The following is a 72089-nucleotide window of genomic DNA, read 5'->3' as shown; positions in this document are numbered from 1 at the left end:
CGCCATGGTTTTCAGAGACTAATAACTTTTCTACTATGTGAGATACAGAAGAGATTGTTTCAGCAGGTAGCAGATACATTCAATAAATTTTGCTTTTAGCTGTGTATTTACTTATAAGACCAAAGAAGCCCCTTGGAATCCCAGCTTTCTAAGAGAATGTACCCAGGGCTTCATTTGACATGCTCCAATCTGAAATCGATTTAATGCACTATGAAAGTGACATATGTGAAGTATGAGTTGCTTTTCACTTTCGTTTTTTATTACACTCGTGTGTGTGTGTGTGTGTGTGTGTGTGTGTGTGTGTGTGTGTGTGTGTGTGTGTGTGTGTGTGTGTGATGATTCTTTTTAAACCATTGGGATAATCACCTTCTTTTGTGCAACTAATGTGCTAGCCATGCGGAACAGTGAATCTGGATATCAGTGTAAAAAATTAATCAACAAATATTAGACTGGCAACCCATGTTCTTCATCTAGCTACAAAATATTCTGAAATTAGTCACTAGCCAGGCTACCTTCTGTTGCGTGCTAGTGTATCATCACTGCCCCTGTGACACCGCGACCTCTCATCACCAGTACGAGTCACATCGATCCCTTAACACCTGTCCTGCCTTCGTTCTACATTTCACCCTCCGTGTCCTACCGAGTCATACTTTGCCCCCCTGTTGTCCTGCCTTCCTACTCTACTTCCTTTAGTTTCTGTGTTATTATTCTTTCACTGATACTCCTTCTTATTCTGTCACCCTCGTTCTTCTTTCCTTTCTCTTCGCCCCTCTCCGACCCTACTGCCATGCCCATATCGTAGCTATAGATAACATTAAATCTATTCAAACATCTTCCAATTGATCTCACTGTACAGCATCTCTCTCCCACCATCCATTCATCCTGTAACAGAATTCTTCTTACTGATCCCACAAATTCTCGCTCCGTTATCATCAATTCATCCCTACTACTCTGCTCTTACTCTCTCCTTTCCAACTTTTTTTACCCACATTTTTTCTCTTTTCCCTCGTCATCACTTATTTTCTGTTACCAATATTTGTCTTCCATTTATTCTCTCTCTCTCTCTCTCTCTCTCTCTCTCTCTCTAGCTGCTAATTATACTTTTAATATATTAATTAATTCTCCATTCTTTTTTCTTAACTTGTCTGGCTTCTAATTATCATTCCCATTATATTCCCGGCACTTATTTTAATTGTTATACCTGCGAGAGAGCAGGTATCATGTTGTACTGAAAATGTGTGAGTGTACGATCAACTTAAATAGTTTTTATTATCTCTGGGTCAAAATTGGTGGTAGGGTTGCGGTTGCAAAAACAAAATGAATTAATTCTGAGAATAATAATTTAAAGGCCAAGGTCACAGGGCAAGTCAAAATTCAGTCCGTGTGTTCCAACAAAATAAACTGAAACTCTTTTAATCTGAACTGGACCAGAGTTCATGAATGGGCTGGGGGTCAATCATGGGGTTCGCATACAGGTTTCGAGAAAAATGAATAAAGGTAATAGTTACAAATGTTACCGCATATGGCAAGGTCAGCTAAGCCATTTTGAAAATCCTAATTGAACCAAATATTCTACAAGGATTCAAGTACTGTAAGTCGAAAATGAAGGAATTTAAATTTGAATATAGCTAGTTAAAAGTAATGGTCACAGGGAAAGGGTTGATATCCTGAAGGCCACAAGGAAAGGATAGTTGACACAATTTCGATCTTATGTTGACCCAGTTTTTGTGGATGGGTTCAAGGTAAAGAAAGGGTGACGGATTCGATATCTAGAGCAATCGGTTGAATATCAGGGTCACAGGGTAAAGTATAATGTTTGCTTCTTGGACCAGTTGAGCATTCAGGTATTGCACTTTCTGACTGCCCGTTCTTGGTTGTACTCTCCGTGCTCCTCCTTACTTATGGGTCTACCTCCTCCTCCTCCTCCTCATCATCATCATCATCATCATCATCATTTTGTTTCTTTTTATTACCCGTCCCCCCCCCGGAGGGGCTCGGGGAAAGGTATTGTTTTCACTCTGTTTGTCTGTCTGTTTGTTTGTTTGTCTGTCTGTTAACAACTTTACGCGAAAACTACCTTTGCGAATTTGACTAAAATTTCAGGGATGATGAACTATCACATTCTGATCATGTGAATAAATTTTGATCCAAACTGGGCCCAGGCCCAGGCTGTAGACCCCCAAAATTTAAAGAAAAGAAAATCGTTTTTTCGCCATAACTCCTTCCGTATTCGTCTTATCGACATGAAACCAAAACCTAAAGGTGCATCTTTCAAATCTACCTCCTATAACATGCCTCATTACATCAGAGGATCATCCCCTGTTAGCGGTAGGGGGGTCGGACCTAAAATTAAATGGGCATAAAATCGCCAGTTTTAACCCGATTTTCTAAAATGTTATGTGTAACATCTTTGACTAAATATCCTGTTGTGTTTATACGTCAGCACTAAAATGAGTGCCAGGGACGGGTTTGCTCTGCCTTGGCACCGCTTCTTGTTTCCTTTTTCTTCCTCCTCCTCCTTTTTCTCCTCATCTTCCTTTTGCTCTTCCTCCTTTTCTTCCTCCTCCTCCTCCTCCATCTCGTTTTTCTTCATTCTTCCACTCTTCCTTTATATCTTTTTTCCTCTTCGTTCTTTTCGTCCTCCTCCTTTTCATCATCATCATCATCACCAGGAGCAGCAGCAGTAGCAGCGATTTTTTTACAACAACAGCAACAACAACAACTCTATATAAACTTTATCTTGCATTCTATTTGCTGGCTTCCTTTACCTTCTCATATCCTTCACTTGCTCTTCCTCATCTCCCCCTCGTCGCAGTGGGAAGTGACTCCTTGTAATACGAAAGCCACTTAACTCCCAGCTTCCTGGTTCGCTTTCACTGCAAACATCCTTGTTATCCGATAATCTCAGGATGAAGAAGATGATGCACTAAAAGAGAGTCAGAAATTTCGACTGTACCCTTAAAACTGACATGTCGAGTGTGAAGACGAACCAGACATATATAACATACGACAGTTTACCTCTTAGTTCCAAATATGTGAATTAAATATGACTATCAAGAAAAAAATAAAACGAAAACAAACGATAATCTTGCATCAGAAGAACAGAGAAAACTTAAGCACCGGAGGAATTTTGAAGGTAACCACCGGGAGCTTTTTAAAGGTAAAAAAAAAAAAAAAAAAAAAAAAAAGTCGCTCTAAGATATGTTAATGGGGAGGTAACAAGCAAAGTAAATGATCTAAATAGCAAAGGAATTTTATATAAAACTTTATAGTAGTAGCTAACACCATGACCGAAGAATCAATATTTCATTAGAAAACTTTTAAAAATGCGTTGAGACGGATGAAAAACGGTAAGAATGGAGCTGATAATGTTTTTTTTTTTTTTTTTTTTTTTTTTTTTTTTTAGGGAATGGTAAGTGGGGTGTGCCTGCTGAGATAGATGAGAATTGCATTGCGTTAGTGGACATTTGTGCTGGGAGGGGGTTGGTGATAGCCAATACCCTCTTCAGGCATAAAATGATCCACAGGTATACATGGCGAGTGATGAGAAGGGTGGGTGGTGAACTGAATGAAAGGAAGGCAATGACTGATTATGTGTGTGTGGATGAAAGGATGCGAAGATGTGTAATGGATGCAAGAGCTTATAGAGGTTGGGGGAGTGGACTTTCTGACTACTACTTGGTGGTGGCCAGAATTAGGATCCAAGTAAGATGGAGGAATAGAAGAAGGGAAAGACAAGAGGAAGGAGTAGTTGCAAGGAGAGTGGAAAGGTTACAAGAGGATAAGAAAAAGGCAAAGTATAAGAGAGAAGTGGAGGAACGATTGGGCAAATATGAATTGGAGCAGATGGGGGACGTGGAAGGTGTGTGCAGGATATTTACAGAAGAAATATGTGCAGCATGTGATGTGGTGTGTGGGAGGAAGAGAAGATGGAGGGGGGTGCAAGGGTGGTGGACTGAAGAGGTGAGACAGGCTGTGGCACAAAAGAAGGAAGCATACAATGAATGGATGACAAACAGGGGCGTGGAAGAAGTTGAGAGGTGGAAGAGAGAGTTATATATAGAAAGAAAGAGAGAGGTGAAAAGATTAGTAAGAGAGAGTAAGAAGAGAGTGGATGAGGAATTTGGAAGGAATTTGAGTGTAAAGTGGAGGGACTGTAAGAAAATGTTCTGGAAAGAGGTGAAGAGAGTAAGACAGGGTGAAAGTGAAGTTAGCAGGGGAGTGAAAGATAAAAATGGTAGATTACTAGTGGAGAAGGGAGAAAAAGTGAGCAGATGGAGAGCACACTTTAGGGAATTGTTGAACATACAGGATGGAAGTAATGCGAGTATAAGTGGTTGGGGAATGGCTGGGAGAAGGAGGGAGGCGAGAAGACAGGAAGAAATCAGTAGGATAGAAGTTGTGGAAGCAATGAAGAAAGTTAGATCGGGGAAAGCCCCAGGAATTGATGGAGCGTGTGGTGAAATGCTGAAGCATGGGGGAGAGATAGTAGTAGAATGGGTGTGGAAGATGTGCAGATTGGCCTGGGAGGAAGGTAGAGTCCCGGAGGATTGGAAGTCAGGTATAATTATTCCCTTGTACAAAGGAAAAGGGTGTGGTAATCATAGGGACATTTGTCTTCTTAGTATAATAGGAAAAGTGTATGGTAGGATACTTATTGACAGAGTTAGAGAAAGAACAGAGGAATTAGTTGGAGAAGAACAGGGAGGCTTTAGGAAGGGAAGAGGTTGTGTAGATCAGATATTCATTCTTAGATCTTTAGTGGAAAAGTTTCTAGAGAAGGGAAAGAAGTTGTATGAGGCTTTCATGGATTTGGAGAAAGCATATGACAGGGTGGATAGACAAAGATTGTGGAAAGTATTAAGAATATATGGAGTAGATGGGAAGTTTTTGAATGCTGTGAAGAGTATGTATGATGGTGCTAAGGCTGCAGTGCGTGTGGATGGTGAACTAAATGAATTTTTCTCTTTGAAGGTTGGGTTGAAACAGGGATGTGTCATGGCTCCATGGTTGTTCAATCTGTATTTGGATGGGGTAATAAAGGAGGTACAAGGTAGGGTAGTGGATGTTGGAGTGGCCCTGATGAGATAGGATAGTGTTTGGAAACTCCCTGTACTGTTGTTTGCAGATGATACTGTGTTGTTGAGTGAAGACGAAGGGGAGCTGCAAGGCTTGGTGGATGAGTTTGGGAGAGTGTGTAAGAAACGGAATCTAAAGGTGAATGAAGGGAAGAGTAAAGTGATGGTCTTTGAGAGAGGTGAAGTCAGTGAATGTACAGTGAGGCTGGATGGTGAGGAATTGGAAAATGTGAGTACGTTTAAGTACTTGGGTAGTGTGATGAGTAAGGATGGAGGTTTGGAGGGTGAAGTGCTTGAAAGGGTACAGCAGGGAAGAAAGGTTGCTGGTTCTTTGAAAGCAGTGATAAGAAACAGGGAAGTGAGCATGGAAGTGAAAAAGTTACTACATGACAGTATTGTGATACCAACTCTAACGTATGGAAGTGAAGCTTGGACGTTGTTGGAAGGACACAAGTCAAGAGTGAGAGCAGTGGAAATGAGTTATTTAAGAGGAGCCTTTGGAGTCACATGGAGAGACAGGCTGACGAATGAGGATATAAAGGAGCGTTGTGGTGTGGATGTGGATGTGATAGGATGCGTTATGAGGAACACACTGAGGTGGTTTGGCCATGTGGAGAGGATGGAGGGTGAGAGACTGACGAAGAGAGTGTATGTGAGTGAGGTGGAGGGGGGGAGAGGGAGGGAGAGGCCGAGGATGAGATGGAGGGAGGGGTTTGGAGAGGTATATGAGAGAGGGGGGTGTGAGTTGGGAGCAGGGCAGTGAAACGACGCGGGACAGGGCGACGTGGAAGCGATTTGTTTGTGGCCACCCCAAACGGGATTGAGGCGTCTGGCAGTAGATAGATAGACAATTCACTCTGCATTAAATGAGCAAGGCAAATATGTAGGAAATCATTCAGAAGTCAATGGAGCCACACATAATAAAACAAATGTATAATGTCTCTCCTCAGTAAAGAAGAGATTAGTCCTAAAGACCTAACGTCAAGTTAGATATCTCCTAGTAGTAGATAATCTTTTTCGCAAAAATTATAGCATCTCAAACTAGGCATTCTCTAGATACAACCTAGCATTCATCTCAGTTAAAGAGAGACTGTGATAATAGATAATCAAGGACAAAACATTACAAGATACTTACCATAATGTCTTTGAAAGTATATTGATAACCAGGATGTACCAGTAAAGAGACGTGTTAGACAAGGAGACACAATTTCGCCCATGTTATTCGCTGCATGTTACTGAGAGGATGTGGTGATTGGTTCCTTTGGTAAATGAACCAACATAAACAGTGACCAATTCAACAATTTTCGATTTCCTAATGAAACAATTTTCAGTGAATCAGAAGAGAATCTAAAATATGGCATATGGTCTGAGTGGTAGAGTCTGAAATAAGAGTTCAATATGAGTATTACGCAGACGATCTTTATGCTGAAAATAAAAGCTCAATCATTCCCAGTAAATAAAAATGGAATCCAGAACTAAACTGTCATAAAGATTACATATACCTACAGCATGCAGACCAGAGCGCTCCAGCTCATAACTACGAGGTCAAGCTAGGAATAAGAATGGGGTGGAGTGCTTTTGACAATTAAGTAATTACATGAGACATAAGTAATTTCCTTTACATCAGATGAAACGATTATGTAATTGGTAAGCCCTCTCTATTCATCATATAATTATATAGGAACCAGGTATTTACCATTTTTGTAAGTAAACCTATATATAAAGAGACAGAAATGAAAAGGATAATGTTTAAGTGTCACGAAGAAATATATGTGTGTGTCTGAGAGAGAGAGAGAGAGAGAGAGAGAGAGATTGTAAACAGGCGAAAGTACTTACATGATAAGAAAACGTACAATAAATTAATGTTGGCAAGTCACGTCCGCCGTAAAATAACAGTTGGACAACCAGGGTCCCTGAGCTGCAAACCAGACATGGTGTGACAAGAAAATGCAGGTATGTAACAAAAAGTGAGAAGAAATAAGTTGATTTACTGGGACTGGATGGAAGTGGCTACCAGCTACGAAAGAGAGATGGGATTTCCTTCGTCCTGCAATAAATTAATTTAAGATGGTGATGATGATGCTGAAAACATCTTCAACAATATATTATGAAAGGCTTTATTTGAGTGATGTGATTAAACCGAGAAGGGATAAGCAATTGCTAATTTTTCTATAATCATTCTGAAACACAATGTAGATAGAACATTTAGCCTATCCATAACGTTACTTACTACACTCTGTAGAAGGCAACCTCACCACAACTTCGACCCACAGGTGATACATCAACTGGGATCTTCTTTACACAGTTGCTCTTTCAGCTTGAAGAATATAACTGATAACGTCCAAATGGTGGCGTGTGAGAGCTACTAAGTCCTTCACTGGCCTGTGTGTGTGTTTGTGTGTGTGTGTGTGTGTGTGTGTGTGTGTGTGTGTGTGTGTGTGTGTAGATTACACTTCAGGACGGGCTTATTAAATTACCTCAAGACTGGAAGGCATTACAAAACTTGTGTAAGAAGTCAGTGAAGTATTGCCACGCAATACAAAGTCCCCTACCGGATGATCATAATGTACTAATGTGGGTATGACAGCAACACGTATGTACTGTGCACACAAAATGGGTAAGTAAAGATCTTGACCTTGGGAGTAGATGGCTGGTTGTTGATCGCGACACACCCTCGGGAACAATATTGTGTGAAATTATCCGTCCATGTACGTGGAAGTTACAGAGCCGACGCGAAATTGCAAACTGTTTGACAGACGTACTGGCTTACTGATTTACTGACGGAACCGGGCAAAACCTATAGTCCCCTACCGGTTTGACCAGTAGGGGACCAATGATGCTCAGACGACACAGCGACGTGGAATTTAAAGTCTGACCCTGACTCTTGACCTAGACCTCTGAGCGATCAGGATCAAACTCGGATGACATCAACCTGTCCTCGTGTTGGGTATACGTGCCATGTTTGATCCCAAATCAGAGCATGAATTCACTACATGACACCGTGCTCTGAACCTTGACCTTTACTCGTGACACAGACCTGTGATCGAAATGCACCAGAATCGAATCATATGTTTCCAGTTCCCCACACATCGCATTTGCCAGGTTTGATTTATATCTTGTGACGCAGTCATATCCAGTAAGACATTTTGTTAAGATAATGTACAGTCGATCAAAAAAAATTATGGTGCTCATTTAGCGCGAGACAATTTGATACTACAGATGATGACTGTTGATAAAGACTCGATTATTTCACTTTCCGCTGTTAAACTTGCCTTTATAAAAATCCATTTATCACTTGCTTTTGACATTTCTCCTTGTGTATTGTAATTACATCCATATCCAGATGATATTAGATTTATATTTTTAGGACTTTCCAAGCTATACTGGTCATTTCGGGTACCATCACACCCCTCCAGCGCCATTGTTTATTTGAAAGACTGAACATATACATACTAAAAAAAAATGGTTATTACAATAGCTACGAGGTTTTATTATTATTTTCTTTTTGTGTGTGTAGACTCAGTCTCTTGTGTGCGTGTGTGTGGTTATTGCTTTTGTATCTGTATGCGTTCGTGTGAGTGTGTGGGTGTGAGATACGGCTGTTATTAATGCCATCCCACATTTCAAACCTTCCATTTCCACTCTCCCGATTCCCTTTCCTGGATTCCATTATTATTTTCATGCAACTTTGATGAGCTTTATGTTGAGTTTCCGTGGCTGTCATCTTCACAGAGATGAAGTTCCTCCTCAGTTTATTTTCTTCACTTATTTCTTTCCTTTTCCTCTCCGAAATAAATCCATCTCCTCTGTATTTCTGTTTCCATGATCCCTTCTTCTCCATCTATGCATTTGTTTCTTATACTTTTCTTCCTCACCCCTTCCATCACTTCACTATTCCTGCTACCTCTCTCTTTCCTTATTCACTCAACTCCCTCCAAATCCTTACCCTTTCCCCACCCTCATTCCTTTCTCCACCTGCGTGCTCGTTCGTCTTCTTACTCTTTTCTCCTCCTCCCTCCTCCCTCTACCCCTCCATCCCACCAACATCCCATCCCTCTCTCCATACTAAATCATTTTGGGTCGATGGCATACTCCTCTATTCAGTGACTCTTCTGAAGTGCTATATAAAGGCTGAAACAAAGTCATTTCTGAACGTCTCCCCTAATCAAAGCAATTTGCCTGAATATAGCATCAAGATTTATTAATCTTTATTTTCCGTCGAGTAATTTCATTTCTTTGGTCTTCCCACAATGTGTATAAAATTTTTACGTAATTCTGTCCGTATTTTTTATGCCTAAATTTTTTGATGTACTCTCGTATATCCTCCACTCTATTTATGTTACAGTTCATTTATATCATTGTACAGTAGCTAACTTACGACCAATTATGTCACTAATTTAAATGTAGTCTGTATTCTACCTATCTTTTATAAAAATATTTCCACTTCTGTTTCTATCCGAATAGGTTGACATTTTTTTTTCTTACCTCCAAACAACCATTTGCAACGGTGATGGTAAACTTCACCGACAACCATTCTACCGATATTAACATATCCACGATTGATTGTGTTCTGTTTACTATTAAGCAGAAGTTAAGAATCAGAGAAAGTTTCAGTCGTTTGGTAACTGCATTTTTTAACTATCATCCCATCCACACATGCTTCCAATACCAAAAAGTACAGAAAATTCAAGAGTATTGGTAGTGAAGGTGTGACTGTTAGCTGATTTGCTATGACAAAGACTTTAATCTTAAATTTTGGTCACTGAACTGACTCCTTTGCTTAGCTTAGAGCGCCTCGTAATGGTAATGAATTAAGTGTGGGTTGTATCTAACCCGTCCAGTTTTGAAAGTCTCCTCTTCTGATGAACAAAGTTAGGTAAGTGAATGAATAGGATAACACAAAAAGACAGTCACACTGAATCGGCTAACGATTACTATCTGTAAAAAAGGTTGGAGATAAATATAAAAATTCGTGGAACATGAGAAGTGCCAAATCCAACTGATAAAACTGTGCTTAAACGGAACATTCAAAGGGAAATACTGATCATGGATGAAAGTAATGAAAAAGTACATGTCAGTCTGAGAGTAGGGCGTACAAAGCCAAGAAGACGATGGCATTACATGTTATGGTACTGTGTGAGAAAAAGAGGTGCGGAAGTTACAGTGCAAAGAGAGGGATGAGGGAAAGACAGGAATGGAAAAGTAGAACAGTTATGCCAACATAAAGAACTTGTGATTAATGTGAAGATACAGCACAACAGTTTTAGCTAGATCTGCAGCCTCTCCAGGTGTGATGCAGATGGAAATATATCTACGGTATGTAGATGCACATGACAAGGGTTGCAACTCTGGTTTATCTTTGCAGGCGACAGAATAGTTCTGTACTCTAAAAGCATTGCTAAATGGTTAACCTTTACAGACGAATAGTGGTTTTATTATAATATTCCTGCAGCTGACAGGCGTTTTTATTCACTGAAGAATAAACCATTGTAGTGAAGGAGCTAATGGATATTCATTCACGCTCCTTCATAGCTCGGTAAATAAATAAAACTGTTTGAGCCCAACGAGACAGAAAAAAAAAATCTTGGTGAGGAGGTTTCTCTAAAAAATGGCGATTTTTTTTTTTCCTGATTATAATCCTGTAATTTCGAGAATCTTATTAAACTCTGGTTTGGCTTTTCAAGCAGTAATGATCAGAAATAGGTTTTATTAACACCTTGACTATAAGGCAGTTTTCCTAAACTGAATGTGAAAGTCTGACGTTTGAAAAAAAAAAAAAAAAAAATCATGTAACGAAACTTTGGCAATACTGGCTTCTTTCTAAATTGGTCTGGTGGTAGCACAAGAAAACTTTATGTCATCAGAAAATGAGTTTTACCAGAACAATATGACCTTCACAATAAAGGGATAAATCGTTTAAAAAACTGGAAAGGTGAACGTTGCCTCCCAGATCGATGAGACTGACCGGCTGTGTCTAGTACTCGAGTGGATGTTGTGGTATGGATAACTGCCGGAATACTAGATGATTACCGTCCTACTGTACTGCACCGCTAAAACTGCACCATTTATGTATCTCTACTTATTTTGATACATTCTTTTCCTCTGCCTGTGTCTCTGACTATGTAAGTGTCTGTCTTCCTCTCTGCCTGCATTTCTCTATTCTCTCTCTCTCTCTCTCTCTCTCTCTCTCTCTCTCTTCTCTCTCTCCACACACACACACACACACACACACACACACACATACACACCCATACCAATAATTATAATCTGCTTATTACCATGCCTCATACTGTGGGCTCACCTTACATTTTAACTTCTTCTTGCAAAGAGCGAGTTCGTTCACAGTGACTGTGTGATAAAGGCTAAATTTCCCTCACTCACGCCACACACACACACACACACACACACACACACACACACACACACACACACACACACACACATTTTGGATATGGTTCCCCTAGACTACATAACTTCGTTTAGAGCCACCATAGATATGAAGATAAAAAGGTCATGGAAGGAAAAAAAAAAAACAATATAAAACAATATATATATCAAAATCCTGAACGGTGCTTAGGGAAGAATGGATCTTTGTACGAGTATATGAGTGCGTGTCAGTCCATACGAGGCACTGCCCATGACTAGGGCTTCTTACCAGAGAGAGCGTGATGGACAAAATCAATCGACACCCATGCTTCCCAAGAATGAATATGGAAATGGTGCTTGTAGTGAGTAAGGAGCATGTGAAAGTGGGAATATTTTACTGGACGTATGTATGTGTGTGTCAGAGTCAGTGTACATCTCTCTCTCTCTCTCTCTCTCTCTCTCTCTCTCTCTCTCTTTCTCTCTCTCTCTCTGCTTTGGCATTTTCTTTATTTTTCAAATTTATTTACTCTTTCTGCTATTTAGTCTCTTTCTCCTTATTTACTTCCTATTAATTTTCTTAATCTATAATTCTTTTTCACTTTCTTTCGTCTATCAATTCACTCCATCAACATTTTCTCTGTCTACCCTCCTCTCAGCTTATTCCATCCATTCTTCCTGTTACTTTTATTACTTTTCTTTTTACTTCGGAGGTTCTACATTGACACATCCAATGGTTCTCTCTAACTCAGGAAACCACTTGCAACGCCGGATGGCAACCATATAATCAAATCATGTGGTGATGTGGAGCCTACCCTAGTGCCCTTGTTAACTGGGTGGAGAAACACAAATGAGGTGTCCATCCGGAACCAAACCTGCACATACTGTACTTCGCCTCATCTGCCGCAAGGGAACATCAGTTTTCTACACGGGATGACCCTGAAGGAACGGTTGTTTGCCAGACAGGTCGGGGTTATTAAACAGCAACTCCCTCACCCCCCCTCCTTTTCAGATTTTCTCAATGCACATGATAAGCCTTCCTCTTATCTATTATCTTATTTCTTACGCCTTGTTTATCTCTCCTTACTTTCACCTATTATTTCCTTATTATCGACCTCTTCAGTGTATTCTCCTTTTTATTTTCAGTTTTGATGTAACTTACCACAGAATTTCCACACATCGAATTCTTCTCCTCTCATTATCTGATTTTGACATCGTCCACTCTCCATTACACACCCTCCCCCTCCTCTCCCGTCCTCATCCCGTCCAACTCTGATTCCACTTGTTATTATCATCATCAGCAGCAGCAGCAACAGCAGCATAAACACCCCGAGTCAGTTTACTGCAGGACAAAGCCTTTGTCTGCGGTGGACTGAATCAGACTGTTGCTGGTGGGGATGAGGATGATAATGGTAATTAATGGTAGTGAAACAACAGGACATGGGAAGGTAAGGGAAGCAAATGAGAAAGAGGGAGATGGGGAGGAAATCGGATAGGCGATAATGGGTTGGAGATGATGAGTGGATGAGGTAATCAGAGGAAAATGATACGAGGGGAATATATACTATTTTCCTCCTTCCCCCCTCCTTAAATTCCCTTCCCTAGTCGACTTTTCTACTCTCCCATTCCTCCCATTTCTCACTTCCTCCTCCTTTTACCTTTCTCACTCACCTCCCCCCCATCACCTGCCCTTCTCCCTTCCACTTCTTTTCTTCCCTTCACCTCCCCTGCTCTGCCCATTCTACCTCTCTAATCTACTCTGGTATCATCATCCTCTCCCCGCCTTTACTTTCCCCTCCCGCTTATCCCATCCCAATTCTCTCTTTCTCATTTACTCCCCGATCTAGTTGCTCTTCCCTATTCCCCTTCTCTCCCCACCCTATGCTGACCTTCCCCTTATCAACTTTTATATCCTTTTCTCACTTAATCACCCCACCTCACCTCTGCCCTCCAACCTTCTCTCAACTTCACCCACACTCTCGTCCCCCCCTCCCTCCCCCACCATTCCCTCCATATTTCTCTTCCAATATTGCTGCTCCTTCACCCTCTCCTCCTATCCTCCTTGTTCCACTGGATTTCGACCTCAAGGTCGTTACCAAGTGGGGCTGATAAGCAATATTGGATGGGTCGGAAAATCCTCAAAATATGAAAATATAATACGTGTTCAATTCCCGAATCTGAGATGTTGTCAGCTTATACTTTATGTCTGTTAAAATCCAACGTTTGTTGGACGCTCAGCTACATAATACACAGCCAACGAACATGCAGAGTGATCTAAAGGTTCTATTAAAAACTCTTGATAACCTGGTGAATTTTATTATTCTCATGCAGCTGTTAAGAGTTAAGTAAATTACCAACTTTGATTCATATGTTTCAGCTGACAGCCAGAACACCATAGGAGCCATTTTGCGTGCAGTGGTAGGAATTATACTCCTTTTGTTTATCGTCTCATGGCAAGCAATTGTATTTCTACCTGTACTTTACAATGAGGGTGTTGTGTACAGTAATCTGCAGTCCTTCCCTTTTTAGCGAAAATGAAAACGCTGTGTGGTGTCACACGAAATAGTGTGCAATTACCTTGAAAACAATTTTGTTTTCCAGAACAGGTAAATAAGGACGCTTAGTCAAGGACTTGTTTTGTAATTTCAAATGTTTTTCAAGCACATTATTAGCTGTCACCAGTGGCATATTCCTTATCAGACAGAAACGGTCGTCTAAAATTTTTGTAAAGCACAATGCAAAAATAGGCAAGTAAATAACCATGGATGTCCTTTTTCCTTTTACAGACTAATCTCAGTATAAAATGACCAGCGGGGTCGCGGTTATGGCTTAAGGTGGATGATTGTGGTGGCAAGGAATAAAGTTGGGGATCATCTGCTCTCTGTTCTGTACCCTTCCCAACTTCCCTGTCTCGACTACTTCCTTCACTCACCTTCCATCACTTCCCCTCCTCGTCCCCCGCCTTTCCTCTCATCTACTCCCCCCTCCCTTCCCTCCCTTTCTCTCTCATGGCTATATCCCTGTAATGATGTCACACACTCTGCGTATCGCGGAATTAGATATTGGCAGATTTCAGTTATTATATCGCGAAGCAGTTTCTGTCTACTTCTGCTTGTTAATGATGCTGACCAAATAAGGTAAAGTAATGGAAAAGTTGGCCTGCGAATCCAATCTATTTTTTCTTTATTACACTGTAACAGGAAGCAAAAATTGAATGCCGGTGTTTCACATGTTCATTGGCCTACCTCAGTGGGTATACAGCATCATAATACGAGCTTCATGCCCTAACTTTACCCACTGGACACTCTCGAAATTAGATTGTAATTGTGAAACCCAGAATATTAATCACGCAGAATAGTTTTCATCATTCATTTTTGTAATACTGCTGGCATTTTTTTCAAGTATTTTATACCTGACTGTGGCTGTGCGGATGTGCTTTCACGAGTACAACGCGGTAGTCTTTCTTCAACAGGAGGTTCAAACTAGTCTTTGTGTTAGTTTACGGTAATCAGCCTGGTAGTGTGGTTGTGACTGATTCTTGTGACTGCCAGTTGATTTTACTCAGTTTAGAAGAGATGTCTCGAGTGAAGGACTTAACCACGAAGAAAACTGTAATCTTAGTGCACATCTATAATCCTACGTACCAACTTGTTTTTCTTCGAGTTTATTAATGCCGTTTTCACGTTGGACTAGCTTAAAGTAATTCTTACGGTAATTACACACACGCATACATTAATAAATACACACACACACACGCACACACACACACAGGTTGTCCCAGGACCTGTACTAAACTTCTAAAGGTTTATCTTAGATAAATTTTGAGTAAAAAAACATATACCAACATGTATTTTCTTCTAAATCGTTACTGATTAATACTGATGAATATACAAGCAAACCTGGCCACCCTCATAAATAACCCATAAGGTGACACTAACTGTAATGCCGTAATGATTGGGACACAGACCCACATTGATACAATATTTCTTACTTAAAATTAGCTCATAAATCACCTGAAGTTAACACATCAAGTCCTGGGACATCATGTACAAATATATCGTGGGACACCATGTACAAATACATTCTGGGACACCTGTACAAATATATCCTGGGACACCATGTACAAATATATCCTGGGATACCATGTACAAATATATCCTGGGACACCGTGTACAAATATATCCTGGGACACCATGTACAAATATATCCTGGGACAAAATTTACACATATATCCTGGGACAGCATGTACAAATATATCCTGGGACAGCATGTACATATATATCCTGGGACATGTACACTTATATCCCGGGACAACATGTACAGATATATCCTGGGACAGCATGTACAGATATATCCTGGGACACCATGTGCAAATATATCCTGGGACAACACGTACAAATATATCCTGGGACAACACGTACAAATATATCCTGGGTCACTATGTACTGATAAGTCCTGGGACACCATATACAGATATATATAGACTTGGTCACCAAGTCCATCAGTAAACGGAGGGAAAAACTGCAGATTATGAACATCAAAGTCCAGAAGAGAGATTTTTGAGAGAAAAGAAATGAAAATATATGCTTTTACATTAGCACTGTGATAGAGAAAAATGGATTTTCTATAGACTGAGAGATACGTAAGCAACATTAAAAACATTTAAATTTCGACAACTTCGAACCTACAGTGTATAACTAAAGTATATTCAAGTAACTTTAGGAAACATGAAAATTAGTAAGGTTATTATGCACAAACATACAACCACATTCAGTTTGGAAACTGAGAGAGAGAAAGCAAGATGCACAAAGAGATTTCTCTTGATGGTCTTAGACGGCTGGGACTGACTGAAGAAATTAATGTGAGACTGTATGGGATACGTGGTGATCCACATAAAGTTGATAAAGGTAAAGGCCATAAATGTCATGGAAATTCGTGGAAACTGAATTAGATAATGGTTCAAGGAAAGTCACATGATTGTCATCGGTAAAAAGAAACGTTGATTAAGACAATGTGTGATCCAGTCCGTTAGGGACTCTCAGCTCTTAATTTTTTACTCTATTATATACCAACGAACGAGCAATATGTTCATAGTATTATGAGGTTCGATAAAAATGGTAAGGGCTGTTTTCAATATTACTGCAACAATAATGAAAGATCAGCAAAAGACGACTGCCAGAGTTAAGGTTCAGATGACTGGTTGTCTTAACTCCTCTTGTCGTTGGGAAAGGAACTACTGTAGGACGGATACTGAGGGAATAAGAAAGCAGTCCGTATTTATCTGTATCCTAGTGTAAGGTGGTCCCCCCATCTGGAAGCAGATGCGACACAAACAGGAAGGCACAGCACGATAAATATATATATATGCACGGCACTAACGGGTAAGGTTGAAATATACTGAAGCGTAGGTTTTGCATCTTGCTTATATGGATCCATCGGTGCCATCTCCTCCCACCAAAGCTCTCAAGGTAGTATACGGTGGATATGGAGGTTGCCATAATAGTCATTTTCATCTAGTATAATCAGCAGCAGTATCTCACTAAATATGGGTTAGATAGGCCTCAGATCCAGGAAAAAGAACACATAATAGTAAAACTATTAACTAAAGAGAAATTTCACATTTGACAATAAATTCCTCTTCTGGGGTCACGAAGAAGGTCTATGTCGGACGAAAACGTTGTATTTTAATGATAAGTATTTTACTACATGAGAGCATAATTCTTCCCCTAGATTAATAATATTCATGGTACTGTGAAATTAAAAGTCGTATGCTTAAACTTTAGATCTCAAAGTGGAATGCCAACCCTTGATTATTAAAGGTCATTTACGGAACGCCTATAGCTATTAAATATGGTCTGCCTGCATCCAGTACTACAGAATGCAGTCACCAACCATTCAGGGAAGGCAGGTAGAATATCTCCTCGTCACGTACTTCAAAAATCATCATAAAAAATCGGGATCAGCATCCCATCTTGCAATTTCACGTTTAAGCATACAAGCCTTAGACACAAAAGTTAAGGTTGAATGCTCAGACCATATATTGGAACAGCATTGCCAGATTACAAGCACATAATTATCATACAACAACAAGAACAGCAAAAACAAATGGATTTGACACCAAAATAATCGTACACACACACACACACACACACACACACACACACACACACACTATTATATATATATATATATATATATATATATATATATATATATATATATATATATATATATATAGATAGATAGATAGATAGATATAGATATAGATATATAGATATATATGTACACCAGTAGGGGTACCCTGCATCGCTGGGCTAAGAAGGTGAACACTCTAATCCTACAGTATTTGTTCTAGTTTAATCTTTCTTTCTACTCCAGAAAACCATGTACCTCTTATACTTTTGAAGGAGGTCCAGGAACTATGTATTTCAGCTTTTGCAGACTAATGCACAGTACCTGTGCGCACTAGTTTACTATTACCGGTGACATCAACTTACCTCTGACCGGTGACCTCAAATGACTTCGGAGGTCAACCTCACATAGCCTACATCCGAACCGTCATGTGAGTCTCCATGCCAAAAATTGGGCTGCTGGGTCCGGTCATTCAAGCGTGTACTATCGGTGACCTCAAATGACATCCGGCGGGAAGCAAGCAGTGAGCGTAAACACAGCTGTTCGGCGCTGCGCACCAATTTCCGAGTACGGTTGAAAAAAGATATCGTATTTTTAAAAATGTTTTTTGGCCATTTTTGTGTTCCAAAGGCCCGGGCCCAAAATGTCCGGTAAGTTGGGAGTCCGGATAGTGGGCACCCAGATAGTACAGGGATTACTTTCTATGTCCCCTGGGGGTAGGGGGGATTCAAGAATACTCCCCCAATATCCCTGCTTGTCGTATGAGGCAACTAAAAGGGTTGGTGGTGGGTTAGTGCCCCACCCTGTAAAAAGAACTAACTAAACAAGCGAATAAAGCATCTTGGACCATGATGGACCATACGATGATGACTAAGGAACAGGCAAAGACTTTCCACGGGTTGGGATATGGAATGTGAGAGGAGTGAATGATGAAGTGAGAGAGAGAGATTGTTCAGGTGCTTGAGGATGCAAGAATGGATGTATGTGGATTGACTGAAACTAAATGCAGAGGTTAAAGGGTGAGAGAATGGGAATTCGGTTTAGGAATATGTGCAGGAGTTAATGAGAATGAGAGGGCAAGAGAGGGAGCATGTTTGATGATAAGCAAAAAGTGGAAGAAGAATATAAGAGAGTATGGAACAGTGGGTGCAAAGATTGTATGGGTGAGGATGAAAGTACATATACAACCTTGGGCGGTTGTATGTACAGCTTCAGCCAAGTGTAAGTATCCACCCTCTCCCAGCTAAACCATACATGTGGCACCGTCGCAACTACGGATTTGACAGGTGAAGCAGGGCAAGACTCATCAATCAGAGTCGAATCAGTTACTTGAGCTAGCGAGATGGTAATAAAAGGCAGTGTTCCTCATTTTGACAGAGATGGGCATAGAACATTATTGTTATATAATACTCATAATTATATTGTCACCTATACTATTCATGTGGTATCTTTATGTGCCATATAATGCTCATGCCATTTTTGTAGCAGATGGAATCATGTAATATCTATCATTTTCAGGCGTACCATTAACAATATCTTGTCTCTAGGTTCCCATTTTGCAGAACCTCGAAGAAAGTCGTTCAAAGCGATAAAACACACACACACACACACACACACACACACACACACACACACACACACACACACACACACACACACACACACACACACACACACACATGCTCTTGCTGATCCGACTCAGGTTGATGAGTCTTGCCCTGCTTCACCTCTCGTATCCACGAGTGCGACGGTGCCAAATGTCCGGTTTGGCAGGGAGAGGGTGGATACTTACACTTCGCCGAAGCTTTACGTATGCACCGACAGAGGACCCAGTGGTAAGAATGAAAGATGAATTTGGGCAAGTGTAGAAGCATGTATGGACAAGTTTGAGAGGAGTGAGAGAGTGTTTTTGATTGGAGACATGAATGGCAAAGTTGGGAATGTACGAGTGGATGGAGTGGTTGGTCATTGAGGTGTGCCAGCTGAAGTAGATGGGAATGGTAGTGCCTTGATGGACATCTGTGCTGATAAGGGGTTGGCAATAGCCAACACCTTCTTTCGGCATAAGATGATCCACAGGTATACATGGAGAGTAATGAGGAGGATGGACAGTTAACTTGCTGAAAGAAAGGCAATGATAGATTACATGTATGTGGATGAGCGAATGAGAAGACAAGTGATGGATGCAAGAGTGTCGAGAGGGTGGGGGAATGGAATCTCGAAACATCACTTAGTGATGGCCAAGGTAAGGCTGCAAAGAAAATGGGTAAAGAGAGGAAGGGGAAAACAAGAGGAAACAGCCCCTGTGAGAAGAGTGGAGAAGTTGCAAGATAGTGAGAAAATGGCAGAACATAATAGCATAGTGGAAGAAATATTGGGAAGGTATGAGTTAGAGCAGATGGAAGGGGTGGAAGATGTATGTAAGATATTCACGGAAGAGATAGGCCCAGCGTGTGAGGTGGTTCGTGGACTGAGAAGGAGATGCAGGGATGTGCAAAGGACAGCATGGTGGAATGATGAGGTGAAACGTGCTATGGAACAAAAGATGAAGGCATATAGTGAATGGCTAATGCGTAGAGGTAGGGGAGAGGATGAGAGAGAGAAGAGAGGTATATGTGAGCAGGAGAAGGGAGGTGAAGAGATTGGTGAAGGAGAGTAAGAAGAGAGTGGATGAAGAGTTTGGGAGGAACTTGAGTGTAAAATGGAGGAAGAGTAAGAAATTGTTTTGGAAGGAGGTAAAGAAAGTAAGACAGCGAGAAAGGGGAAATAGTAGAAGAGTGAAAGATGGGAATAATAGATTGTTGGTGGAGAAGAGAGAGAAATTAAGGAGATGGAAGGAGCACTTTGAGGATTTGTTGAATGTTGAGAATGAGAGCAGTGCGAGTATAAGTGGTTGGGGAATGGCTGGGAGAAGAAGAGATGAGAGGAGGGAGGAAGAGATCAGTAGGACGGAAGTAGTGGAAGCAATGAAGATCAAGATGGAAAAGGCCCCAGGAATTGATGGAGTGTGTGGTGAAATGCTGAAATATGGGGGTGAGATTGTTGTGAAGTGGATATGGAAGTTGTGTAGATTGGCTTGGGAAGAGAGAAGGGTTCCAGAGGTCTGGAAATCAGGTATAACTGTTCCTTTATACAAAGGAAAAGGGAAGAGAGAAGTATGTGGTAACCATAGGGGTATCTGCCTGTTCAGTGTGACTGGAAAAATATATTGTAGAATACTCATTGATAGGGTTAGGCATATAACAGAGGAGCTGGTTGGAGAAGAACAACGGGGATTTAGGAAGGGGAAAGGGTGTGTATATCAGATATTTGTTCTAAGATGTTTAGTGGAGAAGTATCTAGAGAAGGGAAAGAAAGTGTATGCTGCCTTCCTGGACTTGGAGAAAGCTTATGATAGACTAGTTAGGCAAGGTATGTGGAAGGTATTAAGAATATATGGAGTGGAGGGGATATTGTTGAGTGCTGTGAAGAGTATGTACGAAGGAGCTTGGGCTACAGTGCGAGTGGATGGTGAGCAGAGAGAGTTCTTTGATCTAAATATGAGACTGAAACAGGGATGTGTGATGTCTCCATGGCTGTTTAATATATACATGGATGGGGTTGTAAAGGAGGTGCAAGGTAGGGCAGTGGATGTGGGGATGGCTCTGATGAATGAGGGTGAGATGTTGAAGATTCCGGTGTTGCTGTTTGCTGATGATACAGTATTGTTGAGTGAAGATGAATGGGAGTTGCAAGGTTTGGTGAATGATTTTGGGACAGTATGTAGGAAGATGAATCTGAAAGTGAATGTAAACAAGAGTAAAGTTAAGGTGTTTGAGAGGAATGAAGTCACAGAATGCACAGTGAAGTTAGATGGTGAGGATATGGAGAATGTGAGTCCATTCAAGTACTTGGGTAGTGTGATGAGTAAGGATGGAACTTTTGGAGATGAAGTGCTTGAAAGGGTACAGCAGGGAAGGAAGGTTGTTGGTTCACAAAAAGCAGTTATGAGAAATAGGGAGGTGAGGTGAGTATGGAAGTTAAGAAGTCACTGCATGATAGTGTTGTGATCCCTACCCTGACGTATGGAAGCGAGGCATAGACCTTGCTAGAGGGGAACAAGTCAAGACTGAGAGCAGTGGAAATGAGTTACTTGAGAGGAGCATGTGGAGTGACATGAAGGGACAGGTTGACGAGTGAAATGAAGGAACGTTGTGGGGTGGTTGTGGATGTGAGATAATTAGGAGAAATACACTGAGGTGGTTTGGGCATGTGGAGAGAATGGAGAACAAAAGACTGACTAAGAGGGTCTATGTGGGTGAAGTGGAGGGAGGGAGAGGGAGGGGTAGACCGAGGATGAGGTGGAGAGATGGAGTTGAGAGGTATATGAGGGAGGGGGGAGTGAGTTGAGGTGAGGGCAGTCAAATGGTGGGTGACAGAGCGACTTGGAGGCGTTTTGTCTGCGGCCACCCTTTGCAGGTTTAGGGCGTCGGACTATATAGATAAATAGATATATTATAAAGAGTGAAATGGCTGGGGTCAGGGCGACGTGGAAGAGATTTGTTTGTGGTCACCCCTTACTGGATTATGGCGTCTGGCAAGATAGATAGATAGAGAGAGAGAGAGAGAGAGAGAGAGAGAGAGAGAGAGACATAAACATATATTTATTAGGCTCAGACTTAATACAAAGTATGGAGCACACCTCCCGATTTTAGTACACAGTATAGTGTATCTTAGGGTTATCAATACAAATTACCTAAAAATATTAAGTACAGACTTGACGAATAATGCTACTTTGCACTGTATGACATAGCTCTTTGAAATAATTGTGCTAACTTTCATCTTCTGGGATTATTTCTGTAATACATTGGTATATACCTAAGCCTTAATGCTGTGATGTCTTCATTAGTCATTCTATCTATCTATCTATTGCCAGACGCCTCAATCCCGTTTGGGGTGGCCACAAACAAATCGCCTCCACGTCGTCCTGTCCCCCGCCATTTCACTGTCCTGTTCCCAACTCACACCCCACTCTCTCATATACCTCTCCACCCCATCCCTCCATTTCATCCTCGGCCTCCCCCTCCCTCTTCCCCCCTCCACTTCACTCACATACACTCTCTTCGTCAGTATTTCACCCTCCATCCTCTCCACATGGCCAAACCACCTCAGTGTTCTCCTCATAACACTTCCTATCACATCGACATCCACACCACAACGCTCCTTTATATTAGTACACTTAACTAATACATGATACTCGTCTCCAAGGATATTATCATTACATTTATTGCAGAACCTTTCTTCCCTAGGAATTCTGTTGAACCTACATGTTACAATGGGTAATCTGTGATTATTAGTTCTGAATTTACATAGGCTAATCCTGTGCAATTTTGGTAATTTTACTAGATAACTTTCGAAGACAAATCTATCTTTATGAGAAACATACATGCTACATGATGATTTACTATTCAATACTGACTGCCATTCAGTGATCCACTGGTCCTTAACCTTTCTCTCAAAAGCAAGTTTCAACCATAAACGATTATTAACTTCTTGGCCCAGCCATATGCCTGACATACCTGAATTATTCAACAAAGTTTTTATATAGTTCAACCATTGTGATTTGAAACTGTTTTCATTATACAGTTTGTAAAGACACTGATACATTACAAAACAAAGTTTATCTTGCTTTCCAGTAATTATTCTTGACCAATAATTCAACATTGTACTTTTAACATGCGTACTGATAGGATATTTACCCAACTCCGCATTAATTATGGCATTGCATGTGGTTTTACGAATATTAAGTATATGTTTCAGGAATGTAACATATACTTTCTCTATATCCTTAATACATCTGTATCCCCAAACCTCACAGCCATACGCAACGATCGGTAATACCATCGAATCAACTCTAGTTGCAAGTCAATAGGCAAATCAGATTTACGACACTTTGCAATCAAACTGTACATTGCTCTCCTACCCTGCTGCACCAGTTGTTCCTGGCATGTTTTAAAACTTCCATTATAATTCATGATAACATCCAAATATTTATATTCCTCAACAATTTCAATCTTTTCTCCTTTAAATTGAAGTTATAATCCTCTGCTCCACATTTTGTCTTGATAAATATAGTAATCTTTGTCTTTTTTACAATTGATATCTAACTTCCATGTGTCACAATACATTTCCATAGCTTTAAGTGCATTGCAAATATCTACTTCACTCTCAGCTAATATAATAGTATCATCTGCATACATCAAGACGAGAACTTTAAGCATATTATCCACCCATTCGTCATCAATATTAATGTAATTACAGCTATGTTCTAACAGGTATTCTTCAATATCATTCACATACAAAGAGAAAAGAGGTGGTGACAGATTTTCTCCCTGTCTGACACCAGTATAACTTACAAAATAGTCAGAGACCTCTTGATTAACTGAAACACAAGATTTTATATTGCTGTACATATTCCTTATTTATTTACATCCGAAACAGACTTAAAATTAGCATTTTCGAGTACCTGAGCCACAAAATCATGGTTTATACTGTTAACATATTCAGTAGCTCTACGTTTATCCCACTTTCCTGGTTTATTGTTTCCCTGAGAGAGAGAGAGAGAGAGAGAGAGAGAGAGAGAGAGAGAGAGAGAGAGAGAGAGAGAGATGGTCCTATAATAATGGTAGTATATCCATTATTAACGAACTGACTGAACTGACTCCCTGACTTTAGAATTTAAGAAGATATCCCCGAGAAATGAAACTGTCCTTTTGCCAGAGCACTGCTGGGTGGACACCATTTGGAGCACCTGCAATTAACTGATCATGTGATGATAATTTAATCAGTAACTAAGCTTGTATTCTTATTATAATTTAACTCCAAGATGTATTTTCCATTTAGGACCACAATTAGAAAAGAATTTAAAAACAAATATCACACACTTGATATCTTAGAAATCATCGTTAGGGAATTTGCAACCTTCTCAAAGGAAACGTTGGACCCACTGGTTCAGTTATGCTTCAGTGTTAAAAACGACCATTTCACTGGTGGACGAAACTGCGCAGATATTGTAATGAATTCACGTAGGTAAATGAATTTACTGCACCAGTTCGTTAATGACAAAAATATTGGCATTATTCTGGGGCATTAGAGTACTGGACCACCGTCTTGTACCTGAGGCAAGTGTATGACGACAACCACATTTAAAGATTATTTTCCCCTCTACACTCGACCGTACAACTCACCTGAACGAAATCAAGACCTATAAAGCTAAAACCTATTTTCATTATCCTAGTATACTATCAACGCTTAAGTTTTGTTATGGCTGGTGCTTTTGTCTTTTTTATTTATTTATTTAACTTTGTTCCTGAAGAACACGTCAAGCTCGGAAGAAAGTAAAAAAAAAAGGATAATCTGGGACCATTATGCTGGAATGTAAGCGATTAACTAATTCATTACGATGATGTCTTTGCACCCACGCTCGTGGAGCGTGTGATGCTTGCTTGCTAAGTCTACTAATACCAAGTCGGTTCACTATTCCAGCAGGGCGCAGGGAGGCGTGGCTTGTGTGTGACGTCATTGGCTTAAATAAGGCAAAGTGTATAAAAGGGCAGACTCAAATTAAACGTTTATACTAAGGGAAAACGAAGAAGGGGAAGAAATGCAGACTCGTTTAACCTTATGATAAAGCAGCAGGTTCCCTCACACCCCTACACCTTCCCTCACACATTTCAGTCCCTTCCCTCACTTCTATCTGTCTATCTATCTATATACCTAGGCTGCTTCCCCCAAGGAAAGGGGACTGAAAATGTGTCATGATATGGTGAGTGGAGCAAGCATACACTCACCACCATGGTCAGGAGTCAACTGAACTAACTGGGGTTTCGTAATTCGTTCGTGCCAGCCAGTCGACGTCACTCTGATGCTCCGCCCCCTGCGCCAACTTGGACGAGTTTTAGAAGCAAGTGATCCGACTTGGTATTAACAGACTTCGGCTTGCTTGAACGCGCGTGCGTGCATGCGTGCTTGCGTGCGTGTGTGTGTGTGTGTGTGTGTGTGTGTGTGTGTGTGTGTGGACAAAACAACTCTGTTTTTAAACACAGGCAATGTTCACTGTTGCAACCTTACATCTGACCGAGCATATACCCTCCCAACTCTCTGCACACCTAACCAAGCACATTACGACCCCCCCCCCCCTTTATAACACTGACACATTAAAATTTTTAAATTTCTGTAGTTTATCCGTGGTAAAAATGGAGTTATGAGCGGATTTGATGAAATTAAGACCAGTGCTTTTTTTCATTTAGTCAGCCATTTTTTTATGATTACATAATAGGTACAGTCATGACACTTCATTCATATTAGATATTCATATAATAATTTACCATGTACTATTTCTGCCTCCTAGGTGTAATAGTTGCAAAGTTTTAACATAGAAGTACATTAAAATAATTAGCTTTATGTATTTTTGCAATTTCATAACATTATATAATCTCATGGCATTCTACCTACCAAAAACCATCAGGAGGCATATTAACACATATTTCAGGAGGGTTTGAAGCCTGTACCTATATTAGTTTCTGAGCCGTTGCCAGAAACGAAAAAATATTTTTTCTTTTACTTTTCCATTATTAAAAAAAAAAAAAGAATACAAGACACAGCATTCTGCCTATCTAAAGGCACCAGTTCACCATAAGACACATAACTATGTGAAATTTCATGAGTCTATAGTGAATACTTTCTGAGCTCTGGCCCGTAAATGAAATATCTACACCTGGCCAGACGCCCTGCTGCCCAACTCTATGGACGGACACCTATTGGTCCCAGTGATAAAAGCATCCCCGTCTGACTTTGTCAGGTGGAGGATTAGAAACTATCTAATAAGTCAATACCAAACATAACCTTGGCCCTTCAGATTCCTTGCACAAGTCACATTGAAGACCGAGATTTTTTATTACGTTTTCATTACTCAAAAAAAAAAAAAAAAAAAAATACTTAAGACGCAGCATTCTACCTATCAAAAGGCGCTGGTTTACTATCGGACACATAACTATGTGAAATTTTATGACTCTATAGTAAATACTTTCTGCGTTCCTGCCCGGAAACGAAATCTTTACATCCAGCCAGCCGCCCTATCGCCAGGCTAGCTGCCTTGTCGCCCTGCTACCCACCTGTACAGACGGACATCTATTGATCCCAGTTATAACAACACCCTCCTTTGACTAAGGTGAAGGGTAAAAAAGTAGAAGACTTAAGGAATAGCCCATGAGTAAACCTGTTGTATTTGAAAACAACAGGTCAAAGGTCATGGTCACACAATGGCCTAGTATTATCACTTTTGCCAATTTTTATCCAGTTTCGACCAAACTTGGAGGAGATGTTGAAGGTATTGCTAGAATGAAACGAATTAATTTTGAGAGCAATTAGTCAAAGGTCCAGGTCAAAGTGCTAGGTCTAAGTTCGACTCGTGTGTGTGTGTGTGTGTGTGTGTGTGTGTGTGTGTGTGTGTGTGTGTGTGTGTGTGTGTGTGTGTGTGTGTGAACAAAAGACTTGCTAGATAGGATGAGGGTCAGCCAGGAAGTGCACCAATGATTTTTTCGAACAACAGGTCAAAAGTCAAGGTCATTGCAAATTCAGCTCAACCACATTTTATCCAATGTAGACTTAACTTTCCGGATGAGTTGAATATAAGTCTAAAATATGCGGACACAATTTTGAGAACAATCAGTCAGTGGTCAATGTCATATGGAAAGGTTAAAGGCCCAGGTCACAAACCAAGGCCAACTCCAACAGTTTTGATCTGATTTGAACCACGCATAATGGCAGTGTTACGAGTTAGACAAGAACGAAGGAATTCAGATTTGAGTAGAATCAAAGGTAAAGGTCAAGTTCACAGAATAAGGTTACTTTCGACCAGTGTGTCGGTGTGCAAACAAAATCAATAGTTTTGGTCTTATCTGAATCACATATAGTGAATAAGTGTCATGCTGCAAGTCAATGGTCAAGGTCACATGGTAAGGTCTGCTTAAATAGCTTTTATACGCTGTATGCTAAATTTGTGGCATCTTTCAGGTTAAAACAAGGGATGAGTCGATTTTTAGAACACTCAACCAAATATCAGGGTTACAGGGAAAGGTCAAAGTTTGGGCGAAGTAACCTCAAACACTTCTGACCTGATTTGGACCAGAGCTGGTGGGAACAATGACTGGGGAAAATTAGGCAATTAACATTTGAGGGAAATTCGTCGAAAGCCAAGGTACAGGACAAAACCAAATTCGTGGCCATTAGGCCAGCTGGTGGGAGCGGGTGTTGCGTATCTGAGTGCTCCTTCTTGTTCCTTTTGTTTTTGTCATCTCCATTTTTTTTAAAGAATCACAAAGAAAAAAGTGCAATCAAAATTACTGAAGGTAATATCTAATTTCTCCTATCCAAAATTCTCTCCTAAGTTGAATAAGATGGTTTGGAGCTAACAGAAATACATAAAAGATGCTCTCGTTTTGAGTGAGTTGTCTCAAGCAAAGTGTAATTAAAAACCTGTAGCAATGTCAAGTGGCGTAGTGGTTTACGGCACCAGTAGTGATGAATGTCATATACCGTGCGATTTGCACCAACTGCTTCGAAGCCCTTGACGTGACATGATTATTTGTTATTTATTATTTTATCTTTTTTTTTTTTTTTTTGAGCATGAAATATTACTTTGAACATAGGAAAGACATTTATTATTTAAAAGCTATGAGCAAGAGCAGACTAGCCTCAGGAACCTTCGCCCACAAGATGTAACAGGGGCACAAAACCATCACTCTACGGAGTCTTAACTTCGTGCCATTATACTTCCTTACCATGATCCCTCGTATCAGTATCTACGAGGCAATAGGAAACTTTCCTTGTAGGTGGTGATGAAGTGTAGCAGTGTGTGTGCTGAAGCTCTGTGTTGAGAGGCAGTGTGTGGTTTGGCAGTGTGCGTTGTGGCAGAGTACGGTGTGGCGGTGGGTGTTTTGGCAGTGTGCGTTTTGGCAGTGTATGGTGTGATAGTGTGTGGTGTGACACGCAGTGAAATGACGGTGTGTGGTTTGGCAGTGCGTGATGTAATAGTGTGTGACGTAGAAAGGTATGGTGTGGCAATGTATGGTATGACAATGTGTGATGTGGCACAGTGTAGTGAAGCAAGGTATGGTGTGACAGTGTGAAAGTGGCAGTGTGTGTGATGTGGCATTGTTTGATACAGTAGCGTGGGGTACGGCAGCGTGTGGTTTGGCAGTGTGTGGTATGACAGTGTGTGGTATGGCAGTGTGTGATGTGGCAGTTTGGGGATGTAGCAGTGTGGATTGTAATAATATGTGGCGTGTCAATGTGTGGTTTGTTAAAGTGTGATGTGGTTGTGTGTGTTAGGTTTGAGCTGTGATAGTTTGTGGTGTGTGGTGTGGCGGTGTTTTGTGTGATGGTGTGTAGTGTGACGGTGTGTGGCGTGGTGGTATGTGGTGTGGTGGTTTGGTGGTATGTGTTGTGTTATTGCGTTGTCGTAATACGAGGTCTGGTAGTATGGGGTGTGGTTGGGTGTGCTATGTGGTGGCGTGTGCTGTTGTGTGTAATATGTAGGTGTGTAGAGGTGTGTGGCGCAACAGTGTGTGGTGTGAAAGGTGTGGTGTGGTGTGTGGTTTTGGAGGTGTGTTGCATGGCAGTGTGTGGTGTGGAGTTGTGTTAAGAAAGCGGGTGGTATGATGTTATGTAAGGCGATAGTGTGTGGTGTGGTAATGTGTGGTGTGATGATTACGTGCGGCAGTGATTGTAGTTTTAATATATGGGATGACAGTTAATATCTCAGTGTGTGGTGTGGTAACTTATGGGGTGAGGTGTGGTGTGATGATTACGTGCGGCAGTGATTGTAGTTTTAATATATGGGATGACAGTTAATATCTCAGTGTGTGGTGTGGTAACTTACGGGGTGAGGTGTGGTGTGGCAGTTGCGATGTGTCTGAGTAATGTAGTAAAGTGTGTGTGGTAGTATGTATTCTGGGGAGGTATGGTGTAGAAGTGTGTTGTGTGGCAGTGTGTGAAGTGGCAGTGTGTGGTGTCGTAGTGTGTGGTGACAAAATGAGGTTTATGGTATTGTGTGGTGTGGTAATATGTGGTGTGGTAATCTGATGTGGAAATATCAGATGTGGCAATGTGTGGTATGAAAGTGTGTGGTGTGGTAATGTCTGGTGTGGAAATGTGTGGCGTGGAGGTGTGTGGTGCAGCAGTGTGTGGTGTTTCATTGTGTGCTGTGAGTGTGTCCCAGTGCGTTGTGTAACGGTGTGTGGTGTGACAGAGTTTGTGGTGTGGTAGTGTGCATGTGATGTGGAGATATGTAGTATGGAAATATGATGTGGCACCATTGGGAATGGTAGTGTGTGTGTGTGTGTGTGTGTGTGTGTGTGTGTGTGTGTGTGTGTGTGTGTGTGTGTGTGTGTGTGTGTGTGTGTGTGTGTGTGTGTGTGTGTGTGTGTGTGTGTGTGTGTTACTGAGTGATTTAGTAAAATATGATGATAGTGTGGGCTGTGGCAGTGTGAATTATTTTGTTCTGATGTGTGATAGAGTGTGGCATGGTATTGTTAGATGTTGAAATACGTGGTGTGCAGTGTGTGATGAAGTGTTGACTATTATGATATGGTATATTGTGACAGTATGTGGTCTGATACGGCCATCTGTAATATCATGTACTGCAGTAACATGTGGAGGAGATTGGTCAGGTATAGTGGTATTTTCTGTGGTATCATGTCGTGTAACAACATGAAGAACGTGTGAGGTGGTAAATTTTGGTTTTGTAGAGTGAAGTGAAACTGTGAAAGCCGTTGCTGTTGGGAAGGGGCAGCGTGAGGTGAGGCAGTGTACGATATGACTTTAATATCTGTCAACATGAGGTGTGGCTGAATGAAAGGTAATAGTCGATGTGCTGCGTGTCAAAATTACCAGTGCCTTTGAAGTGGAAGTGGGAAGTGTAGCTGTGATATGTGCTATGTGCTGTGTATAAATGTATGGTGTGTGTAAGGTGTGGCAGTGTGGGTGTTGTAACTACGAGACGTGACAGTGTAAGGAGTGGCACCAGTTGGTGTGCAAGTGTGTGGCTTGGCCGTGTGTGGTGTAGCAGGATGTGGGGTGTTAGTGGTGTGGCAATGTCTTCTTATCTCCGACTTCTCTATTAAAGTTTCTGGCCCGTGATAAAAATAAACTTTAACGTTCATGGTGGCAGAAGTTATCGGTAATGTTGGGCAGGTCTGTGCAATATATTTCCGAGTGAGCTGCTTCTCGCCTCCCACTCTCTTCCCACTCAAGAGAATAAGTTACTTCTATACCTCTCATGTATACTAATATTTCTTTTCTCTTTCTGTGAAGTGTGGCAGTGTGTATTGTGGCAGCGTGTGCTATGTGTATTTTGTGGCAGTATATGATGTGCAAATATGAGGTGTTCAAGTATATGGTGTGGCAGTGTGTGGTGGTAGTGTATAGTGTGTGGTATGATAATGTTTTGCGTGGTGTGTAGTTTGGCCACGTATGGTGTTATAGTGTGCCAGTGTGTGGTCGTGGTGTATGGTATGGCACTGTGTGTCCTGGTAGTAAGTGTTGTGGTAATGTATGAAGTGGTAGAGTATGGTGTGGCAGTATATGATGTGGTACTGTGTGGTGTGGTAATGTTTGGTGCGGTTGTGTGTGGTGTGGCAGTGAGCAGTATAGCAATAAGTGGAATGGCAGTGTGTGGTATGGCTGTGTGGAGTGCTGCAGGGTATGCAGTGCAGTAGGGTGTGTGGTATGGTGGTGTTTGGGGTGACAGTGTGTAGCACTGATGTGGTGTGTGATGTGGTGTGTGGTGGGTGGTGTTTGGGGTGACAGTGTGTAGCACTGTTAAGTGGTGTGTGTTGTGGTGGTGTGTGGTGTGGCAGCCTGTGACAAAGTTGTGTTTGGTGTGGCAGTGATATGGCAAAGTATGGTGTGGTAATGTATGGTGTGACATTGTGGTGTGGCAAGGTATGGTGTGGCATTGTGGTGTGGCAAGGTATGGTGTGGCACTGTGGTGTGGCAAAGTATGGTGTGGCAGTGTGATATGGCAAGGTATGGTGTGGCATTGTGGTGTGGCAAGGTATGGTGTGGCAATGTGATGTGGTAAAGTATGGTTTGGTATTGTGGTGTGGCAAGGTATGGTGTGGCATTGTGGTGTGGCAAGGTATGGTGTGGCATTGTGGTGTGGCAAGGTATGGTGTGGCATTGTGGTGTGGCAAGGTATGGTGTGGCATTGTGGTGTGGCAAGGTATGGTGTGGCATTGTGGTGTGGCAAGGTATGGTGTGGCGTTGTGATGTGGCAAGGTATGGCGTGGCACTGTGGTGTGGCAGTGTGTGGTATGGCTGTGCTTAATATGGCAGTTATTTTAATTGTTGCTTAATCTCAATCTTCATGCCCGTGCAAACCCATCGACCACATGTAAACAGCTGGTTCTGCGGTGCCGGCCTACAGGAACATTCCAGTACATACACCGTGTAGGAATCACACATCCCCATGTGGCAGGCGGCGCCCAGCCAGGTTCGGGCCATGGTCCACCCCGTGGCGAGGTTCAGGGAAATATGGGGAGGTTTGGCTCTTGTTGGAAGACACAGCTGCTCCATTCAGGGTGCACAACTCCACCACACGTAGGCATCCTTTCAGCGTTGATGGGGCAGTGCATCTTGTGACAATGTAGGATGTCGCAATGTGTGATGTGGCAGTTTTTGATCTGAGAGTGGATTATGTGTCAGTGTTTGGTGTGGTATTGTGGCGTGACTGTACGGAGTAACAGTGTAAAGTGTGGTGGTGTAAGATGTGGTAGTGCAAGGCGTCGTAATGTGAGATAGATGAGAGGATGATGAGGTAGTGTGAGGTATAGCATTGTAAAGTGTGACAGTGTGACGCTTGGCAGTGTGAAGGGTGGTGCTGTGAGATATGGCAATGCGTGGTGTGGCAGTGTGTCGAGTGACGTGACAGTGTGAGGTGTTGTAGCCTACTGTGAGGAGTGGCACTGTGAGGTGTGACAGTGTGGGAGGTGGTAATGGAAGGTGTGACAGTGTGACGGGTGGTAATGGAAGGTGTGACAGTGTGAGGGGTGGTAATGGAAGGTGTGACAGTGTGATTTGCAACAGCGTGAGGTGTTGCAACCTACTGTGAGGAGTGGCACTGTGAGGTGTGACAGTGTAGGGGGTGGTAACGGAAGGGGAGACAGTGTGATCTGCAACAGTGTGAGGCGTGACTGCGTGGCAAGATAGTGTTAGGCGTTGTACTGTGGTGTGACAATTTGAGATGTGGCAGTATGAGGTGTGGCAGTGTGAGCCGTGTTTGTGAGATTCAGCAGCACGTAGTGTGGCACTGTGAGATACGTGCATGGGCTGCGGTAGTGTCCTATGTTTCAAAGCTACTTTTTTGCCACGCTAAATAAGTTTCCTGTCAGTGGTAAAAATAATAGCGTTCGTGGTGGCACAAGATATAGGTGATGTGTAGCATATTATCCCACGGACTGCCTCCTTACTCTCTAGGCACTAAGAAATTTATGCCTCTCTTTCCTTGCTCACTCAAGTATTCCAGCCTCTCCCTCCTCTCCCACTTTAAAACTTCAGCCTTTCTGCCTTCTTTCCTCTCACTCTTTTCCCCCTCACAGTCCCAGTTTCCCTCTCTTCTTCCAATAAAGATCTGTTTATCCTTTTATTCCTTTCTCATACTCTTTTCCTACTAAGTGGTCAAATCTCGCTCTCTACTCCAATTCAAGATTTTTTTTTCCTCTCTCTCTACAGTTTCCAAGCGGCAAATATCAGTTTCTGTCTGTTCTTTTCACCGACTTTACTCATTTCTCACTCTCAACTTCATTTCCCCCCTCTTTTCCTACTGAAGAACTGTTGTCTCCCCTCCCCTCAACCCTGTCATCGTAATTCCTTCACAGAGCTCCAGACCTTTTCTCATTTCCCAATTTACAATATCTTTTTCTCCTCTGCATTGAATCCTTCTCTCCCAGACTCCCTCCCTTCCTTCCTACCTTCCTTTCTCCCATTCCGGTTCCTCTCACGATCCAGTTTTCCATCGCTTCCCACCTCCCTTTCTCCATCTCAATCGCTAATCTACGAAAACGTAATTTTTTTATGTCTATACTTCAGACGATTATATTTACTGACTTGAAACATTATATATAAGATTCATTAACCTCTCCACAACAATGGTGATCTCAATAGCTAAAAGAAAAAATAAAGTTCGGCTGCAGAGCTTTTTACTTTCCTCTCTTTCTTCTTCCACTCAAGAACTCAACAATTCCTTTCCTCAGACCGACTCTCTTTGCTGTCTTTAACTTTCTTCTTTCCACTCACTATTAACCATTAGAAAAATCTAATCTCCTCCCATTTCCTCCCACTCCCATCCTTTCCACCTAGCCTCTGTCACGATTTACTTTCATTCCTTTTCCGTTCACCAGCGCACCTATTCCATTTTTTTTTTCCTGCACCATATTGAGATCCGTGGTCATGACGGTGAGGGGTGTTGTTTTGTTTGGTGCACGCGTGCGTGCGTGCATGCGTGCGTGCATGCGTGCGTGCGTGCGTGGTGTGTGTGTGTGTGTGTGTGTGTGTGTGTGTGTGTGTGTGTGTGTGTGTGTGTGTGTGTGTGTGCGTGCGTACGTGTGTGTGTGTGTGTGTGTGTGTGTGTGTGTGTGTGTGTGTGTGTGTGTGTGTGTGTGTGTGTGTGTGTGTGTGTGTGTGTGTGTGTGTGTGTGTGAACAACACAAAAATGAACGTTGCACAATGAGATGACAATGTTTTTAAGACCAATGGTCACATGTCAAGATCAAAGTAAACAGTTGTGAATCAATGCCGACCAGACATCGTGAAAGAGTTGTATGAACAGGAGCGAAGGGATTCGAATATGGTAACAACCAGTCAATAGTCATGACTACACACTCAAATCAGATTTCGACCAGTGTGTATTTACTAGTGGACGACACTAATGGAACCTGTTTTGATTATAAGTAAACTTGGTGGAAAAGTTGAGCGTAGGCTAAGAATGATTTAACTCTTGAGAACAGTAGGTCAAAGGTCAAGGTCTCATGGTAAGGTCAACTCATAAAGCTTTAATTCGACTTGTTCCACAGTTGGTAGAAAGGTTCTGGGTTGAAATAAGTCGACTGCGAGAACAATATGTCAAAGGCCAAATTCACAGGGCACAGTGCTCCTTTCCCCACCTCCCACCCTTATCCCACCATTCTCTCTCTCTCTCTCTCTCTCTCTCTCTCTCTCTCTCTCTCTCTCTCTCTCTCTCTCTCTCTCTCTCTCTCTCTCTCTTTCCACAGCCAGAACTCCATCATGTTTTCCTTCTTTGCCGAACACATTTCCATCAAGCCTCATCCTCTTTCTCATCTCTCCGGCTCTCCCTTTCCTCGATCATTCCGTTCTCCCTCCTCTGTCAGTCTTTCCCTCCTTCCCCTCCTCTTCTTCCTCCTCCGTTATCGCTCTCTCTTCTTCCTCCTTCCTTCACCATTCTCTTCTCCTTACTCCATGACTCCCTGCTCCTCCACGATTCAGCTCTGTGTGTCTCTTCCTCGACCTCTTGTTCTTCCTGTTCTCTAATCACTCTCCCCGTTACCTACTTCCTACTTCCTGCATGCATTCTTCCTTAATGTCTCCCTTCTCCGTTTTCTCCCTTTGCTCTCTCCTCTGTCCCACAGCATTCTCTCTATCCTCCACCACTCCAGGTTTCTTCTCATCCTCCAGTTTCTTTTATATCTCTACCTTCGTTCCTTTTTCTACTTCCTTATTCCTCAGTATCACTCTTCATCTGTCTTCATGTTCCGTCATCCTCAGTCTCTGCTTTGTACTCCTCTCCCAAAAGTTTCTCCGTTCATCCCCTTCTACTTCCTCCTCTTGTCATTCCTTTCCTCATTCTCCTTCCTTTTCTTTTTCCTCCATTTCTCTTTATTTTTTCTCCCTCTCTCCATTCTTTCCTCCTTGTTCCTCATTCTCTCCTCTCATACTGTTTGCTTTGCCTGTGAAGGAGAAAGCAATTTCGACCCCCTTCATCTCTCTCTCTCTCTCTCTCTCTCTCTCTCTCTCTCTTACATGTCCACAGTTCCCTACCTCTTCTTTCCAACTATTCACCCAGCCTGCCACTGCACGGCCGACCTCGTCACCATCTAATGGATCAGTGTAAAATTGTCTGGCCTCGGTGATCAGGTGAGTGGCGGGTCTGGAAGCCACACACCAGGTGAGAATAGCAAACTTCATTAGCACTTTCCTTCGTACTTCCTAGATATACCATCTTTACCACAGGAGATATATATATATATATATATATATATATATATATATATATATATATATATATATATATATATATATATATATATATATATAATTTTTTTTTTTTTTTTTTTGATGCAACACCCACAAAGGGCTGCCAAATCCAGCGTGTATCCCTAACTGTGTCACTCATTGACTCATTCATTGAACCTTTTTGGAAGATGGGCTCCAGTCTTCATGAGATGGGGTATGTTTAGGGATGGGGGATATTGAAGGATGGGGGATGTTGAGGGATGGGGGTATTGGTTGTGTCCAGTGTGCGCTTGTTTGTCTGGGGAACGTGTGATGTGCATCTTGTTGAACGTGTACCTGCATCGTGTCGAATTAACTGTGAATGTGACACTGGCGAGCAGGGCACAGTACTGGATAGCTGCTGCACTGAGACGGCCTGTGAGTCATGAGGGTGTCTTTATAGTACTTAACCTGTAAGTAATTGCTTCATCTCATTTCAAATACTGCAGGGGTGGTTACGGCTAACAAGGTCAGCTTTCTCTTGTTATTTAATTTATCATGCTTCCTAGTAATTTTCTTCACACTATAATAAGACTTTTAGAAAAGAGGCAGCTTCATAAAACCTCAACTAACCCTTCTTCTTCTCTTGTGACCTCTCTTATTTTGATTTAATTTTCCTAGGATGTCAGAATTAAATAAAATGCAAGCCATCATCATCATCATCATCATCATCATCATCATCACTGGCAAGATTGGTCGTCCCCTCATCAGTTAAACCTAAGCAAGTGCTGGTTGCCCATTCTCCCCTGTTCTCTCTCCCAGATAAATTTCATCTGTCATCGTTATCTGCTTCATCACCATCCTTGTCTTTATCATTTACATCACCGTCATCAACAGCGTCGTCAACATAATGTGCATCATCGGCGTAACTTATCCCCCGCTAATTGACTTATGCACTACATACATACATACGTATATATATATATATATATATATATATATATATATATATATATATATATATATATATATATATATATATATATATATATATATTCTTGCCATTCAACATTTATTACTGATCAGTGCAGTGCAATCAGCCTCGGGTCTTTCAGGTCCAGCAGGGTCCATCGAGGCCATTAAATGTTCATGGTGGTTCTTCACATCCACTCCCTTCATTCCGATCAAATTTTTCTTAAGACCTTTCTGGACTAATTAAGTATATGCAAATTAATTAATGTCATTTTGGGTCCAACCAGGCATCTGTTTATTTAGAAGTACTCGTCATTTAAGTCAGTTTAGGATAATAAAGATCCTATCAAGTCCAAGCAAGTCCAATTAAGTGAACAATATTTAGTCATTCATGTCCATTCTGCGTCTTCGAAATCCATTTAGGCGCACTTTATGACTGTCCTTGTTCAATCAGGTCAATCTCAGTTCATTCAGAGTCTTCACCTCCAGTAATGTCCAGCCATTTAATTTTGGTTCAGCCACATCCATCCATGCTATGTTAGATATTTTCTAGTCCTTCTAGTCCATTTCTGCCATGTTCATATGCAAGTAAATCAATCTTAGGTTATTTTGGGTTATTTAGGTTAATGCAGACTGACTCAGGTCACCTACAAAATTGGGTACTAAAATAACAACACTGTCAGTTCAGTGGTTTTTGAAATGCTGATTTGAATATATTAAGATACATGAGGGCTGGAATGAGGGTGCGTGTCTGGCCAAGGCAGGGTTATTATACCCTGTTATTACTGACTTCGTAGGTCCACTGGTAGTTGAGGCAATCATTTTCAGGATATTCACCACATCAGTGCTGAAATGGGTAGGATAGTTTGAAAAGAGTGGTTGAGATGGAATTGGATGGTGATATTTTATAGAAAATATTAATTCATGTGATGCCTATTAAACTTCTTACAAATATTTTTTCTTAATGGTGGAACAGCTAACAAATGTGGATTCCAGGTCAAGTGTTTCAGGAGTGGGTGGGTTAGGTGGGGACGAAAGGGTTAGATGAGTTGGGGTAGTTATGGATGGACGGCAGCAACATGGTAAGTACAACCTATGAAGACGGGCACTGCAAGTGAGTTGGATGCCGAGGAATTACTGAATTTTTATAATTTTAAACGTACATAGTGTGAGTGAAGAGGAGTGCCTAGGAGGTGGAGGGAAGTGAGGTATGACGGAGGCACATGATGTAAAGACTGGTGGTGCAGTTTGGCCAGTAAGGTGCACATCAAAGGCGTGAGGGCAAAAAATTCTTGCAATGGAATGTTAAATGGTAAGTAGAGCGAGAGGAATACACTCTGTTTACGAGAGTTTGGTGTGAGTAATGGTGTTGGCGGTGAGATGGTGCATGTTACACCAAATTGTCGTTGGTGGGGATAGAGAACGGAGTGGCTTGTGTGTAGATGACAGGGTGGAGCAGAAGGGGACAGAAGTGTATAGTGGACCCTGGCAGGAATATCATGAGAAGTTTAGGTTGGCCGGGTGGGCGTGGCGATGATTGACTTCTAAACTTAGTCTTAACGGAGCAATGCAATAAACAGGAAGAAAAGTAAGCATTCTCCACTCTCATACACTCTGCCTCTAATAAAGCTGGTAAACACACACACACACACACACACACACACACACACACACACACACACACACACACACACACACACACACACACACACACACACACACAGCTTCCATAAAGATGAGAAATGAAGAGACAAAAACGCCTGCGAACTTGGATCTTCCATAATACAGTAGGTTCTCGTCCCAAATATTAACGAAGACTCATTATAGTTGCTGATTTCCCAACAAATCTGTATGCACATCAGTCGTGTATGTGAAAGAAGTGTGACTCATGACAGCACCTGTGCCTGTTACAGAAATGCTAGTTTTAGGACAAGGCAAGCACAACGAAAAAGTTAAACCTGACTTTAGTGTTTCCCGGTCTTTGCTTTCTAAGGTCCGTGTTCTCGTCATCTTAAGAAACACCTACCATCTGCTTACTTTAATATAATCTGTTCACCTTATCGAAGCATAAAATTACCATCTGTTCATCTTGACTGGCAAGATATAAAGAGATTAACACTAGAATATGGTGCTACTTACAAAACGTGCAATGGATAGGTCGCACGGCCGTAGTATTTGTTATGATCACTGAGCTACGAGAAATAGTCTCCAAAAGGACGGAAGTCTCCGCTAAGTTCAGGCAAATGAACTATTGTTGATTACAGCAAATAGAGCGTCAGTGTTCTCTTCTGTGACAATTATTTAAATTCTGTAAGTATTATGAGAGAATAACGCAAAACATTGGACCATCCATCCATCCATCATCCAATCTTACCTTGTCCCACGAGGAGCGTAGGAGCCAGGGGCTAGGCAGTTGGTCCCGACATTTAAGATGAGAGTGACCAGCCTCACTCTTCCCTGAGTGGCATTACATGAGCAGTCAACCCCAACCATCCCTTGGATATAAACCTTCACCGGTTCAATCCGATTGGAGTGCAATAATTACCCACAAAACCATCAGGCGCCAAAACAATTGTAAGATGTGATTATCACATGAAAGGAAGAATACCAATCTATATTCTACAAACTTTGACCACTTCAGGGAGAATATGTCACAAGCTATATTCTTGATACCACACACACTAAATTAATACAGCTTAAGAATGACCGTCGTGTTGAAGTGTGTTATGATGGCTATATTTATAGTAATACGTCAAGCTCAAAAAGTGTCTCTTACTTTAAATAAAATTGTCTGCTGGTAGGAAGAATTTACTGAACGATACTTCATAAGGCTTAATGGTTTAACTTTTTTTACGAGAGTTGCCTTAATACTCACCTAATATCTGGTGACGACTCAGTTTGGCTCCGTATTCCTGGAAGGAAAAAAAACACAGGTTAGCCGTTTCATTTCTTGGAATTTTCTTGAATGCACAAAAATCGTCTGGTGTTAACCTAATTAAATTTTCTTGATATACTTTTCACACAGCCCAGGAAACATATTTCCACGATGGTCGGTAATCATTTATCCAAACGGACACCTGATAGTCTAGTGGGTTAAGGCACACCAATTTATGTGGCCCATATGCCTTGCTTGGTTTTCATAACGCACATGATGCCACTCAGACAGGCATGATTGGTCATCCTTGTATTTACTGTTGGGACTAAGCAACCTAGCCCTGCACCCTAGGCTATTTATGGGAAAATAAAGGACAAGACAGACAGCTTCATGAATATATAGCAACCTATAGAAAGAATGACAGATCGATATGTAGACTCACAGCATATGAACGTTTGTCAAGGAAAATTTGAAAGTCTCTGTCAGTTATGTTTTCTCCCATTTAAACAACAGGTTTCAGTGATAGTCTGAGTGTAATAGTCACATGCACTGACCACATTAGTTTGGGTAGCAGATGCCGACCTTCAGAATTAGGAAAAATGAAGACATCCAGTATTTAACTTCGCCCCCTCGGATAGAAAAACTCGTCCTGAGATAGGAAAAAAAATCTTCCTTTTGCGGGTTAATTTCGTCATTTGGCGCCACCACAGACATCTAATTGAAGACCTTGTCATGTGACCTTGCCCTTTGACCTTGCGCTGGGACCTTGACCATTGACTGAGTGTTCTAAAAATCGAATCTCTTCATCCACGTCCTACACTACACCTTTGTACAAAATGTTGTCAAAATTGGATAAAAACTGTTTACACTGACCTTCCCAAATGACTCTGACCTTTGATCTATGGTTCTAAAAAAGCAATAGATGAACCTCTTACCTGATCCACGATGATCCAGAATCCTTAGTACGGTTATTAGGAATGGCGGACACGGAAGGTATTTGATAGCCTCCCTTCCCCCCCCCCTCCAAATACTTGAAATTGCTCAGCGTACATAAATGTCCCCCGCTGTTGCCTTGACCAATGTATATGTATGTCGACCGATGTGGAAGAGTTATTGGAAACAAAAGAGCACAAACTATATTTTACAACATGTGCCGGTCAGACTGGTTACTTCAGTCTGTCTCCCCATAGTTCCTGTTCTGTTGGTGGGACTCTTCCTGTTCAGCTGGTGGGAATATCCCTGTCCAGTTGGTGGGACTGTCCCTGTGTCAGGACTCCATATTATAATTACAAATCATAATAGATAAATAGATAAATAGATAGATAGAGAGACAGATAGAAGCAGGAAGTCAGATGATGAGAAGGTATTGTGTCTGCGAGAATCGAGCAATGCTAAACATGCTTACACACTCTTAACTCAAGGAATGCTTTATAGGCACACGACAGCGCCTTATGACCATACACACACATACACACACATACACACATACTCATACACAGGCTTCTAGAACTTTCCAACCACAGTGTAACACACGTGACACGACCCCTGTTTCATCAGAATTTAGGACAGAGAGCTCAGAAGGGAGCTAGCCATAGAACAGGCAGGTAGTAGGGAGAAGGGCTTAGCAACTTGGAAGAGAGAGAGAGAGAGAGAGAGAGGGAGGTAGCTCGCGGGACTCTACTTAACTTCACTCGTGTGTGAGACTTTGTTAATATTTCCAAGACAAATAAAAATAGTCCCATACTATTCTTTACCTCTCCTGTCATTGCAAGACAAAAGGGAACCAAGATTATCTACTTACAAATCTACTCACTTATAACAACCGCTCGTCCACAAGACTAATATATATATATATATATATATATATATATATATATATATGTATGTATATATATATATATATATATATATATATATATATATATATATAACTTCTCTACAAGTTTGTACAAAAGTCCTTTTTGTGACATTTCTATTTATCTGTTATGATTTGTAATTATAATATGGAGTCCTGACACCTGTTCAGCTGGTGGAACTGTCCCTGTTCGGCTGGTTGGACTGTCCCTGTTCAGCTGGTGGGACATTTGTGGACAAAGATGTGGACCTATTTTTGTACAGTTGGTCGTGGTCTAGGAGAAAGCTAGAACTTTGAAGAAACTGAGAATCTGGTTAATGACACTTCTGATTTTTCAGCCAAGAGTCGTATTCTTGTTGAATTTTGATATTTTTGTAACTTTTATCTAAGCATTTAATATAATTACTACACATTATTTTCATCTGGTCTCTTGCTGGGGAAAGTACGTAGATCTGAACAGGCAAAACCAGAATAAAACAGACCAACAAAAACAGGCTCGTTATACATGACATGTTACGAAGTTTGCCATGCCAGATGGACATTAGTTCTCATTAGCTTTGGGAGATCTCCAAAACTTCTCCTTCATTTATTTACTTTGCATCTTACACATTGGATATTTCGTTTTTGTGTGAATGTGTGTCGATGTATATTGCACATAATAAATATCAAGAATAACATTTTGGAATACGCAGAAATAAACTGGCACACCAAAGGGAATGGAGTTACAAAAGCTCCACTGCAACAAGAATACCGCTGTTAAAATAATTATGGGGGTAAGGAGGTCCAAACAGTGTCATATGTATAATCACCAGCCAATTACAAATATAACCAGCCATAAAAATCAGTGCAACATGGATTGGTAACCACCGCTGACTCACTAGGAAGGCGAAATTCCGACTGTAAAACACACACACACACACACACACACACACACACACACACACACACACACACACATGGTCTCTCTCTCTCTCTCTCTCTCTCTCTCTCTCTCTCTCTCACACACACACACAGGGTCTCTCTCTCTCTCTCTCTCTCTCACACACACACACAGGGTCTCTCTCTCTCTCTCTCTCTCTCTCTCTCTCTCTCTCTCTCTCTCACACACACACACACACACACACACACACACACACACACACAGAAAGTATCCCCTAGCCACAGTCTTATCCTCGTAAGTCGGAACACTCGCTCCAGAATGAAGGAGGAAGAAATGTTAGGTCATATGATCATCAGGTCATTAAACAAGAAAGCAGTTTTTCCAGTTTCTGTTCTTCCTCTAGAACACAAACCTCAGCAGATGGTTTATGTGTGCTGTTTGACAAAACGAGATCGGATGTAACAAACTGAGTCTACCGGTCTGATCGGCCCAAGAATCAACTTAAGGTTCTTTCATTTGCAAGTTGAATGTGCTGTCAAATGCACTCTCACCCCCACACCTCAATCCTCAAATAGGCATCACGAGGATCATAACCCTGCCAAGACGCACTATGTTGTTAAGCATCAGGAATCTTGAACTTTAGAACGAGTACGTCCTTTCATGTACTTTTCGGAGTTTATACCTGTTGAGGGTAGATGATTTTGCTAGTTCTGAAGAGAACTCGAACGGAGTTCGAAACAATGTCCATTAAACTCTTTACTGCATTATTTCCCTCCCTAAATTGGATAGTACCACTGGATAGTAGATAGAATAATATTAAAAATTACCTTAATAGATTGAAGAGTTTAAGGCTGTTCATATTTGACATTCCATGAGATGGCTGTTGCTCTCATATTGAATCGAGACAGCCGGGCATATTACATCGTAGTTATACAACATGGATGTGTATAGCTGAGCTCAAATTTCTTGCTACTAAGGCTTGAACTATCAGTCTTTGTGAGTTAGAAAACAACATGACATGTTTTTCCAATGTATTTTTCCTGGTACCCGCGATTTCATTTAGCTTATAAGAGCAACTTGATACTGAAGAAAGTAATGATGGCTTCATCTGGTCCCATTCCCCAAATCGATAGACTATTCTAAGCTGAATAAAAGCGCATGATAACGAAATATAATTATGTCTTCTCCCTAAAAGTATTACATGACATTGCAGTCTTGCCAATATGACATTCTTTCGAACCATACAGACAAAAACATGATAAACAGCAGAATTTCATAACTGTTGTCGTATCCCACACATTGGCACACTCACTATACCACAGACTTGTTACTTCAGCTGTACTGTGATTAACTGCTCCACAATCTTCCACAACAGTATCTTCACGCCTGCGACAGCACAAACCTAATCCTTTCACGGTGTATCATTTGTTTTATGTGATTATTTTTGTTTGAGCTTTCTTGGAGAAATAATTGCTCTCTTGAAAAATGAGCCCCTCAGAGGTCGGGTGTCATAAACTGTCTATTTTTCAACACTCAACAGTTGGTGGCTCTTCATTACTTCACAAAAAGCACAACACTGAAGACCCAGGTAAAAGCAGCAAAGCTGTGCAATCGCACTACTGTGGAGTAGGCTTTATGAAACCTACAGTAGAGTCGCACAGTCCACGCATATAATACGGTACCATAGTTACCATTAAAATTATTCGTGTAACAATACTGCAGTTAGCTGTAAAATAATTTCCTTTAACACTTTTTATTAGAATATCATTATTATTATTATCATTATCAGTCGGTAGAGAGGTAGCCTGTAGTTCTTACTGGACCCGGGTTCAAATCCCCGCTGGAGCAGGGAACACTTCAAGGATCTGAATATCCTAAAATCAGACTTTACTGATCTACCAGAAGACCCGCCGACATGTCGTAAAAATACCCCCGCTACGACCAATACACCAGTCCTGCATGAGACACCCCTAGCATGTATTCAATATGGACGAACATGTATGATATGCGGAAGGACTACTCGGCCTTGGGAGCAGGCTGTTAAGTTTATGCCCAGAGTCGGACAAATAAATATATGTATATACAGTATATCTATCTATCTATCTATATATATATATATATATATATATATATATATATATAGATAAATATATATATATATATATATATATATATTTTTATATATATATACATATATATTTTTCTATCTATCTATTTATCTATATATATATATATATATATATATATATATATATATACACGCAGAAGTCCTTTGTCTCCCCCACTCCTTGTGAGCTGTGGAGTGGGAAAATCAATTGCGTAATAATAATATTCGCATCCAATCTGTACACAATAAATTCATCAAATAAGGCTAATTTGATGTGCCCTGCGCTGTATGAAAACCAGCCAAGAGAACAAGGCAGGTTTTATAGTAGTTACTTGCCAATAGGTCTTATTCAGGCTACTAACGAAGTACTGTAACAGTGTCAGAATATAAGAGACCTTTATGGATGTCATTTATAAGTTAGAATAAAGCATTTGAAGTACTTGAAACACCAGCCTCGATGAGAGCAGTTAGAATACAAGGTGTAGTTAAAGTAATTGAAATACTTTATGGAGATAGCAGTGCGACCACGACACGGAAAACAATAGCCAGAAAAGAGAAGTGTTAAACGACGATACAGTTTCATACAAGGTATTCACTGCATGATACGGCGTTTTCAGAACCTAGAACTTGATGCTAAATAAATCTTCTTTTTGGTGGTGAAGCAGTATATCGTTTCTGTGTGTGTGTGTGTGTGTGTGTGTGTGTGTGTGTGTGTGTGTGTGTGTGTGTGTGTGTGTGTGTGTGAACTACGAAATGAATTGTAAGAAATGCTACATGAAATGAAATGAGTGAGTTTCAACGCAGGCTTTGAAATTATTATGAAGATGATGGAGGTTATATTCAATCGACATATTCAATCCCTTTCCCCGTCCCTCCTCCCCACAGAGAAAAACATGAACTAGATTGCTCTGAAGGATATCTATACCTTCAGAAGGCTGTTCAGACAGTTCAAGACTAGGAAATCAAGCAAAGAACAGCAAATAGATTAAAGGATTTAGGTAAACAAAGTAACATCATAAAGAACAGACAGTTCCCTTTATGTGAAAAAAGGGACTGACAGTATGTTCTCCCTGTTTATCTTACAGATATGAAATTTGGAACTATCAAAATCCATAGAATGGATAATTACGGTTGCTCATTGAGGAAGGGCATGAATTATGCTGCCTGTCACATGAGAAGATAACAAAGAGAACTGCCTGATAAAGGAACAGCCGAAGTGGACGACATAATCGCTATAGAAAAAAAAAATGCAGAAATGGATGTTGACAGGTCTTTCATAAAAGAGATTACAAGTAAAAATGACCAGGCTACCTGAGTGACAACAAAGAGACCGACTGAAAGGAAGAGGCAGACACAGGCGTAGACGACCTACAGATCGGACGGGGTTGGACGGAAAAAAACATCAGACATTTGTTCGGAGTTTAGAAAGATGGAAGATGTCTTCGTCCTGCAAGGGAGTGTTTAAGACTCTTAACGATGATGATGATGATGACTGACGCTCCAAGGATGTGGCGATTTTTGCTGCCTTCATTCTTTAGCTAATCATTGTTAAAAAAAAAAAAAAAACTATGTTCCCTTCTCTTCACCCCCTTACCCCTTCACAGCCCCCTCCAGTACTACTCTGTGTCCTTCCAGGAAGCCTTCTTCCTGGAAACCCTAAGAAACCTTCCCCCCTTAATACCAAACATACTTCCTCCGTTCCCTTCACAACATGCCCTTATGATCATGGACGATCTAGTGATGAAGTCATGTCGTGTATATTTTAATTTTTTAACACAAAAACAACTGAATTCTTTCACCCGCCCTAGCGAAGATGGAGTGCGGTATTATATTACTGTGTGTGTGTGTGGGGGGGGGGGGGACAGTATCTCCAACAGTCTGGATCCGATTTTAACCAAACTTGGAGGAAGTGTCGTGGGTTGGCCAAGGGATACTGACCTATTGATTTTAAACCAATAAATCAGAGTCCAAGGTTACAAGGCAAGGTTATCTTAAAAGCTTTTAGGCAATTTGGATCAGTCTTTGGAAGTGGGTTACGAGTAAGGAAAAGGCGAAAGGATTGATTATTGAGAGCGGTCAGCCAATGGCCGAGGTTATTGGGAAAGATCATTTGTCAAGGTCACATATCATTACCAACAAATACAGTTTTTATCCGATACACACTCAAGCTTATTGGGAGGGTTGACGGAAAGGCAAGTGAAAAGAAATTCGATTTTAAGAACATTCTGTCATCAGACAAGGTCACAAGACAAGGTCAAAGGCCACGATCACATGGCAAGGTCATTCAGCATTGACAATTTTGATTCGCTTTAGAGCAAATCTGATGAAAGGCTTGGGGTGATGGAAGAACGAAGGCATTCGATTTCAATAACATTCTAAGGTCAAGGTTGCATGGCAGGGTCAAATGTCAAGGTCACACTGTAAGGTCAGCACAAACAGTTCTGAACCAGTTTACGGCAAAGATTGTGGAAGGTTTCAGAGTAAGGTATGGACGAAGGGATTCAGTTTTAAGAACAAGAAGTCAATGATCAAGTCTCTAGTCAATGGTCAACGTCATATGGCAAGGTTAACTTGAACAGAGTTGATGCGACTTGGATCAAACTTGGCTGAATTGTTGAGATTAGGGTAAGGAGGAAGTAATGCAGTTTTGAGAACACTCAGGAAACGGGCAAGGGCACAGGGCAAGGTCAAAATTCAACTCGTGTGTGTCTGTGAGTGAAATAACTAACAACGATTCCATCTGACTCACATCAAACATGGTGGAAGGGCTAACAGTCAGCCAACACCTTGGCCAATTGTTATCGGGAAACAATAGGTTACAGGTCAACGTTACATTGCAATGTCGAGTTTCATATTATTTATATAATTGGCACCAATCTGTGTGGAAGGGTTGATGGTACTGCATGTATGAAGTAACTCGATTTTGAGACCACAATGTCAAAGGTCATAGGTCACAATTCAATGTCAGTTTCAAATCTTCGACTTTTTAACTCAGGCGGTTTTGACTAAATTAGACCTAACTCGGATGACTTACTGAAGGTCAGCCAAAGATGAAGAGACTCGATTTCAAGAACAAAAGTACATAGGTCAAGGCCACAGTGCAAGGTCAACTCAAAGATATTATCTCCTTTGGACCGAACTTAGTACGAGGGCTTAGTAGGAGGTGTGTGTGTGTGTGTGTGTGTGTGTATGTGTGTGTGTGTGTGTGTGTGTGTATCTATCTATCTATCCATACAGACAGATAGATAGATAGACTGACTGACAGATAAACATTTTGATAGATTGATAAACACACTGTATCTATCTATAGATCTATCTATATTCATCTACCTATCTATCTGTGTAGATATAGATAGATAGATAAATATTATATATATATATATATATATATATATATATATATATATAGATATTTATATATATATATATATATATATATGTGTGTGTGTGTGTGTGTGTGTGTGTGTGTGTGTGTGTGTGTGTGTCTTACTATATAATAAATAGTTAAGTGTATTATATTGAGGAAACCTATCTCCGGACCAATATAACTCAGTACGGGTACTAAACGCATTTATTTTAGAATGATGCACGTGAATATACAGACATCTGTTAAATGTACTGGGTTAAAGTAGCCAATTCTTGAGCTCCTAGCCTACCTACACCACAGTGAGGGAAATATCTTACCAGCTATTGACAATTTCATTCACTCTGAAGACGTTTTCTGTATTTTACTTTTGCTGTCTTTAAGTTATTTTGTTGTCCAGACGATTTTCGAATCTCGAGGGTTACAATAGCCTTCATTAACTCTCATCAGCGCGAGACACTTTTGAACTTGAAAATTACATGAAGGTTGCAAAAGTAGGCCATATTAAAACGTCGTTACTGTGACGGGGTAATTTGGGAGGTCGTTATCAAGCAGTTGGTGACGTGATTGGCTGACTGAAAGAACGCGAGATCGTTCCAAGCCTGGGGCAGGGAACAGTGTAACAAACTGAGGTTCGTTCAAACAGACTTTACTGCAACTACCCCAAACTCAATGAAATGTACTGTAATTATGCACACTCCTACTGTATAAAAATGCCAGTCCTGAATTTGATAGTCCTTGTACTGTTTTCAGTAATAACAATGGTTGTTGGTGCCGACACGGTGACATGTGAAGCTGTTTTGCACGTAGGATGACTGGTAGTCCTCGGGAAATGAACCATCATGTTTACACTCACAGTCATATATATATATATATATATATATATATATATATATATATATATATATATATATATATATATATATATATATAAGATCATTGAGCATCTTAAGTTCCAAATAAGCCCAACTACAGATTTTTATCATTTACAAGAAGGATACCCGGCATTGCCCGAGCCAAAAAAAAAAAAAAAAAAAAAACGCGAACACACTAATCCTATTTGTTCTAGTTCAGTCTTTCTTTCTACTCCAGAAAGACAATGCACCTCTTATGATTTTGAAGAGGGATTTTATGAGGTCAAGGAACTTTCTATTTTAATTTTCCCAGACTAACGCACAGTATTTGTGCGCACTTTTTTACTATTAACGATTACCTCAAATGACCTCCGACCGCTGACCTCAAATGACCCTGATCAACCTCACATAGCCTAAGTCCGGAGAGGGGGTCATGTGAGTCTCCATGCCAAAAATTGGGCTGCTGGGTCCAGTCGTTCGAGCATGTATTACCGATGGCCTCACATGACCTCCGACTAGTGACCTCCAATGACCTCGTAGGTCAACCTCACATAGCCAACGTCCGAAATGGAGGTCATGTGAGTCTCCATGCCAAAAACTGGGCTGCAGGGATACCTGGCGTTGCCCCGGGCAAAAAGGCGAACGCTCTATCGGTGACCTCAAATGACCCAGATCTGAATTTTGACCCCCCTAAATCTATCCTTGGGTCACCCTGATGCACAATATATATGGGTCGGGGGATCTCTGGCACTTGGTTTGGGCATGATTAAAGGACAAACAAACAAACAAACATCGAGGCACTTTTATATATATATAGATTCATTCTATTTCGGTAGAGCTGTGCTGAGTTTAGGAGAGTCCGCTCGCTATGGTGAGGTTAATGTGGGCTGCCCCTTGTATTTCCAAAAATTATCTCCTAAGCTGAAAAGAAAAACTGTCTCTAGGTAGCAAGATTAGGGTTAAAACTACGTCCGATGAGTGTTTTTTTTTTTTTTTTTTTTTTTTATAACCAGTTTGTTTATCGAGAGAGGTTACTGACAGAACTCATATCACATTTCGTGTCAGCTGGGCCAACATTTATGCCTTAGTGTGTGTGTTTGTGCGGCTGAGTGGTTAGGTAATGGGAGCAAAGTATCCGATATCGACTGGTGATGGCTTGGCCGTATGTGTGTATGTTGTCTTAGAGATGTGGAGTTCTTAGTGGGTAATACCATAATGATGATGATGATGATGATGATCATGATGATGATGATGATGATGATGATGAGGAGGAGGAGGAGGATGGTGATGCAAGGAAAATCTCTCTCTCTCTCTCTGTTCAATGGGGATTACACTACTTCCTTCCTCCTCCCCTCCCCTTCCCCTTCCCCTTCCTCCCACTCCCATGCCTTCCTCTCCTCTGCATCATCTTCCCCTCATCCTTTTCTGCCCCTGTTGATTGGTTTGCAACTTAATTATTCCCCCAGTCCTATTAATCTCGGCCCCTTCCACCTCACCTTCCCTTATGTTAATTTTTCACTCCCCTCTTCTCCATCTCTCTCTTTGCCCATCATTCATTTTCTTCCCTACACTCCCCCTTCCCGTATTTCCTCGTTTGTTTGTTTTCTTTTCCTCCTCGTCCTGCCATTTCAGCCACTCTTAACCCCCTTCCTCTCCTTTACGTGCTCACCTTGCGTATCCTTTCTTCTACTCCAGTGGAAGGAAAGAAGCGAGAGGAAAAAGTGACGGGAAGGAGGGGAGCAAGAGAGAACTAGGAGGAAAAAGAAAGTGATGAGAAAAGGAATAAGGAGGGGTGGAGGGAGGGGGAATATGAGAATGAGGAAGGAAGAAGCATAAAACAGGGAAAAGGAAGAATCAGGGAAGGAAACAAGTTAGGAGAGGTGACTGTAGGAAGAGGTTAATTGGGTCGGGGGGGGGGAGAAGGGTAAGTAGAGGAAAGAAGAAAAGGAGCTCAGTGTAATATATATATATATATATATATATATATATATATATATATATATATATATATATATATATATATATATATATATATATATATATATATATATATATATATATATATATATATATATATATATATATATATTAGAGAGAAGTGGAGGAACGATTGGGCAAATATGAATTGGAGCAGATGGGAGACGTGGAAGGTGTGTGTAGCATATTTACAGAAGAAATATGTGTAGCATGTGATGTGGTGTGTGGAAGGAAGAGAAGACGGAGGGGGGTGCAAGGAACAGCGTGGTGGACTGAAGAGGTGAAACAGGCTGTGGCACAAAAGAAGAAAGCATATGATGAATGGATGAGAAATAGGGGCGTGGAAGAAGTTGAGAGGCGGAAGAGAGAGTTATATGTAGAAAGAAAGAGAGAGGTGAAAAGATTAGTAAGAGAGAGTAAGAAGAGAGTGGATGAGGAATTTGGAAGGAATATGAGTGTAAAATGGAGGGACTGTAAGAAAATGTTCTGGAAAGAGGTGAAAAGAGTAAGACAGGGTGGAAGTGAAGTTAGCAGGGGAGAGAAAGATAAAAATGGTAGATTACTAGTGGAGAATGGAGAAAAAGTGAGCAGATGGAGAGAACACTTTAAGGAATTGTTGAACGTAGAGGATGGAAGGGATGCGAGTTTAAGTGGCTGGGGAATGGCTGGGAGAAGGAGGGAGGTGAGAAGACAGGAAAAAATCAGTAGGATAGAAGTTGTGGAAGGAATGAAGAAAGTTAAATCTGGGAAAGCCCCAGGAATTGATGGAGTGTGTGGTGAAATGCTGAAGCATGGGGGAGAGATAGTAGTAGAATGGATGTGGAAGATCTGCAGATTAGCCTGGGAGGAAGGTAGAGTCCCGGAGGATTGGAAGTCAGGTATAATTATTCCCTTGTACAAAGGAAAAGGGGAAAAAGAAGTGTGTGGTAATCATAGGGGCATTTGTCTTCTTAGTATAATAGGAAAAGTGTATGGTAGGATACTTATTGACAGAGTTAGAGAAAGAACAGAGAAATTAGTTGGAGAAGAACAGGGAGGCTTTAGGAAGGGAAGAGGTTGTGTAGATCAGATATTCATTCTTAGATCTTTAGTGGAAAAGTTTCTAGAGAAGGGAAAGAAGTTGTATGCGGCTTTCATGGATTTGGAGAAAGCATATGACAGGGTGGATAGGCAAGGATTGTGGAAAGTGTTAAGAATATATGGAGTAGATGGGAAGTTGTTGAATGCTGTGAAGGGTATGTACGATGGTGCGAAGGCTGCAGTGCGTGTGGATGGTGAACTAAGTGAATTTTTCTCTTTGAAAGTTGGGTTGAAACAGGAATGTGTCATGTCTCCATGGTTGTTCAATCTGTACATGGATGGGGTAATAAAAGAGGTACAAGGTAGGGTAGTGGATGTTGGAGTGGCCCTGGTGAGAGAGGATAGTGTTTGGAAACTCCCTGTACTGTTGTCTGCAGATGATACTGTGTTGTTGAGTGAAGACGAAGGGGAGCTGCAAGGCTTGCTGGATGAGTTTGGGAGAGTGTGTAAGAAACGGAATCTGAAGGTGACTGTAGGGAAGAGTAAAGTGATGGTCTTTGAGAGAGGTGAAGTCAGTGAATGTACAGTGAGGTTGGATGGTGAGGAATTGGAAAATGTGAGTACGTTTAAGTACTTGGGTAGTGTGATGAGTAAGGATGGAGGTTTGGAGGGTGAAGTGCTTGAAAGGGTACAGCAGGGAAGAAAGGTTGCTGGTTCTTTGAAAGCAGTGATAAGAAACAGGGAAGTGAGCATGGAAGTGAAAAAGTTACTACATGACAGTATTGTGATACCAACTCTAACGTACGGAAGTGAAGCTTGGACGTTGTTGGAAGGACACAAGTCAAGAGTGAGAGCAGTGGAAATGAGTTATTTAAAAGGAGCCTGTGGAGTCACATGGAGAGATAGGCTGACGAATGAGGATATAAAGGAACTTTGTGGTGTTGATGTGGATGTGATAGGGAGCGTTATGAGGAACACACTGAGGTGGTTTGGCCATGTGGAGAGGATGGAGGGTGAAAGACTGACGAAGAGATTGTATGTGAGTGAGGTGGAGGGGGGAAGAGGGAGGGGGAGGCCGAGGATGAGATGGAGGGATGGGGTGGAGAGGTATATGAGAGAGGGGTGTGTGAGTTGGGAGTAGGGCAGAGAAATGGCGGGGGACAGGGCGACTTGGAGGCGATTTGTTTGTGGCCACCCCAAACGGGATTGAGGCGTCTGGCAATAGATATATATATATATATATATATATATATATATATATATATATATATATATATATACTCGTTCTTAAGGTGTCAAGATGTAATTTGCAAAATATATCACCAAATGAGAGGTGCTTGAGTGTGTCCCCTATGCCCACGACAATAAGGCTCCAGAAGTGTCGCACATGGTCTAATTCAAAGTGGCTTCGGAGATTTCGTAAAAATGTTCCCTTACCAATTTATTTGGCACAGTACACCTCAGTATAATCTTGGGTATTATTGTCGTTGTCCATTTCGAAATTAAAACGATATAAATTACATTAGAGAGAATGAAACATGTAATATGCAAAGCAAGGCAGTGCACTTAGAGTGTGTAGCACCCGCGCCCACCCACAGTTCTAAAGAGCCGAGCATTTGACTTGATCCTGTGGCCTTGACCTTTGACTGATTGCTCTAAAACTCGAATTTCTTCACTCTTGCCAACCCTTAAACTCTTCCAATAACTTTGGTCTAAATCAAATCAAGACTGTTTGAAACTTCCTTGCCCTGTGACCTTGATCTTTGGCCTATTGTTCTCAAAAAGATTTTTTTTTTTTCTCAGCTTTGGCAAACCGTCAGTCCTTCAGTCAAGTCTAGTCCAGACGGTACCAAAACTTTTATTTATGGGGTCAAATGTTTGACCTTGCATTGTGACACAGACCTACAACGGACAGTCTCAGAATCTATAATTTCCTCGTCTTGCCTTACTTTCACCCTTCCTACAGTGTTGGAGTTAACCACATCAGAACTGCTTACTTTGACGCTGCTGTTGGAACTTCATACTCCTGAAACATTGGCAAAAAAAAAAAAAAAAAAAATGCTTTAAATAGCGAATCAATTTACTCCAGCCTTTTACTGAACGGATAAAAACTGCATAAGTTGATCTTTCCCTGTGACCTTGGTCTTTCATCTGTTTTTTATTTTTCAAAAGGGCCGTTCAATCCCTTGGCTGATTCACAACCCTTCCAGTAAGTCTGGCTCAAATCAAACCAAAACTGTTTTAGTTATTCCGTTCACTCACTGACACACGGATCGAACTTTGACCTTATAATCTGACCTTGATCTTTCACTGACTTTTCCAAAAACTGATTTTTTTTCTTTCTCCCCTTGCTCTAAATCGGATAAAAAACTTTTTAAATGACCTTTCTCGGTATGGATTTGACTTAGTTCTGTGATCTTGATTTCTGACCCTTTGCTCTAAAACTAATGAGACTTACTTCTTGGCTGACCCTCACCCATCCTAAAGTTTAGTTAAATATTTAAAAATTCATTTATGTATCTATTGCCAGACTCCTTGATCCCTGTTGGACTGATTCTTAATAAAGTGGTGTACCTCCTCTAAGTCATTGCTTTATAGCCAATGAAACTTGTACCTCATATGAGCCCTGCAACGTGGACCATGCAGACCTTCACTGTGCATCATTTAAGGTCTGCAGCTCAGGAAGGCTTAATCCCGTACAAAATGGCCCACAAACAAATCACCTCCACACTGCTCCGTCCTCTGTCTTTTGACTGCCCTCTCTCCACCTCACACCCCCATCCCTTATATACCTCTCCACTCCATTCCTCCATCTCATTCGTGGTCTCCCCCTCCTCCTGTTCTCCTCCACCCCACTCACATACAAGTACATTCGTTTAGTCAGTCTCTCATTCTCCATCCCGTTCCTGTGGCGAAATATTCTCAAAGGATTTCTCTAAAACCTTTCAGTCACATCCACAACAGCACCACAACGATTTTTTACCTCCTCACTTGTCTGTTTGTCTCTCTCTGTGACTCCACATGCACTTTCCAAACAATTCTTAGCCACTGCTCTCTCTCCTGACTTATGTCCTTCCAGAGGTCCAAGCTTCATTTCCTTTACCCTAGAACACTACCCTGTAATTCTTGCCACACCTTCAATAACCCGGGTAAATTTTATCCGGAACGGTAAAGTAACAAAACAATACCTACAGTCAAAGTGATTATATATATAACAGTAATGCATGAATGATTTAAGTAATAGGGTATGCTCGCCCATTACGAAACTTTAGAAAAATAGTTGAACTTAACAGTGAGAGGTGCACTAAAAAAAAAGTGGTATTTTCTAGGGCTATAAAACAAACAAACAAACAAAAAATTTAAATTCCTGAGCATGGAAATGGCTCTAGCTATGGACTTGTTCTTGCTGCAGCACATCCCTCATATGTGTGAGCCTCACCACGGAAATGTTCTGCCTTTCAGCATCAACATGTACTGTAAAAGAGCTTAGAAAAAATGGTCCTTTTTGAAAGACATTTAGGTATATGTTATGATTGGCAATATGTATTTTTTACTAGTTATGTTTGTCTGTAATTGAAATGTAAATGTTGTTTATACATTATTAGTCTCATAATCAAAGATAGAGAAAAAATATTCTATATATTTAGCCTCCCTATGCATCACAAGCAGTAAATAAAGGCAGCATAGTAGTGCTGGGTGCACATGACCCGTCCACAGAGATGGCATTTAAGCTTTGTTTTCAGAAGGACTCGTTTAGCAGTCAACACACCTCACCATTGCCAGCTGCATCAGCTATGACAACACCAAAGCAGCAGTAGCAGGGGTTGGAAGGGCACACACTGTGCAGTAGCTCCCAAACAAGATGATACATGCTGCCTGACCATTTGTCGTCTTGGTTAGGTTGGCAAGAGTGGTTAGCTGTTGTAGGCGCTACTGCTAATGAGCAAATCAGCGTCACCATAAGACTGCAAACATCCATTGACATGTAAATGGTAACCGTTCCATAATATTTATACCTCTATGTTAAAGAATACAACCCATTATGGCATATTATACATGGATCTTGGGAAACATAATAACAACGATGGGTTGAGTTGCCATGATCAAATAGGAGTGAAACCACTGATCATGAAACAGTGTGAGAGAAACATCTGTCAATATTGATTAGTTATCACAATTACAAATGGGCCAACAATACTATCTATCTATCTATCTATAGCCCGACGCCCTAATCCCGCAAAGGGTGGCCGCAGACAAAACGCCTCCAAGTCACTCTGTCACCCACCATTTGACTCCCCTCCCCCCAACTCACCCCCCCCTCCCTCATATACCTCTCAACTCCATCCCTCCACCTCATCCTCGGTCTACCCCTCCCTCTCCCTCCCTCCACCTCACCTACATACACCCTCTTAGTCAGTCTTTCATTCTCCATTCTCTCCACATGTCCAACAATACAAAGGTTAATAATATAATTCCTGCATGTTGGACTGTTAACCACGCACATTATTTATCTATACCATGGGGGCAATGTCTCTGTGTCGGAAGGTATTGTGGTTTTGTGTTTTGCTACTGTATGCGAATGGCACAGCTTCGTAGTAGGTGCAGGCCTACCATATGCTGCCACTTCATGCAACATGTGTCAAATGACATCATCCATTGTGTTAGATTGTACAGCATATTATCTTAACCTGAGATGTCCCGTCGACGTATGGGTACGTTGCAACATTTTGCATTTGCCAGTCCCGTCGACGTACTGGTACGTTTTGCAATTGCAAGGTCCCTAATTTGCACAATTTTCAATTTTCGTGCGTGATTTTTCGTACATATACACGGGACACCTTCCTCTATTCCTCTACAAGATGCCAAGCAGGGACAATGCCTTACACCGCATAACCTCCTCCCCCCCCCCGCACGCCATTGTCTCGGCAATTCACCTGTTACCAGTGACCTGGCCAATAAAGACATTCAGGGCCAGAGTGATTCTCCAATCGATGGCAATGTGGAGGACAAAGTTTACATAGCATTAGAGGAAGAAACAGTCAGAAATGATGATCAGGTAATGTGGCAAAAGAAGGTCAGGAATGGTGATGAGTTAGTGAAACAATGCTTATAATGCCTATATTACTGTTTGAAAACCATTATACTCTCATACTACATATAAATTTGTACCAAATAAATAAATAAATACCGTTTAGGAGTGGTGTGAAATAGTTATCCTCCCATAGAACTCGTTTTCTTTGCAGCCAGCCTGATAGAAAACCCTGTAAGGTAAGTAGGTACTCCTACCTGTATCGAGTATTTTAAACCTCAGGTGAGCGATTTCTCTATGAATTTTCGATGTTTCTCACCAAAAGCGGAGGTTTTAGCCAAAAAATTTTTTTTCCAAAAATGGTAGGGACTGGGGGGTGTCGGAGGTGCGAAAGTGGTCGGGACGTGATGGGTTAAAGATAGTTTTAGGGGCTATGCTATGTACAGTATAGCATTCCTAAGCAGCCTTGACAGTGAAGGGGATATCAGTCTTTCTGTGGACCGTGGCTTGATAAAGGCTGATGCCAACTCCTGCATGATATATATCCTTTGAGGCACCACTCCTCCTTACTAATTGGTGTTCTGAGATTGGATGACCCATGCGTTGATGAATGAGGCATTTATCATCCTGCAAAAAATGTACAGTGGCTACCTCTTGGTTTTGTGACCACTGGAGCATTGTGTGCACATTTGATCAAATGTGTCCACTGATCCCTTTGTGCTGTTATAAAACCCCATAATTTCTGACCACCCAGTTGAACCTATGGACGGTTGAGAGTGCATGGTGGAGAGGAGCAGCACAATATTCTTCTTGGTGGAGGAACAAGGAAGAAGTCAGGTCCTTGGTGTGCAGGATTGCAGTAGAGCATGGACTCTTACTTCCCTTCGTGACCATCTCCATCGACAATTTTTCTTTCTTGATGGTCCCTACCATCAACATTCCACAGTTGAGAAGGGCGGTAACAAGAGGCACTTAGATAAACCCACTGTCGGTGGTCACGTTCCTGTTGGTGTGGTGGTACTCTTTCGTTAGTTCCTTGGCGAAGTAGTGTCCAAGTTGTAGGTCTTGCTGTGGTTGCGTGGTCTATTCCCCCAAGTATGGTATACCTGCCAGAAGGTACTTTCTATTGACGACACTGACATACACTAACTTCAGTCCACATTTTGCTGGTTTATTGGGGATATACATCCAGAATGAGCGTCTGCCCCTGAAGCCAAGCAGCTGTTCATCGACAGTGATGTTCTCCGAGTACATAGTGTTTATTGCAGTTGGCAATAAACATGTCCTGGATGTGTCTGATGGAAGCAAACTTGTCACAGGCCTCTCTCTGCTGCCTTGTCTCATCGTTGTCGAGGCAGAGGCAGGCAAACAGGAAAGTACACCTGCCCTCCGACATGGCAGCACAGTACATTGCTGGGCTCCAACTTGGACTCCACATCACCTTAGTTGTGAGATGATTATCTCTCTGATCTCTGCTGAAGATGAGGGGCCCCTAGCATAGCTTGTATCTATTCTGCAGATGTACTCAACAGTGCTGCCATTTCTCTAGTGTACTTTGATGCCTCCATAGCAATTTTCTTGTTGGTCCACTATCATAACAATTATCTGTTCCTTAAAGAGCAGTGAAAAGCACTTTTCAGTGGTGTCAGCACATGATGCCTTCTCCGTGGGCCCTGGTGTAAAAGAAGGCATAATGTGTCAAGCTTGTGTTTTTGAGGTTGCTGGTGACTGGGGCCGACAACTCCAACTGAAACCAGCGGTACTGCTGATCATGCTGGTTTCAAATTTAACCACTAGGGAGTCATCCTTGCAACAGTGATGGTGGCACCTCCTTCCACCGGATGGAGAGGCAGTAGCAGACATGGAGGGAGGCACAGGAGAGGCAGGAGAAACAGGTGTCAAAGGAGAGACCGAAGATGAGATGTCAGGTTGTAGGGTGAGTGGAGAGGTAACAGATGTTGTGGTCACTGGTCCGGGTGTAGCCACATGGCTGGTGTAGAGTCATGTTCACTTAGCCTGGCGAAATGATGACCTGCGCTCATCTGTGTCGATATCACAAATCTCTTCACCTAGTTCTGAGACATAGTCTTCATCAAGATCATTGTCATAAAGAACTTCTCCCTCAATTACATCCTTCATCTCTTCGACACTGATCTATTTTCTCCTCAATCTCTTCCTGATTGAAGGTTTTTCCTCCCTTAGGCATTTTTATATATAGTTAATATTACTGTCACTCTGGAAATGCACAAACACACTGTGAATCACACAAAAAACACATAGCATGCACTGTCCTTTACGTTGGATATTTACCAAAGATGTTGTTTGTAGGTTATCACTAGAATGGGTAAAATATACCCAAACATGATTCTATGGGAAAAAAAAAAAAGCGGAGGGACGAGGGCAGGATAGGGAGGAGATTCACGCACACTGCTTCTACAGTGTCTGGGAGGAAACTGATGGTTTAGGGGGTTCCACTGGTCTGCCTAAAGGGGAACCATATGAGATGCAGATGTGCTGCTTTTGCATGGACAAAATTTACCCACCGTTAGTGTTCTAGAGTTTTATTAGAGTGGGAATCACAGTACTGTCATTCAACAACTTTTTTATTTCTATGCTCATTACTTATTCCACATCACTGCTCTCAGTGAACCAGCAACCTTCCAACTATGCAGTAGCCAATGAAGCATAAACTTCCACCATTACTCACCAAACTACCTAAGTACTTGAATGCACTCACATTCTCCGTTTTCTCACCACCCGGTCTCTGTGCAAATTATGACTGTTTCTCTCTAAGACCAAAACTTACCTTTATCTACATTTACTTTTCTTCAGGGTATGGGGATAACTCAATCCCCGATCCCTTACTATGGCCTGTCTCTTTTTAGGAACTAAAAAAGTAGAGGAGGGGGTCCCTAGTGCCCTCACCCCACCCCTTTTATTACGACACGCAGAGAGTTCGGTGACAGAATAGGAGTGTTCGCGCCGAGTGGAAAATCTGCCAGACACCACCAGAAACTATGTCTCATTTTCATTTTGATGGGCTAAGGGGGTCTTAGTTAAACTTCAGTGTTCTTTTTCTGATCGATATTTACGATATTGGTTAAGCAAATACCTTTAAAAAAATGTAAATTACTCTTACTTGTGCTATTTCACCCAAAATATCGCCTAAAAATTCTTATATTTATATATTCTTCCCTAAGAAGGTTAGGACAATATTTGTCAATAAGACTGTTTTTGGACTGTAAGAAGCAAAAAAGGAGTATGAATAATGACATTCGTAGATAATCTGACTTGTACAAAAAATGGCAAATATGGTCTACCCATAGTTTAATATTTATTAGACTCTAAAATGTTACGGCGTAACGAAGCCTAGCGCTGCCAGACATACGAAGCAAGCCAGCTGATGGAGTGGGTCACAGAGCGAGTAAAGAGACAACTGTTTTGGTTTGCTTGGAAAACTTGTTGTACCAGAGGCAGCAACTAAATATCGACATGCTTTCTTGAAGTGAATTAAGTTTTATTCTTACTCGCAGGGAGTTTAATGTGTTAGTATGAATTATAATCAACTATTATTGTTGGTTAAAGATATACATATATATTTCTATGCATGCATAAACCAGGCTGCAACCGCTGTGAAATATTTTTTTATATTACTATAAATTTTCATGCTGCATTGACAAAGCACTGTTTTATACAGAAGAAATAGAATATTTGCATATTTTTACAATATATAAGATGCACGTAAAAGGCCATTCTATCATTGCCCATGTGATTTTTTTTCCGTCAGAAAAATTATAATACCGGTGTTATCTGGCATTTCTCCAGTCGCACGAACGCTCCTATTCTTCCTAACATAACCTGGCCGCAGAGTAGTAGAATCACCCCATAGTGTGGCTAGATTGTGTTCACCCGCGAGGAAGAGTGGCTGTGCGTGATAGAAATGGAGAGAAATTGTGAAAGAGTAAATGATGACGCAGCCCTGAGGGGTTATTCTCCCACATTTTGTCTGATCAGCTGATCAGGTCTGGTGCGGGTAAAGGGATGGGTCTATTATGATGTGACAGGGGTAAACCAGCTCGCTGTCGGGCCCTGCTGCGGATGTCACTGATTGCACTGTCCAGTTGACCCTCGTGCGGTGTGGTGCGGTGAGGATCTGTCCCTTCTCCCTTTTGGGGTTAAGATGCGAATGAATGTGTTTGAGTGGATGAGTAAATTGGGAGTGTGTCGTCCTGTCTCGGCTACCTCCCTTTCCTTGGGGGAAGCAGCCTAGGTATATAGATAAATAGATACATTCACTTTTGCTTTCTGTTTCCCATACACACTCCCAGACTCAATCAACAAGCCCTGCAGATCACATTCCTCTTCACTTAACAGTACAGTTTTATCAGAAAGTAACAGTACATGAGGTTTCCACATCCAACCCTCTCTCACTGGAGACACTACAACATCCACTGCCCCACTTGTATCCGTTATATAACTCCATCCATTAACAAATTAAACAACCACGGGGACGTGACACACCCCTTCTCCAGTCCAACACTCATATCAAAGAACTCACTTAATTCACTATCCACACGCAATACTCATCTCGTTCACATACACTCACACATACATATACAGACAGAAAGACACGCACACGACGAAAGAGCAGTACTCTTCTCTTTCTTGACAGGTACGGGTGTAAATAAGTTGCGAAGGAAGAGGCAATATGAAGCATCGTGTTGTCGTCCACAATACGCATCTCACCCTCTCCCACACAACAAGCACACGCATTTCATGTTCAAATTATCATCATGTTTTCTTTGTAGCCTACATTAGTATATTCTCACCAAAACGGCCTTGCTTTTATAATTTTACCAAATAAAAACAGATACGAACTGTAAACTATAACGATTGGTTTCCATGTGTTTCTCTCTCTCTCTCTCTCTCTCTCTCTCTCTCTCTCTCTCTCTCTCTCTCTCTCTCTCTCTCTCCAGACACACACATGCACCAAACTTTACTCTACCTACATACACTCACAACGCACATATATCACCAATAACACACACACACACACACACACACACACACACACACACACACACACACATGAACAAACAAACACTTAGCAATCATGACACTTTAGCAAGTAACCTGAGAATCACGGGAGGCTTTGTAGCACCTCATCCTTAACCCTTTTTTTCTTTTCTTTTTTCTTTATATTGCACCAGAACTTTATGATGTATGTTGCTGATATCCATTTAGTATTAAAAATAAGTACAAAAGAATATTGAGGTGTAATGTGCAGAATGAATAGCCATGGAGCGGGCGTTACGAAATTACCGAAATAGACAACGACTCTCAGCACAGTACACACCTTGTCATATTATCGTGGTCTAAGTCGCTTTTGTTTGTCCTCCTACCTGATGACTGTATGCATCTTGGGGGAGACTGGATGCATCTTTCAATAACTCTCTCACAACCAACGTCTCCACTAAAGCGAAAAAATGTAGTCTATAACCACGAATAAACAGGAAAAGTACGCCATCGGCTTGAAGGAATAACTCATTTCTAAGTTCATTTTCTTATGTTCAGTAGCACGTTGATCACTTCAACTCCAAAACGATATTTCTGTATAATTCTGACTTTCTGCAGACGATTTTAATTACCAAAGGACAAACTTAACGAGATGAAAGTGTTAGATGTCGCCTTCGTTAAGTATTTCCATACAAAAACTCTTTCATATATGAAAGACATTCATCCAGAATAAAAAATAAAAAAAACAATAAAATTACATTTAAAGGGAAGTATGCTCTTGCATGTTTCCTTCTCAGGTTCTGGCCACAGCAGAAAGATAAGAATGATATAGAGTAGAAGGGTCGATAACACTGAGGCTCTTATAACATACTCACATCTAAATAAAACCTTTCGGAGTTAGCTATAATACAGGGTGGTCCAAAAGCCTCCATGCATAGGAATAATTGTCTCTTTTGCGTACCCTTCGGGAATGCCAGGTATGTTAATGTGAGTTCACCACGAGGGGGGAAAGAAGCGTCGGTAAGTGTTTTCAAAGGAATGGCAACCATGCATAACATGTTTTGTGAACAAAGTTCAGTTTGTTTACAATAAATTGATTACCCTCCCTGTGTTTGGAAACTTGTAGAGTATCAGAGTTGTTCCAACCATGAGATGAATAATGGTGAAACCATACACAGTCTAAGGCTTTTATAAGCACATTCAGCTGAATAACATCGTCTGATGTTAGCTGCAATAAAACACTAAAGGTAATTCAACTGTACGGGAACTATGGTCTGATGTGAAAAATATATCGCTAAGGAAGAACAATGTGAAAGATGTACCTAAGCCCACGGAAATAAGGTGTTCGGCGTCACATTCTTGTGGATAAGGAGGCTTCCCGGCACCCCTAAAAAAACGCCTTCAGCACCAGGACGATGGTTTTATATTTGCCATATTCTCTTCACACGACTGTATAAAAGTTGGGTAAAACATTTCCGGCTGGTAAAGTGTGGACTGAACTTTCTTTAACCCCATCATTAACATGATCTCTTAATCTGAAAAATATTGTCTGGTAAATACAACAAAGGCAAATGACGTTCTCAGGCTCAGTTTAATAACATACCATGCACATTACGCCTTAATACACTCTTTCCATTTCATTATATCTTTTCAGTGTCAACGTGCTTTCATTACCCCTCCACTACGATTTTCTTCCTCATGCGACGAAGACCAGACTTTCAATTAAAGGATGTCTATTACTGAAAGAGATAATTACAAGAACATACTCCTCCAGCTAGGAAATTTCATGATGACGGCAAAATCCTGTCTAAACACCTCGTCGTAGTCAAGGGTTTGAAAATACAAGACATTATTTTCGACCAATACGCAACGATATATTGGTAAAGGAGAAGTGCTTGAGAGCCTGCTAAACCCTTCAAACTACGGCCTAGGTACACACACTCTCTCTCTCTCTCTCTCTCTCTCTTTCCCTCCCTTCGCCTGGGGGGGGGGGGCTTAGACGTCATACAAATTATGATAGTTGATACAAGCGGAACTCGTATTTCATTTGCATATCTTGAGTCTTCCTAGAACTGTTGCTGTGTCGTGAGGAGGGTGGGAGGAGGGATTAGTTAATGAGAGTATACTGGAGTACATAGGAAGTACAGGTAACAGGAGGCCTACTGTTCCATGATAAAGCTATCTGTTGGAAAAATAAGCTAGTTCTTATTTGATCTAACCAAGGTGTGAGAGAAAAGGTTAGAAACGGTGTATGTGTGTGTGTGTGTGTGTGTGTGTGTGTGTGTGTGTGTGTGTGTGTGAGAGAGAGAGAGAGAGAGAGAGAGAGAGAGATGGACTGAGACGCCAGGTAATGGAATGCTGGAATAATTTGTGGATCGAGATGTGGTTCGTTTTCATTGAGCAAATTTCCGATAGCTCTCCTACTTCCGTATTCTTCCTTCTCCTATTAAGCTTTTCAGTATGATGATGTCTTTTTATGGTGCTTTCGTAAGATTAACTTGTTAGTCCTCTACCGGTCAAACTGGTTGGGGACTATAATAGGTTTGCGCGGTTCAGTCAGTACAGTACGTCAGTCCGTCCGTAATTTCGTGACCGTCCTTTAACTTCCACATTCAAGGAAGATTTTGATATAACTTCACACAATTGTTCCCCATACCATGGCGGTGTGTCACGCGCAACAACCAGCCATTTACTTCCAAGGTCAAGGTCACACTTGGGGCTTAAACAAGGTCGGGTGCTGTCATACTTAAGAGCCATTGTTACATTAGTATTCGCTTTGTAACTTCCACATGCATTAGCAGATTTTGATATAACTTCGCATAATTATTCCCCATAGCATGACGGTGTGGCGCGAGGAACAGGCTGCCATCTACTGTCATATTTGGTTATCATCTGGCAGAGGACTTTGTATTGTTGGCAGTACTTGTTTCACTTTTATATATTTTAACCTACTTAGTGACCCCAATACAGTATTGCATTTATGAAGGCTGTATCTAGCACCTCATATTCAAAAGCTTTCCAAAGTTGAACAAAATTATCTTGAGATATAAAAATATGAAAACCGTCAACGTAATGCAGAAACTGAAGGCATTCTACTCATCCAATTCATATTTCTTGACAATTGGGTTAGGATGACGATAATGTTTAGGATCGAATCTCTGAAAAATTCGCAGCAACTCCTCCTTAGCACTGCATTCTTAAAATCCTTAAAAATCCTCTTATGTTACTGATGTAAACAATGCCCATATTAAAACGATATAAATAGTATACAAAGATGAGATGTAAGGTAGCCTAATGTGGGGAAAAAAAGTAAGGAAAAATGGTGGTTTCTTTTGCTGGCACCTTACAGTGTTTAAAAAAAAAGCCTGAGGGACCGTCCTGTAGTCACATGCTACTTGAGTGATCGCTGGGGTAGAAGTGAGGGAGGAGGGGAACGCTCAACTCTACTATCAGTACATCAAGCTTGAACTGTTGAACACAGTTTGATTCCCCTTACTATCCACCTAACAGTATAATTAAGGACCTGGGTGCAATATTAACTCTTGCGGGGCGTTTTTCTGAGAGTGATTCAAACATAGATTTTCTCAAGGACAATCGTGCTGACGATACTCATACATCTAACTCTGTCATACTGTGGTTACAGTCCAGTTGCTTTCACTGAAAGTAGTAATACTCAAGGCATAACTACCGATTCCCTTCATTATGATAAATGACGTACCAGAACACTGGCTTTTGAAACCCAGTTATGTCATATGTGGAAACCAACAGACTTTTCAGATAAGTATGTAACAGTGCCATTAATGTCCGACCGAAAAACAGTGCAATATTATTGAACACAAGTATATACAACCTGACCCGCGCTTGATAGCCGGTCTATCACCAGCTAAAGGCTTGACAACGTAATGATCAGACTTAACATCGTAGTTTTAATGCAATCACTATTGCAAAGACTTACTTTTATCTAATTCTTCTTACCTCATGACGACATGATTCAAATTCTGACTGGTGCCTCTAATGGATAACGATATATCAAACTCGTGCATTTTGGGAAGGAAATCTGTACAGTTAAATGTTATTATCTGAATGAGAGGGTCTGAAAATGAGAAATGAGAGTAAGCCCACAGTTTATGATCGCCATTTATGGAATACTTACAACCATTAGGTGTCACTGACCTGCATGTCACAATCTACAGTGGATTCACAGGGAGGTAAAAGGCAAAACTTGCTTTATTCACTTCTAAAAAAAAATAAATGAATAAATGTTTTGAGAATACTATCATTATTTGTATAAAAACACTACGGAACTGGCACCTTCAATACGATGATGATGTTTATAGGAGGTCTGTTCACAAAGTATCCGATCTTAGGCTCTATGAAAATAAATGGCCAAGCCGATGAGCTAGGACACTATTTCCCCTCAAAGTGGGCCTTTCTGACGACACATATAGCCCAGGATTCTTTCCACTGCCTGAAGCATTTTTCAAAGTCGGTTTTTGGTATCTACTGCTGGTGCTTCATCGCATTCGTCATGATCTCTTATTTCGTCTCAAACTGGGAACCCTTCAGCGGAGTTTTGAGCCTGGGGAATAACCAAAGTCGCACGGAGCCATGTCTGGTGAGTAGGGAACCTGCCGGACCTGTGAGATTTTGTGCTTGGCCAAAAATTTCGGAATCAGTTGAAAAGAATGGGCACGGGCGTTGTCATGGTGCAGCTTCCAACTTGCCGCTTCCCAAAGGTCTGGTCTCATCCACCGAACTGCATCACGAAGACTACAGATAATGTCAAGGTAGTAATAGTTGTTGACAGTCTGATGTTCTGGTGCGTATTCATGATACACAACACAACGGTAGTCGAAAAAATGATGTCAACATGCATTTCACATTGCTGCAGACCTGTCGTACTTTTTTTGGCCAAGGCAACCCTGCTTGCTTCCACTGGGATGACTCTAGGTCATACCCGTACACCCAGGTCTCAACTCCAGTGATAGTCTCAGAGTCTGGATCGCGATTTGCGCACTCCAACATGTCTTGAGCAACTTCATCCGAGAAAAGAGACGATGACGAATGCACGAAGGACCTGCAGAAAATACCGAAATCTGATTTTGAAACATGTTTTAGACAGTAGAAAGAACGTTAGGCTACGTGTAACAAGTCACAAAGGGCCTGCAATGAAGGGGATTAGTGTGCAAGCTCAACAGGTTAGCTATTTATTTTTTTAGAGCCTAAGTCGGATACTTTCTGAACAGATCTGGTATAGTTCTTTTATTTCCAAACATTTACATTTAACTTGGTGAGGACGTACAGTAGTGGGGGGCATTGATGAAGGCTATATCTATGCCCGCCAGTTCGTAAAGCCTCTCCTAAGCTAAAGTTCCCTGGAGACAGCAAGAATAAAATTGACTGACTCGTGCAAACGGATGCGAACACGGTACTACTGAGTTACTGCGTCTCCCTCATTATAATGTTTTGTTCTGTTATATTCACTTTGATTTATTCTAATATCTAGTATCATCATCTATATCATCATTATCCTGAGCGTGAAATAGTCTACTGTTTCTCACTTATTTCTCCATTTCGGTCTGTTGGCTTTTCGCCCCTTCCAACCTAGCCCAGAATATTTGTGAATTTTCTCTCTCCGTCTAGTTCTTTGTCCACTGTACTGTTCACTCGTCTGCTGGTTGCCAACGCATTAAAGTAACTGTCCATCTGTTATCATAACTAATGAGGACAGACAGACAAACAAACATATATACAGATATATGGACATGTAAACAAAGATTTACTGCCTCCATTATGGACTGTACATACCTTAGTTATTTGTATAAAGAAATAAATTACTTTATGGGTAACAGCCAGCTGATCTAATTAAAATTATCAGAAACCTTTCGTTGTGAAGGTGATAAAAACAATCCCCAAGAACACGTTTTCGACAAGAAGTCTCCGCTATGCTAAAGTCAATCGGTTGTAGCAACAAAAACAGGATAAGCAGAAAGAAATCGAGAGCACGTACCCTTTCTCAACGCCAAAAGATTTTTTTTTTTTTTTTTCTGCAGATAGACTTGATTCACCTCAAAATTTAACAAACCCCTCCTTGACCGACTGCCTACCTGTCACCCAGATTTCACTGAAATACGAGATCTTTTTGTGATATCTTGTTAATAAACAGACCAAATGACAAGGGTGAATACACAGTCTCCAGTCAACTTCTTTCGCAGAGGAAACAAGTGTCATAGATCTGAAGAAATAGGGGTACTAGGATCCTTTTCTATACAATACCATAATTATAACAGGTGGAAAGAGACTATAGTATTTAATGAAATTTATAATAAAAACGATGATTCACGTGACTGTGAATATTAAACACACAGTGAGATACAGACTCAGTGAAGGAACATGATGATGCAGCCTGTTTGCTTGTTTGCTAAAAGCCTCTTATTCACAGCGGACCACGCAACGGAGAAGCCTCAGTCACAACAGCATTACAAAGAAGAAAGACTGTGGTATATTGCCTCTGTGTGTTGATGGCTAAAAGTTCGTCTCTCTCTCTCTCTCTCTCTTTCTCTCTCTCTCTCTCTGTTGAGGAGAGGAAGTCATTCTCTCTCTCTCTCTCTCTCTCTCTCTCTCTCTCTCTCTCTCATGTCTTTCAACCAATTCCAAGTCCGACACAAACGTCACCGCCACCAACTCTGTTTTACAAATACTTCCGAGGAGAGAGAGAGAATTACTAGATGTTTTCTTTTCTAAAAAGGCTGTGTGTGTGTGTGTGTGTGTGTGTGTGTGTGTGTGTTGTGTCATATAACTTATACCAGAAGAAACACGATTTTTTTTATAGTCTGTATATGTCATTTTCAGAGAATTTGTGTCTGCCAACTGCATTCAGTACAATTTTATGCATTTTCTGGTCAAACTAAAAATTATATTTTTGTCAAACGACTGAAGCAACCCTAACTTGTGTATGAACTACTTTTATATTGCAAGCTACAGTTTTCACATTGCTGATTACCAGTGTAAAATATTGAATACGACTATCCTCGTTAACTCTGATTTAGTCTAGAATTGCAATCTACTCTGTTTGACTGATGCCATGTAGCAGCACATTAAAAGGGGTATAAGTTTGCTATTGTCCATTTTATATAGGCTTATAACACACCAAAATATACTTATCTTTTTCATTAGAGTTTGTTGATACCTCTTACGGTTGTTGTATAGAGCTTTGCACAATGTTCACACTACAGAGAGGCAGTTAGACTAATGCACATACAGGTGCCAACTTAGTAATAGGCCTACAGAATTACCTGTAATTTTTTGTGTATGTAAAGTTTTGCTCTACTCTGTGTCGTATTTATGGCTACTCTGTCATGACGCAAGTAAACAATAAACTTTTCGACTACTGGACAATCCATACTTTCCCTAACTTTTACTTTAGCAATTTGTAGTTATCTCACCGTCAGTGTATGACGATCCACAGAATCTTCGGATTACAGACAGACACTGACACATAAATGCAGAATAAGATGGTGGTGTACTGTTTCATATAATATAGTACTGATGTTGCGTTGCAGACTACTTTTTATCTTATTGCACAGTTTCTTGGCATACTGAAAGTACTGTTGTCAGAATGTTATTCTGCAAGGTATTGTTGTCATTTGCCACAGCCTTAGTAATGCTGATATTATTGTGGCAATGAAGAGTGCCAATGGACTATTGCTGAATACTTCAGTCAGAGATTAACCTGGGAACTCCCGTAGTCTTGTTAAGTAAGGACGATGACTAGTGGACCAGCAAAACGAAAAACAGGATTTGTCAAAGTGAGAATGAGCTTCTAAAGCCGACACCCTTCCTATTTGGTAGAATTAGGACATTAGATGTGACTGGCAGACCACCTCCAACTGGATAGCCAGGTCTGATAACCAGGGAACCTACATTCATGTCCTCGGAGTAGTGGCGGGTCCTCTCATGTCTTGGGAAGTTGGCAAGGGATTTGCATCCAACGCCCATAGAAACTAGTACCGCCCCAGGCATTAACAAGAGGAAATGGGATCATGGTAAACTGAGTTTGGTTAATTCCAGTCAAGGCTATATGTCTGTGAGACCCTTTTTACTTTCTGGTGATGCAAGGCTCACCTCCCATCCTACCCAGAGGCCCTGTCGGGCTACCACCAATCATGAAGGCTGAAAGGTAATGCTTATGAGATTCCAGCTGTCAGCCATAGAAATTGGGCCATAGACCTGCAACCTGCTTTTACAAGGCGTCATGGAAGTATAGAGGACATACAAGCACCAATTTATGCAGAGAGATTCGAAGGGCATTGTAGATGGGGAAAACCAACTAAGTTTGTTGTCACAAGATTTGATGTGACAGGGGTTCGGCACTTCTGCACACTGCAAGGTGAGTTGGCTTGTCCATAGCGCGGGCAACAGCGTTGACTACACATAACATTGTTCTGGGTGTGATAATGGTGCACATTTTAGGGCCGGTGCTGTTCCAGTTTTCACTTGCATTGCATTTTCCATCGACAAGCTTACTCCAGCTGATAACTGTCAATATTGGTGAGGGAGAACCAGACATTGGGTTTTATCATTCTTACTGCAGTGCACTCGTATGATTCAAAAGAGATAAGTGAAATCCAAGAGAAAGAGATGATCTGCAGCAAAGTCGACTCATTTGAAGAACACTTCACCCCGCAGGTTACAATACTGGCCTTAAGGAATTTCAGTGTAGCTACTAGCACCGACAGTTAAGATAATGAGGAGTGAATAGGTAACAATTTCTCTGAAACCAGGAATAGCAAGTTATTTCCTTATGGATTTTAAAAATTCTGTAAGTAAAGAACTGCTGAATCCTCATTACAGCAGCGAGATGTTTACAACTATATCTAGGATTCCAATACTGTATGGGTTACTAAGGAAAATAACCAAATCCTTGTAAGTACCAAGTCCAGGAACCTTCAGAACTGTAGGGTTTCTAGAATGCAGAGCATTTTTGGTACTGTTCTCTGAAGCTGTAAATCAAAACTGAGATAAATCCTATGTTCTACTTGTATAATGGTTTCTTTTCCAGAAACTCACAGATGAGAAGCATGCTCATAAGTAAACAAGGTAAAAGTGAGGGCAGACGCCATCGGGTTCATAGCAGAGATGCTATTTTCTATAATTTAGGCCTTTGAGTCTGTGGCGTTTTTTTCATCCAATATTCTGGGATGCAAGTCCACGCCATCATCCAGGTTACCACAGTTGCCTCCTCTAGGTGTTACCCTACGTCCTCACTTTACCTATCACCTCTAAAGGTCGGGTGGACACTGGAGTTAAGTGGCGCCAGCTGATCGCACCAGAATTCGAACCCACGCATTAACGGGCTGGCAGCTTTGCAGTCAGTGATGTTAACCTCTAGGTCACTGCAAGTGTATAAATATACAATGATAGCCACAAAATGGTTCAACCACGTCGAATGACAGAAAAACTTAAGTGCGTGGCTGATGAATGTGTTGGAGTTTGTCTGACACCACCGAGGAGATACTGACTGCAGTCAAGAGAGTTTCCCTACAAATTTGCTTGAAGATCAAGAGCAGCTCAGACTTCTTGTTTGTCATGCAAGTTTCACTTATAAGAAACAAGCTGAAGTATGTTATGGAAATTACTGCAGCAGTAGATTGTTGCTTTTATTTGGATGGCCTTAGATTGTCATATCCATCCCAGGCCCAACTCCCAGAACAACTCTCGTCATGCATTTCATGGATGGTTTTGCTATGTTTGGGTCACTATGAGTGGAGTTTCCATTGGCTGGGGTGCAATGACCAGCTGCTTTCCCACCAAATGATGATACAGTGTCAAGTCTAGTTGAAATCAGCAAGGCAGTTGAAAAGTGGTAGGGTGGATGGAGGTTGTATTATCTCTATGGAACTAATTAGAATTGGGTCAAAACCATGATCCTGCATTATTACTTTGACTCATGGACGCCGTTTGGTGTACTGTATTCTTTCTGACAGATCAAGGAGTTAGGTCAATCCATGTCCAGAAAGGAGAAACGGCCATGTGATTAGTATTTTACTCGGTGTTACAGTGCTCAGTGTAATCAGTAAGGTTCTTGCTCATGTGCTTTTGATATGCAGCTGCAGCAAGTTGCTCATGTTTCAAGGCTTTCATTCAAGGCCAAGATATCCACGCCTGGCTGTATGCTTGTACTTTGACTTCTCATGGAAAGCTGATTTGAGTTTCAGTGGGATTACTAGCAGTCTATGTCAATATCAAGAAACAGTTTCACTCTTTTAAAACCCTTACAACTTTGAGGGATCACAACAGG

Source organism: Coenobita brevimanus, chromosome 116, assembly GCF_032717465.1.
Source record: "Coenobita brevimanus isolate Jiangsu-jjx chromosome 116, ASM3271746v2, whole genome shotgun sequence".
Classification (NCBI taxonomy): domain Eukaryota; kingdom Metazoa; phylum Arthropoda; class Malacostraca; order Decapoda; family Coenobitidae; genus Coenobita; species Coenobita brevimanus.
The sequence above is the reverse complement of the archived record's forward strand: the minus strand, read 5'-3'. Positions refer to the sequence as shown.